Source organism: Acomys minous (assembly GCF_964271855.1).
Source record: "Acomys minous genome assembly, chromosome: 5".
In the NCBI taxonomy this organism is placed as follows: Eukaryota; Metazoa; Chordata; class Mammalia; order Rodentia; family Muridae; genus Acomys; species Acomys minous.
Window position 1 is genome coordinate 13,656,071 of NC_140494.1, and position 60,948 is coordinate 13,717,018.

General features: G+C 46.6%; 3 protein-coding genes across 6 annotated transcripts in view; 2 read left to right on the forward strand and 1 right to left on the reverse strand.

Annotated features, from left to right (window-relative positions):
* OPTN (optineurin) overlaps positions 1-13,521 on the forward strand; it is a 47,195-nt gene extending 33,674 nt beyond the window's left edge. For 2 of the 4 annotated variants that reach the window (XM_084782544.1, XM_084782545.1), the window contains exons 9-14: positions 544-693; positions 1,565-1,658; positions 3,010-3,168; positions 6,341-6,471; positions 8,521-8,603; positions 11,464-13,521. In XM_084782544.1, coding sequence (XP_084638670.1) covers positions 544-693; positions 1,565-1,658; positions 3,010-3,168; positions 6,341-6,471; positions 8,521-8,603; positions 11,464-11,591 — 745 coding nt within the window. In that variant the 3' untranslated portion in view covers positions 11,592-13,521. Of the gene's footprint in view, positions 1-543; positions 694-1,564; positions 1,659-3,009; positions 3,169-6,340; positions 6,491-8,520; positions 8,604-11,463 lie in introns of those variants that run through there. The other 2 variants (XM_084782546.1, XM_084782547.1) reach the window with 2 other exon arrangements.
* Positions 13,522-20,441: 6,920 nt separating this feature from the next.
* Positions 20,442-44,600, forward strand: MCM10 (minichromosome maintenance 10 replication initiation factor). Its single transcript, XM_084783668.1, has 19 exons — positions 20,442-20,527; positions 21,987-22,322; positions 23,333-23,410; positions 23,551-23,685; positions 24,130-24,364; positions 25,416-25,581; positions 26,297-26,464; positions 29,849-29,965; positions 30,173-30,369; positions 32,118-32,218; positions 32,858-32,965; positions 33,050-33,167; positions 34,999-35,227; positions 36,914-37,058; positions 38,239-38,351; positions 40,570-40,683; positions 41,602-41,747; positions 42,341-42,383; positions 42,806-44,600. The coding sequence occupies exons 1-19, from the start codon at positions 20,521-20,523 to the stop codon at positions 42,887-42,889; spliced, it is 2,640 nt and encodes an 879-aa protein (XP_084639794.1). The 5' UTR covers positions 20,442-20,520; the 3' UTR covers positions 42,890-44,600.
* Positions 44,601-50,461: 5,861 nt separating this feature from the next.
* On the reverse strand, positions 50,462-60,078 carry UCMA (upper zone of growth plate and cartilage matrix associated). Its single transcript, XM_084781628.1, has 5 exons — positions 59,712-60,078; positions 59,295-59,360; positions 59,105-59,200; positions 55,042-55,140; positions 50,462-50,920 (listed from the first exon to the last, which is right to left on the reverse strand). The coding sequence occupies exons 1-5, from the start codon at positions 59,767-59,769 to the stop codon at positions 50,823-50,825; spliced, it is 417 nt and encodes a 138-aa protein (XP_084637754.1). The 5' UTR covers positions 59,770-60,078; the 3' UTR covers positions 50,462-50,822.
* Positions 60,079-60,948: the final 870 nt, after the last annotated feature.

Genomic DNA, 60,948 nt, shown 5'->3' on the forward strand with positions numbered 1-60,948 from the left:
CTATCGTTTCGTTTGTTTTTACTATTATTCCACTCAGCTTCTCTTCCTGACCTCTAAGAGACACTCTGGGGCTTTCCTTTTCTCTTACTGAATCCTTTGAAAAATCAGTCCTTGTGATGGACAGATTTTACATCCTGAAAGGTGCCCAGGCTGGGTTAAAATATCACCGAGTCTCCTTAAGAAGCAAGGCAGAAAGAGACAAAAAAAAAAAAAGCAGGAAGCAAAGAAAACAAAGTCTTTATTTGCCTCCATAAGTCCTGCAGACCAGCCGGGCGTGGTTGCACATGCCTTTAATCTCAGCACTCCGGAGGCAGAGGCAGGTGAATCTCTGAGTTCGAGGCCAGCCTGGTCTATAAAGCGAGTCCAGGACAGCCAAGGCTACACAGAGAAACCTGTCTTGAAAAAAAACAAAAACAAAACAAAAAACCATAAATCCTGCAGACCTACCACGCTTTTTATTTGACAGCCTTTTGAGGATTTGTGCAGAAGCCGCCACTAGTGACACAGTGTCATTCCTCCTTATGAAATATTCATCTTTTTCAGGTGTCAGGCTCTGGAAAGGAAGAACTCTGCAACCCCATCAGAGCTGAATGAGAAGCAAGAGCTGGTTTACAGTAACAAGAAGTTAGAGCTGCAGGTGGAGAGCATGCGCTCCGAGATCAAGATGGAGCAGGCTAAGACCGAGGACGAAAAGTAAGCGCGCTGCGCATGCGCAGGCTAGCAGCCTGCTCAGAAGGGGTGGACAGCGGTCCAAATACGACAAGTGGGACGTGAGAGTCATGACAAACTCTGTTTTGTTATTTGGAAAAGTTCTAGGAGATTCTTTGGAAGAATTAAATTTTTGAGTTGTAACAAAAATGAAATTTTATTTTCATTCTATTTTTTGGGCGAAAGACAGTCTTTTGGAAGTTAGCATATTTTTTTGGAGAGTAAGAAAAATGCTGGTATGTGGAGGTTCTAGTTTCATTTCTATTGCAGTGATTAAAAAAAAAAATCCTAACAAAGCAGTTTAGTGGACAAAGGGTTTATCTGAGCTTACAGTTCCATGGTGCCACTGGGCAGAAACCAAGGAAGCCTGGCCATTCATATCATAGCCACGATCAAGAGCGGGGAGAGGTGAATGCCTGGTTCTCGGCTTGTCTTCTCTACTTTTCCATTTTGTTTTGTTTTGCTTGTTGTTTTTCGAAACAAGGTTTCTCTGGGTATCTCTGACTGCCCTGGAACTCACTCTGTAGACATGGCTGGCCTCGTACTCAGAGACCCGCCTGCCTCTGCCTCCAAGTGCTGGGACAGTCTACACCAGGGAGTGGCAGGTCATCCCGTTTGGAGTAAGGCAATCAAGCGGGTCCGCACAGACGTGGCCACGAGCCAACCAGATTACAACAAGCTCTCACTGAGACTCCTCGAGCGACTCGGGCTACATCAAGCTGACAGTGAAAAGCTGTTGGGTCAATACAAACAGAGATTTTTTTCTTTGAGTTTTCAGAGTTTGTTAGGGGGACAGGAGGACAAGTTTCTGTGATATTCCCCTCATTATTCCATGTCTAATATCGTGTTTTAATAGATCCAGGCTAGCCTCTCTGCAGTCAACACACAACAAGCTTCTTCAAGAGCATAATAATGCACTGAAGACAATTAAAGAACTAACCAAAAAACAGGTATTTATAGGGGGAAAAAGTACTTCCATAGCCTGGGTGGATAGAAACCACTGAACATTCATAGCTATAAAGAAAAAAAAATTGCATGACCTCTCAACTAAGTCTGGTTTCAAAAATCATCTTATAGTTTTTCAAATGTGTCAGAATTATTGTAGCTTCTCATCCTCTGCGTATATATAAAATGTCTGTGTGTGGAGGTGATACTGATGTCTCCCAGGCAGGGAAACGGCTTTTCCCACTTCTCAAGGGTGTGTCTGTAGGAGAGCTGAAAGCCTGGGTCCTATGTGACCAGTATCCAGGGAGGCAACTGGCTGTGGCCATCTGCTGAATGAATCTGGGCAACGGCATCTTGCCTGCTGGCACGGAACCTGGAGCCCTGGGTTCATAGTATTTAATTTAAATCAGTAACAATTCCCAGCATGGCATAAACTTGGACCATGGAGTCTTTGAATTAAGTCTTTCCATTCATAAGGATTTAAGTATTCTTATCAATATGCTTTCTGAGAATCACCCGTCTCTCCCTCCTGCTCTCCCTCCCGCTCTTTCTCCCTCCTTCCCACCTTTGTTCCTATAGTGGGGATTACACCTAGGACCTCCTGCGCTGCAGACAAACATTCTACTGTTGAGATGCATCCTCATCCTCTGCACTAGGATCCCCAGCACTAGGGTTGCAGACAAGAGTCACCATCACATCTGTCTCGTACACAGGCACGGAGGATCTGGACTCAGGTCCTCCTGCACATAGCAGGCACTTTACTAACTGGATAAGCCCCTAGCCCTTTATACTTTATTTGAAAAAAAAAGATGATAACTCTCTTGAACCCAATAACTTAAAAAAATTATTTATTTAGAGAAAGAGTCTCTCTATGTGGCCTTGGCTAGCCTGGAACTCACTATGTAGACAAGGCTGGCCTTGAACTCAAGGAGTTCCACCTGCCCCTGCCTCCTGAGTGCTGGGATTAAAGGTGTGAGCCACCATGTCCAGCAAGAAGCTAATCCCTTTCAAATGTAAACATGTTCACAAAGTTAAAGTAACAAGATAAAGCCAACAGTACCCAGGACTCACAGGCTCCTCATAGTGGGGCTTGTTGTCAGTGTGTCTGGCAGTTACCTGGCGTTTGATGTGTGCAGATGTGAACTCATCTGCTGTGTGCAGTGCCGTTTAAGAAAGTGTTTTCAATGAGGAAGTGATTATTTGCAAGTCACGAGTGACTACAACTTCCTGAATGAGCTGTCACTGCTCAGCAACAGACTAGAGCTGACAGTTTTTAGGTGTAAAACTTTCCATTTTCCTAAAACAGGCTGCATCATCATCTCAAAGCCATTGCTAGAATGAGGTTGTCTTTTTCAGGCTGAAAAGGTGGACAAGATGGTGCTGCAAGAGCTCAGCGAGAAGCTGGAGCTGGCAGAGCAAGCACTGGCATCCAAGCAGCTTCAGATGGATGAGATGAAGCAGACCATCGCTAAGCAGGAGGAGGACCTGGAAACCATGGCTGTCCTCAGGGCTCAGGTGAGGCACGGTCCAGACGTGAGCTGGGTGAGGTCAGCCCTCATCAGGTTTTCAAGTGTAAAAGTGGTGGTGTTTTGTTGTTGTTGTTGTTGTTGTTGTTGTTGTTGTTGTTGTTGTTGGGTTTTGTTTTTTTAATGGTCTTTCTGCCATTTTTTTTTGTTGCTGGTGGTCTGTTCTGTTTGGTTTTGTCAACACACGGTCTCACTGTTTAGCTGTGGCTGACTTGGAATTTACTTGGTAGACCAGGCTCGCCTTGAACACACAGCCAGCTGTCTGCCTCTGCTTGCCAAGGGCTGGAATTAAAGTTGTGTGCCATCATACCTACCCAGTGGATTTTTTTTTTAACTTTTAAATCAAAGCAAGGCATGGTTGTGCATGCCTCAGGTTTCAGCACTTGAGAGATAAAGGGAAGGGATCAATAGTTGAAGACCAACCTTAGACTCCCAGATACAAGTATTAAAGACTAAAGAAGTAGGCCATCACACCTGCCTGGGTGAGTGTTTTGGGGACAAAGTATTATATAGCCCAGGCTGGCCTCTTTGTTCATAGTTTCTTCTCATCTTTTATAAGACTTAATTCTAAACATTTTGTGGCTTATATTGTTTATTATAAATGATGTTTTGGGGAGAGTGCGGTTTTGGGGTTTGTTTGTCTCATGTCTGTGCGTGGGTGTTTGTTTTGGTAGATGTTCAATCAGCAACTCTCCTTTATGCACACCAGAAGGCAGAGACCACACTCAGGGCTGATACAGGATAGCAGAGACTCCACTGTTACTGGCTCAAAGCTAGGTCACAGAAATGAGTCTCCCTGTGATCAGCTACTGATCCCTGAGATGTCGCATCACCCGGAAGTGATGGAGGACTCCTAGAATAACCGGCTTGTTACATATATTACATATCTTTTGCTAATTATACTTTTAACATGATAGACTTTTTTTTTTCTTGAGACAAGAAGTCTCTACATAGTTCAGGCTGGCCTCAAACTCATGATCCTCCTGTGTTAGCTCTCCAAACGCTGGAAAACAGGTGTGCACAGCTATATGAGGCTTATTTCCACTTTAAACAGTAATGGATGATATAGCCCAAAGCCATGAAATCCAAAGGCCAGTTTTAAACATAGTAGGTTAAAAACTTGGCACCAGGGGACTAGAGAAGTCGCTTAGCATGTACAGCTCTTGCAGGAAACCCAACTTTAGCTCCTAGCACCCATGTCAGGCAGCTCCCAACCCCCTGTAGCTCCAGCTGCAGGGAACACAGCACCCTCTTCTGTCCTCTGCAGGTACTGCACACATGTACATGCACACACATGAACACATGAGTGCACACACACACACAATCATTTTTTTAAAAAAGAAAAGAAACTGTGACACAGGTATGATTAATCATGTGTGCAAACTTTAGCACCCAGAAGGCAGAAGATCATGTGACACAAACACATGACAAGTTTGAAGTGCTCTGCATATTGAGTTCCAAGCCACTGAGGGCTACATAGTAAGACATTGTCTCAAAAAATAAAACAAACTGGGGAGAGCTGGCCCAGTGGCTGAGAACACTGGCTATTCTTCCAGCACACCCACAGGCAGCTCATGCCGTCTGTGGCTCCAATTCCAGGGCATCTGGCACCCTCACACAGACATACATGCAAACAAAACACTAATGTACCTTAAAATAAGTAAATCTTTTTTAAAAATTAAAAATAAAACAAAAGCATGCAAAAGAAGATGAAAACAATGTTCAGATGACCTCCATTCACTGTGAAATTGCTCTCTGTTGTAAGAACAATGAACACCTGCCATAAAGCATTAGTTTTCTGTCTCCTATGTGGCAAATTGTGCCCAAAGCACAGCAGCTAAAAACAGAAACAAACATTTGTCATCTCATGCATAGGTTCTGTGGATGAAGAACCCAGGAGCAGCTCAGCAAGGGTCTGGTCAGAGTCTCTCACGAGGCTGCACTAACAGTGGACTTGGCAGGTCATGTCCAAGACGACAGTCACATGGCTGTCACGAGGCCTCCCTAAGTGGGCCTCTCCGGAGGCCTGCTCATGGTATGGCAGCTGGCCTCCCCCCAAAGCAAGTGATCCAGAAGAGAACAAGGCATGAGCCAGGGGCTTTTATGATGTAGTTTCAGAAGCAAGCCACCAGCCACCTCTTCTGTAGCATCTTAGTAGTTAACACCAGCAGCCCTATTGTGGGAACAGAGCGCAGAAGAATTTCAGTACCAGGAGATAAAGATCCTCTGAGCCACAGCGGAGGCTGGTGACCCCACATGCAGAGAAAGTGGCTCGACATGTCAGAGTCCAGGGAAAGGGAGACCTCTATCTAGGTTCAAACACTGAGACAGTCTTGCCTCTTGCCGCAGCCTCTGGAGTACCGGGATGACAGGCATGTGCTGCCATGCTCAGCCAGGTTTCCTAAGGCCAAGACTATTAAGCTCATGTGAAAAATGACGAGTTTATATTTGTGGGACTTTTCATGTGTGTAGCCCAGGACTTGCAACAGACATAGGATTCTCCTGCCTCCGTCTCCCAAATGCTATTCTGACTACTGATGAAGTAAAACAAGCAGCTGACATAAGCGCTCACAAGTGTCTGGGATTCAACAAGTAATGTGTGTTTATTAATCTTAACTGTAGCTTAAGATCAACATTCTGGTGAACCATTCACTATCTGTTATTCCTGAATACCATTTTAAAAAAGAATATTTTACTGAATTAATGATTCATGCATCCATTAAGCCATTTGTATGAGTCCAGTTTGGGGGTTCTCGTTATTTAAAGCACCCGCATACATACAACTTGTATCTACTATCTAATGGCATTGGAAAGCCATGTCTTATCACGCAGCAGAAGTCTCTGTCATTCCCAAAGCCTGTCTATAGGTGCAGCGCTGACCCTGACCGCAGACAGGCAGGGTCAGAGCATCCCTGAATCCCTGACCACAGACAGGCCAGGGTCAGAGCATCCTTGAATCCCTGACAGCAGCCAGGCAGGGTCAGAGCATCCCTGAACCCCTGACAGCTGTCAAGCAGGGTCAGAGCATCCCTGAATCCCTGACCACAGACAGGCCAGGGTCAGGGCATTCCTGAATCCCTGACAGCAGACAGGCCAGGGTTAGAGCATCCCTGAATCCATGCTCATTGCCATGGTAACACGCTTGCCTTTTCCTCTAACAGATGGAGGTTTACTGTTCAGATTTTCATGCTGAAAGAGCAGCAAGAGAGAAGATTCATGAAGAAAAGGAGCAGCTGGCCTTGCAGCTGGCAATTTTGCTGAAAGAGAACAATGACTATGAAGATGGAGGCAGGTAAGAGAAGGAGCAAAGGGAGATTTGGCGCACAGGCCAGCACAGGAGAGGTGTGCTGTAGGAGCCACATCCTCTTTGGTGCACAGGCCAGCGCAGGAGAGGTGTGCTGTAGGAGCCACATCCTCATTCACATCTGGGAAGCTCTCTCTCTATACCTCGTCTGTTCACGTTTCACATGTTTAGTTCGGGTGACACCAAAGCTTGACAGAAGCCTGTAGGAATCTGGCCACCTTCCTCACTTTGAAATAAGCTGTAAAAATAACATTCCGTATCCCAGTATCTTACCTGTCTTTAAATTCTGTTTTTAAAAAAGACTTACCAAGTCCTAACTTTCAAAAGTTATTTTTTGACTTAGTTTATTCATTTATTTACTTATTTTGAGACAGCCCATACCCTGTAACCCAGACTGGTCTAGAACTTGCTGTGTACCGCATGCTGACCTCAACGTGTGCTCCTGCCCCAGTCTGCAGGGTTCTAGTGGGAGTACAGGCACACACCATATGTCTGGCTAAATATTTATTGGGAGAGGTCATAAAATATTATTAAATAGAAAATAAAATAACACAAGCAATATGTATACCATGCTAAGTAACCTGTTTATTTCATTTGCTTCAAGTATTTTTAAAAGTTTTTCTTTGAACAACTTCTATCACATTTATTTATGTGAGGGGTGTGGATGCTTGCTGTGGTTTGTGTCTGGAGCTCAGAGGACAACTTGAAGGAGTCAGTTCTCCTATTCCACCACGTGGGTCCCAAGGGACGAACTCAGGCTTGTCTGCGAGTGCTGTTCCCGGCAGCTGAGCCATCTCACCGGCCTCTAGGACTTTATCAAAGGACCACAACAAGTTGAGGCCCAAGCTGGTTTCTCTTGTTTCCTGTCCTTCAATATCCCCCTTTCCCCTGACTTTGTGAAACAGGAGTGGTGTTATAATTTTACACACAGATATGCACACACATCCCCGCATTGTATTCTTAACCAACAGTTTTAGATTTATTGAATTTATGTGCGAGTGTTTTACCTGCATGTCTGTGTGTGCACCACATGTGTGTCTGGTGCCCGCAGAAGCCAGAAGAGGGTATCCAAGGCCCTGAATTAGAGTCTGAGGCACTTGTGAGCCACTGCGTGGGCGCTAGGAACCAAATCTAAGCCCTCTGTTAACTGCTGAACCATCTCTCCAGCTCCCAACATGGTGTTTTTGTAAGAAAGATAATACTGATTTTTTTTCTGTGTGTAAGTTACAAAATGATCAGTATAAATATTGTTCTGCAAACTTGACTTATACCATGTGATTGTGAACACTGATGCAGATGTGACTCATTATCTTTTAGAAAACAAAAATTTTGTGGTTTTTTTCTCTTAGCAATGAAATAATTTGTCCTATTTAATTGCTATGTACCATCTTGATCCAGAAATAGTGAGTTTTGGATCCTTTGTGCTATCAATAAGAGTTTGGTAGCTGGGCAGTGGTGGCACATGCCTTTAATCCTAGTACTGTGGAGGCAGAGACGGGTGGGTCTCTGAGTTCAAGGCCAGCCTGGTCTACAAAGCAAGTTCCAGGGCAGCCAGGGCTACAGAGAGAAACCCTGTCATGGAAAAAAAGCAGAAGGGGGAAAAAAGGAGTTTAGTTATTTCCTGATTTTATAAAGCCCCAGCCTTGTGTCTTTATCACGTTCCATCCTGGTACTAGTAGTGGTAGCTAAGAACCAAGCCTTTTGTTCCGGGTGGCTTCTTGTTGCTTCCTGGCCCTGGCCCTGAGAGTGCATGCTAGGAAGGCACTCTGCCACCCAGCTATGTCCTTCGAGTCAGTTCTGGTTCAGCCTTGGTTTGTTTTTGTTTGTTCGGTTGGTTGGTTGCTTGGGTTTTGGGTTTTAGGTTTTGGTTTTGGTTGGTTGCTTGGGTTTTGGGTTTTAGGTTTTGGTTTTGGTTGGTTGGTTGGTTTTGTGTTTGTTTGTTGACCTCTTTCCCACCCTCACACTTCTACTGGCTGCTTAATGGTGTCCTGTTTTGGGGTTATGGAACATCACAAGTAGTGTTGCTTTTGATCCCAGTAGGCAGTCCTTGATGGAAATGCAGAGCCGGCATGGGGCAAGGACCAGTGACTCTGACCAGCAGGCTTACCTGCTTCAAAGAGGTGAGTCACCTATAAGCTGAGTTTCCAAGTTACATCGTAAAAAATGGATCCCAAATCAAACTAGTCAAAATACAGCGCCTCTTACCTCTCCAGAATTCCAGGCTCTAATGCCGTCTCTTTTCATTCGGTCATTCAATGCCAGACTCTTCACCAGCCACTCCAGTGTACTGTCAGCTGATTGCAGCACCCTCTTCACCTCATCCTGAGCCTCTATTTGCATTTACTTAGAGGGTAAATGCATTTGCTTTGCTGTATTTTGTTTGTGGTGCTAGAAATTAAATCCAGATGCTGATGAAATGCTAGACAAGTCCAGGTCTAAAATGCATGGTGCTAGACTTAAGTTCTGTTAGTACCTGGGTAGCAGTGTCCTGCGATTTATAGTGAGTTATCAAAAGTGGAGTATTATCCTTGATTTTACATACAAAAAAAAAAAAAGAATTCAAAGGCCTAACATAGCTAGGAAAAAAAGTTAATGGCAATGCTCTACCAACCAGATTTTACATTTTACAGGCATAAACGCAGTTTATGTGCTAGACCAGCCCAAGTGCCTTTCACATTCTGTCCTGCTCTTGTTTCCATTGCTATGGTAACATACCCTAACAGGACACAACTTAGGGAGGGTTTAACTCACAGCTAGAAAGGTTATCACCCATCATTCCAGGAAAGTAGGGGCAGCAGGCACTGGGAAGAGTCACATCCCATCCACAGTGAAGAACACGGAAGTTGATGCATACACACTAGAGCTCAGCCAGCTCTCTTCTTGTTTACATAACTCAGGACTCAGTCCAGGAATGGTGCTCCACCGTGGGCTGCCCACATAACCAGCATCATCGAGACAGTCCTCCCAGGCACGCCCACAGGCCAACTGGTCCCTCACTGAGGCTGTGTCCCCAGGTGATACTTGATTGTGGCCAGATGACAATGAAAACCATCACACGTACAACTAGTAACCCAGGACAGCAGTCTCCTCACCAGCATATATAGTAAAGGGTTAAATCTGGGGAAAATGTCTCTGAATGTCATTTTGAATTTCCTGTCTGCCCCTCCCTCTCCATGCCCCCCCCACCCCCCAGCAAAGTCTTTTATAGGAAAATAAGTGAAAAATAAGCTTAGCAGTCAAGTGTTGCAACTCATGACAGTAATCCTAGTATCTGAGAGGTAGAGACAGGACGATTGAAAACTCCAGGCCAGCCTGGACCAGTCTGTCTCAAAATAATAAAATAAAATAAAATAAAATAAAATAAAAACCAAGATTAATATACATATGTGAAGGTACCACACCAAAACCCACTGTGTTGAATAATTAATATGCATTGATTGATTGACTGATAAAGGAGCTAGACAGATGACTCAGCAGCTAGGAATACTTGTTGGTCTTCCAGAGGACCAAGTTCAGTTCCCAACACCTGCACCTGGCAGCTCACAACTGCCTGTAACTACAGCTCTTGGGTCTCTGTAGACACCTAAACACCTGGCACACATTCACATACAAAATAACTTGGGGCATTTTCAGCATCAGTGGGTAAAGGCTAGCCTGCCTCAAAAAACTGAGTTGGAGTATAACATGGAAATATACTAAACGCCAACCTGTGGCCTCCACACACGTACACATAGGTGAGCATACCCACATGTATATGTGCATACAAACATCCATATACCTCTACACACACACACACACACACACACACACACACTTCTTGCTTCAGTAATAACATGCTTGCTTAGCATGCCTGAGGCCCTAGTTTGACCCTCAGTGTTGCAAATGAATCAATAAAAATGTCTTAAAACTTGTTTACCACAAGCCATCTATAAATTCATGAATTCAAGCAATGTGCTTTGACACAAACAAATGTTAAAGGTCATTTTCTTTGTCATGCTCCAAACACTAACACTTTAGGAGCAGAGCCAATTACTAGCCTAAGACCCTAAAAAGCCAAAAATGTTGTCCATAAAGGTCAGGCCAAAGAGATGCCCTGGAGCAGAAGCACTTTTCAGCATTAGTGGGAAATGGTGCTGATGAAGCTCTCCTTAGAGTTGGGATGCACTTCATGGCTGTGGGAACATGCAAGAGGAGGAGGAGGATGTTCACATATGGTGGGCAGGAAGCAGAAACAAGAGGCCAGGGTCAGGGTACCCCTGAGCCCCAACACACACAGTGACCACTTCCACCTTCTAAAGGGACCACAGCCTTCCTACCCGCAATCGTGCTGTCACCTGAGGACCATCAGTACCTGAGCCCCTGAGGAGGTGCTTCCTGCCAGACATAGCAAGGCCTTGCTGCGGAGCAAGGGGCCCCGCCCTCCTCTGAACCCCAGGTGCCTGGGGCTGCACCTGCTGGCTTCCCACCTGCCTTCTCCTGCCCCCCACCCCCACCCCCACACCCCATCCTACCCCCTCACTGATATCCTGGCACAGAGCAGTACTTACAACCTAGAGGATTCCCCATCTACTGGGTAAAGGAGATTGTTGTCAGCTTCTGAGAAAGGGCATGTCCTTCCAAGAACCCTTCCCCAGCTTGTTTCATCGCTCCCTCTTCTGTTTACATCCACATCTATGTCTCGCTCTTAATTCCTAATTCTTAATTCCTAATACACCACGTCTTGTCCTGGATTTAGAACTGAAACTATGTTTTCACAGACCGTGAACTTGAGATGGGATTTAAGTAACAAATACTATCTCTAGATTTCCCTGTGCTCATGTCACAGTTTCCACTGGTGACTCAAGCGTCTGTGTGTGTATCCCACTGGATACTGACTACTAAGTTTGGCAGATGCTCACACTGACCATCTGTTACTACGTTCAGGCCAAAGTGCTCTTGAGATGGAGCTGATGGCGCGCATCCCTTCTTGTCTGTTCCCAGGAGCCGAGGACATGAGCTGGCAGCAGCAGCCGCCGCGGAGTATCCCCATTCACTCTTGCCCCAAATGCGGAGAGGTCCTGCCAGACATCGACACACTTCAGATCCACGTCATGGATTGCATCATTTGAGTGTTGTTTCAACTCCCCAAAACTGTTGGTAAATGCCAGGCTTTCTCCTCCGAGACTTGTACTTCTGTCTTATTTGTTGTCACACAAATCCGTTTGCCACGTTATCCTTATTTCTGAAGAAGAAAATGTACATGACCCCAGGAGAGCATCTTCCAGACTAGCAGGAACTCACAAAGTAGAATCTAATTACCACCCTTCCTGTAAGCGAGCCAGTGTTTTTACGTTCTGCTCAGCCAGAACGGAGCACCCTGTGACCGAGCTCATGAACTTACATGGGAGAGACTCACTGACATCAGCTAAGAAGCTTTAAGAGGCAGGAAAGCAGAGTGGTCAGGAAGCATGCCCAGAGTCTTTTTCACCTGGCAGACATCTTGGTGTTCTGGGTGTAGCTATGTGGAAGCTGCCACACGGCCCTTTCTGACTGAACACTGTGGGCTTTCACACTGTGAGCTTTCTATTGATGCCAGGACAGGAGTGGAGTGTTGTCCTACAGCTGTGCAGTGTGACAACACCTTCGGTCTTTCTTCATACTGGAGGTGTATGGGCTAGTATGACGCATAGTTTACATTTTAAATGAACAGCTATTTTCTTCCTGGATGAAGTAGCAGCTTACAAACACCAGTTATTACAAAGTAAAATTTTACTACATGTCTATTCCATTGCTCAGACACAGCCAGCAACATCATAGTATATATATTCTGTATTAAGCTCACTAGACTTAATATAAGCTTAATACTGAGATGTTTTATTCATGGTAGTAGAAGCAGATCCAGGGCATATTTGAGTGAGAGTCCTGCTAAAACGGTGAGCAGAGCCAGGCATGGGGATGCACACAACACCTGAAATTGCAGCACATGGGTGGCTGAGGCAGGAGCCAGGTCTATGTCAAATAAATAGGGATTTGCCATATTTTGTGTTAAAAGGCTAGCAAGAACTAACCAGACACAAAAACAAACAGCACCAGGCACTAAAACATTTAAGAAAATTGTTTGTTTACTGTATGATCTCTGGCTAAACACACACACGTGTGTGTTTAAATACAGTCAGAATAGTTCATTCATCTCCAAGGAACATATGACTCAAATTGTAGTTTTCTTCCTGTCTGAACAGCTACATCATTCCAAGACAGTAGAACACTGGACTGGTCCAGCAGTGCTTAGATTGGATTTCCCGACTCAGACCCTAGGGACATTTCTAAAATTACAATGAAATTGTTTCTTTTCTTATAGTTTCTAGTATAAATTTCTTTACTATTTTATACTGGATAACGTAGCTTTCTGTAGTACCCCAGATAGGGAAGGAAACCAGGCAGTTTCACAGTGAGATTACTGGGAAAATCCTTTTACTTTGTTAAAGTATAATTATCTGATAAATCTAAACTTCGAAGTGAGAACTCAATTGGTTTATTAAGACTATGACCAAAACATTTGTTTGATCATGAAGAGTGAAGGCAAGTTCAAATTAAGACTGTTGGAGAGATATCTGTGTACCGTTTTCATAGCAGCATTTTCCACAGTAGCTAGACTACAGTGCAACCTAGGTCCACTAGGTGAGTGGATAAAGAAAATTCAGTGCATGTATATAAAGAGGCAGTTTCAGCCTTTAAAAAGAAGGAATTTGTGTCATTTGATAACAGATGAACCTGGAGGACATCATGTCAAGTGAAATAAGCCAGTCATAAATACCACATGATCTCACTGATATGCCAACTCTGGAAAAATTGAGCTCGTAGATGCTGAGAGCTGAATGGTGGTTAGCAGCACAGGAGGGAAGGTGTGGGATGGGTGAGAAGATGTTGACCAGAGGGTACAAAGCCTCAGGAGGGATAAGCTGTCGTGATCGGTACAGAACAGTGACTGTAATAATTTGTATATTAAGGCTATGTGGTGGTTCTAAGGGAATCACCAGTTTAGTAAACAACTTGTAAATACTCTGTGTGTTATCTGATTTATTCAAACAACTGTCTGTTCCAAGGCCTTGTTCCGTGTTACCAGTTAGCTACAAGTCATAGGAGTTGTATGCGTATTATTGTCTGTCTGTCTTTTCTTGGTTTGGATTTTAAAGACAGGGTTTCCCTGTACAGCCCTGGCTGTCCTGGAACTCACTATGTAGACCAGGCCGACGTCAGACGCACAGAGATCCCCCTGCCTCCCGCCTCAGTGCTGGAATTAAAGTCACCACGCCAGCTTATGCATGTTATTTTCATGCCTGAGTAGTCACCGCCCACATTTTAACAGGATGATTGTCTGCATGTGCCAATCAGACTTTTTCTGCTGTGACAAAATTTCTAACAGAAAACTGAAAAGGAAGAAAGGTCTTTATGAGTCAGTATTTCAGAGGTTTTGGCCCTGCCTGGTGGAGGGTGTGGTATAACTAGGCTGCTTACACATGGGAGGCCAGGGAGCAGAGAGAGAAATGCCTGAAGCCACTGGGCTCCCCACCTGCCAAGTCAAGTAGTGCTGACCACGTTTACTGTCGACTTTTCCCTCTCCAGAAGCTAAAGGGAGAGCTACTAATCTCCAAGGTGCTTTACCATCTAGTCAAGCTAACAATCAAACTACCAGCTATCACACTGAACTTTAGCAAATCCCTAGGGTTGCCAGGGTTACAGGGCAAGTACATTACCAACTCAGCCATCTCACCAGCCCCCTCATCCCCTCATTATTTTTCTGATAATAATGGCCATCTTAACACATGAGATAATACCTTACTGTCCTTTGGCTTTGTGTTTTCCCGATGGTCAGCATCACTGTGTTTTGTTCCATTTCTAGTGATTGATATTTTGGACCTTAACCACTTTGTGTATACACACACACACACACACACACACACACACACACACACACACAGTCAGCTAATATTTGAGGATGAGAGCAAGGCCACGTGAAGGGCAGGGCATCAGGATGAGTAGTTCACTGTCCTACCCACTCTGGCTGCTTTGGTCATTGGTTCCTTCTCTTTCCAATTTCTGGCCTTCTGCACCAGAGGCTCCCAAAACTCACTCTATATACCAGGCTGGCCTTGAACCCACAGAGATCCACTTGCCTTGCCTCCCAAGTTCTGGGATTAAAGTGTGGGCCACCAGTACCAGGCATTAGAGGCTTCTAATCTGAGAGCAATCTGGACTAGCTTCCAACAAGTGTGTGACCCACTAAAAAGCATACAAACTCTTGACAGTATACATTTTTCTAGAAGGGGGGAAAAGCTACTAATTTTATTATTGTTTCAAAGTGGTCTGTGAGTATCCCCCTCACTACTCCCCTCCCCAGAAAATTCATAACATGGTGAATCCCTGTCTGTAATGCCACCATTGGGAGGCTGAGGCAGGAGGAATTCAAAGCCAACCTGAGCAACGCAGCCAGACCCTATCTTAAAAACAAAACAAAAACAACCCTGCAATAGTTTGCAGCCTCAGTTTTTCTTCTAAGGAAAGTGCAGCTTCTCCTCAGAGCCCCAGATTGAAGAGAAGCGAGTTGCCCCAGGCCTTTCCTCATTTATCTCTCTCTCTCTCTCTCTCTCTCTCTCTCTCTCTCTCTCTCTCTCTCTCTCTCTCTCTCTCTCTGTGCTCTGCTTTAGACATGAAGTGTCCTCCTCAAAGGAGTCCTGTATTAGCTGGGTGGTGGTACTGCATGCCTTTAATTCCAGCACTCAGGAGGCAGAGGCAGGTGGATTGCTGTGAGTTCGAGGCCAGCCTGGTCTACAAAGCAAGTCCAGGACAGCCAAGACTACACAGAGAAACGAGAAACCCTGTCACAAAAGAATAAAACAAAACAAAACAAAGAGTCCTGTACTGAAGGCCTGGTCTCTGGCAGAAGCAGTGTTCAGAAGAGGATCTTTTAGATCATGAGGACAGCTGGATTCCAGGCTTAATAGACTTACTGGGAGCAAGGTGTGGTGGTGCACACCTTTAATCCCAGCACTGGGAGGCAGAGGCAGGCAGATCTCGATGAGTTCGAGACCAGCCTGGTCTACAGAGCAAGTTCCAGGACAGCCAGGGCTCCGCAGAGAAGCTCTGTGTCAAACAAACAAACAAACAAACAAACAAACACAGCCCACTGGGAGGTGGAGGAACTGTGGAAAGCGGGGCCCAGTTGGAAGAAGTGGGTCGCTGAGGGCAGGAATGATAACCTTTGCTCTTGGCCTTTCTGCCATCCCGCTTCCTGGCTGCCATGAGATAAGCAGCTCTGCTCAACTGTACCACACCTTTCCACCATGCCCCGCCTCATCCGCCATACCCTTGTGCCTCACCAAGGTCTAGAAACAACAGAACCAAGATCTCTCCGGCCCTACATTGTCAGCTACTTTGTTACAGAAGTGAGAAGTCTATCATTAACCCACAATGGACTCTGTCCTGCCCCTTAAACGTGGACCTTCCATGTTTCCCACTAAAGTGTATTACCCCAAGAAACAAGTAGCTGCATAAGTCAAGAAGCTGATCAGCCAGCCTCCAACTGATTTTCCACTGCCTCCTTTCTCTCACCCTGATACCCCACATTCAACTGATTCTGAATTTAGTTCATTTTTTTTTTCCAAAATCATTACCTCCTCTGGCCTCAGAATTGCCGCTGAACCAGTAACAATATGGACTGCTTGGTTCTCCGCATCCATTTTTGCTTGGGAAGCAAAGGTTACCTGGAAAGTCATGGGGAAGACAGGACCTGCCGAGTACCAGCAAGAACCAGTGGCCTACTTACTGCAGTCTCCCCAGTACTGTGAAGTCTTCACACTAGCATTATTCCTAAACTTGGGCCATAGGCTCTAATAATGATGAGACGGAGGTCATAAATGGAGCATCAACAGCCATGGTACTGCGGGTGGGGGTGGGAGGAATCCGTGTACATGACATTAGGAGTTTTCAGTCATCTCGAAACTGATCTTAATTATTTTAAAATGGATGTAAGCACAGTGGCTAGAGCTGCCAATGCTGTCTCATCTAAAGTCAGTAGAGGAATCCAGTCCCTAAAGAGTGTCATGTGGAGCCAGGTGTGGTGGCTGAAAGCTGTAATCCCAGCACTCCAGAAGCTGAGGCAGAAGGGTTCAGAAATCCTAGGCCAGGGCTTTGAATATAACTCAATAGTAGAGCCCCCCGCCCTTAGCATCCATAAACCCCTTATTTCAGTCATCAACACAAAGAGCAAAGGAATAAGAGGGAGAGGGGAGAGAGGAGAAGCCCCAGGACACACGGGGCCCTGCTACATCCTGTCTTAAAGTAAATCCATGGTTTCTAATCCCAGCATGTGGGAGGCAGAGGCATGTGCATCTCTGTGAGTTCCAGGCTCACATGATCTACATAGAAGGTTCTAGGCCAGAGCTATGTGGAGAGACCCTGTCTCAAACATCAACAACAAAATCATGCATGAGAGTCTTTCGAATTATAGAGGCAAAGTATTCTATATCTGGAAAATGCTTTTAGTACTATAAACACTTTTTAGGCTGTAAATATGTAAAGTTTGACTTTTACTAAAGGATGACGTGATAGATTATTTACAACTCGTTCCCCAAATCTGCGCTAGTCTAGGAATATTGGTTTCTGAGTCCAAACATATCATGCAGCCTTCCCCGCATTTTACAGGCGGCGAAACAAAATCTGAACAGATGTTTGTTCCTGCAAATCAGAGTGAAAAGAAACTTTCGTCTCTCTATGATTAAATCCTAGTATCTCAGCTGGACACAGGTTCAGACTTCGATAGGTTCACTTCCTTACATCAGGGAAACCTGTGAGGGCAGCAGTGAGTGTTCCCTAGCAGAAGTCCCGAAGTTCTTCAGCCCTTACCTTAAGGAGATTGGCAAAAAACTGGAACTCCGGGATAAGTAACAGCGCCTAAACTTCTCCCCGCCAGGGGGCACCAGAGCCTCTATTTTTAGTTACGGGAAGCTGAGGAGTCACCAACCGGAAATTCTTTGCCCATTACAAAGATGGAGTCTGAGGACGTACGCCAATCGGGTTGCTCTCCTGACAGGCGGCTCCAAGAATCTGTGTAGTCCGAGAGTTCCGGCGTAGCCAATCAGGGCGTCCTCTGCAGATGAACGCCTTGACGTCAGAGGTGGGCGGAGTCTAGTTGTAATTTTTGGCGGGTTCCGGTGTGGACTGGGAAGAAGATCGGGTCCTGGGTGAGCTTTGCGGACTTTGGGTGTATCGGGGGAGGGGGGGTCTCTGAATCCGCGAAGGGTTTGTGGTCTGAGGGAGAGAGGCGCGAAACTTCTGTGTGTGCGAGGTGCCGAGATCTGGATCGGGCGGAGCAGGCGATCTCCGGCCGGGGCTGGAAGATTGAGGGCTCGCGTGCTGTTACGGTTTGTTTCATTTTGTAGGAGCGCCCTTTTGATTCTTTTTTTTTTTTTAAGTTTTTCTTTGACAGTGTCATGTATACACATGTGACTATGACAATTTTCGTCATACTCACTCCCGTTCCTCTCTTATCTGCCTCCGCTTTCTCTGAACCCCTTCTTCGTTGTACGCGCCCTGCTACTTTCGTGCCTTTTTAAATTTCTAAACAACCCACTGACTGCAGTTAGGGTTGCTTGCATAAAGAGCACCCTTTAAAAAAGCTACCGTCTCACCGACTCCTCGCTTCCTGACCCCTGTTGAATGCGTACTTTGTTCGAGGGCTCCTACAGGGAGTGACGCGGGGTCTAGAAGGGACCTACGGTTTGACACACTAGGAAGTCTCAGAAATTAGACAGCTAAGTGCAGATGAGAAAGAACTCCAGAAGAGCTCTCTAGACAAAGTATTTGAAGCCTGAAAGCAGTGGATAGTTCTAGAAGCTGAAAGCAAGCTGATCTAGCAGGAAGATGCTTTAGAAGGTAGAGTTAGAATTAGGATGGAGTAAATACAGAAAAGATGAGGAGATAGAAACGAGGAAGAAGGCAGCCGTTGCTTCATGGCTTTGTGGATTTTGTTCTAAGGGTAATTGGAAATTATCAGGATGTTTCAACTGAAGGAATTCCATGGCCTGATTTATGGTCCTAAAATATCACTGACAAAAAGAATGATTAGTTGGCCGGGGGGGGGGGGGGGGGGGGGGTGGGGGGTGGGGGGGGGGTGGGGAGGGTGGCAGAACTTAGGAGGCCGAAGTAAGTTGAGCTCTGTGAATATGAGGCCAGTCAGAACTACACAGTGAGACCCTGTCTCAGACAGACAGACAGACAGACAGACACGGAGCAAGAGTGAATTGACTCTGGGGTGTGAGGAATGAATATGAAAGAGCAAATTAACCAGTACAGAAAGGCTTAAAATTAATGGTGACTTGAATTAGGGAGTTAGTGGTACAACTGGAGAAAAGTGGAAAATGTTTGTTTGTTTTTCGAGACAGTGTTTCTCTGTGTAGCCTTGACTGTCCTGGACTCACTTTGTAGTCCAGACTAGCCTCGAACTCACAGCGATCCACCTGCCTCTGCCTCCCGAGTGCTGGGATTAAAGGAGTGCGCCACTACGCCCAGCTGAAAAGTGGAAAATGTAAGCAATGTTTTGTAGGTAGGAGCCATTGTATTTTTAGGGTGCCCCTGGATGTCAGGACCTAGGGTATACTGTTTGGTTTGGGGAAGCAGGGCAGGGGACTGGTGGGAACCAGCCAAGACAGTTTGCTCCTAACCCTCAAGCTTACAATTGGGAGTACCCCAGCAGATAACATGTGACACATCTTGGGGCTCATACAAACGTGTGTTGAGTGAGTGAAGAAAAAAATACCACAATTACCTGGGTGTTGATGGCACATACCTTTCAGTTCCAGTGTAGTTGATCCAAAAAAAAAAAAACATGTAAATAAACTCCAGTAAGCACATGTTAGATATTAACAGAGCAGCCGTTTTCAGAACAGACCGTTTTAAATATAACTATACTATACTACGGATTATATCTGGGAAAGCGTGAAAGCAGTGCAGAAGGCCATGTCTAGACTCAGTGCACACTGACGGCAGCACTCAGCATGTGCTTTCACCAGACTGGGTTCTATAGCTGTGATCCGACATCCAACAAGAATAAACCTGTCTTATAAGTCGGATGTAAATGTTTGTTTGTCACAGGAGGCATGAGAGCATGTCCAAGAACTATCTAGAGACCGAGCTACACTTGAGGTAAAAGGCCTTCTGCCTTTTTTTCTTGGAGTCTCTCTCACAGTCCCCCCAAGGCGTTGTTCACCATTTGGCACAATGGCCGTGTCCTGACCACCTGCTTCCACCTCCCCAGTGCTGGGATTAAAGGCATTCGATGCCACGCCTGGCTTCCATGTTATCCATGGATCTTTTTGGTTTTTCGAGACAGGGTGTCTCTGGGTAGCCTTGGCTGTCCTGGACTCACTTTGTAGACCAGGCTGGCCTCAAACTCAGAGAGATCCACCTGCCTCTGCCTCCTGAGTGCTGAGATAAAAAGGCGTGCGCCACCACCACCCAGCTTATCCGTGAATCTTAATTGTTCGGTCCTGTGTGCTTTGCTAACTAGTGTGAAAGTAAAATCCTAACTCAAGGTAGCACGATGTAGAATCTCAAACGAGGCTGCATTGGATAAAGTAGACCTCAGGTACATTATAATAATAAAATAGACTAATAGACCTGAAACATACCCCAGCTGGAATAGTTCCTGCTCACACCGAGTCGGCAGTCGGCCTCACACTCCACTTCACTTTAGCCACTAAAGCCAAGTTGAAGAGCACCGCCTATGTGCGAGGATTGAAGGTGATGCTATTGATCTGCAGGTAGTGGGAGAGGAGAGATGAGAAGCGCCAGGCGCTGGATGAATTCCAAGGTTAAAGTCACAGAATCTTGGTGATTTGGGTTTGTTGGATGTGCATTGTGAGATGAGCCAGGGGCGACTTTTCTAATGTTGATTTTATTTTTTTTATTTTTTCCACAGCCAAGATTCTTCACTGCTTATCTCCTGGGCCACTTACCTGACCCATCTTCACACTTGCTTAGTTCAGCTACTGTCTTGACAGCATGGATGGTAAGGCCTTCTCTTGATTCCTCTTGGTTTATGGGGAAACTACCATTTGGTCCTTCGTTCCACTATAAAATAGTAGGGAGCCGGGGGTGCTTAGTAACTTGTGTCACGCTGTCAGACCAATGAAATGGTTTAGTTTCTGTTTCAAATTTTTGTAGTCCTTTCTTCCCAATCTTGCTTGTTTTTCAGGGATTTGTGCAAAGAAAAATCCCAGTGGGAAAATATTGCTCTGACTAGCAAAGCCCAGTTGGAGCAACACAGAATGTTTGTGCTGACTCTAAAGGGACCTGACAGGCAGAATGCATTGCCTGTGGTGTTTTGTGGTGGTTGTTGTTTGTTTGTCAATTTTGTAACTGAGCTAATTGTCAGAAACTGCATTATACTTTGCCTGCTTCGAGAAAAGTAAAAGCAAACGTTGAAATGAATTACACTGTGTTGAGTGTGGTGGCATGTGCCTTTAATCTCAACGCTCAGGAGGCAGAGGCAAGTGAATCTCTTTGAGTTCAACTACTTGGTATGAACAGCATATTTGAGGCCATCCTGGCTATGTGAGATCTTGTCTCAGAGAGAAAGAACAAAACCGTTCTAATTTGGGTTAATTTTATCTTTAACATGAAAGAAATTACCAGTAGAATAAAGCATTTTTTTAGGATTAAAGGTCAAAGAAAAGCAAATATGACAGAAATATTAATGATAGCTAGTTCTGGGTGATAAGTAGAATATAATGTATCTTTCTCCATTTAAAAGTATGCAGCTGATGAGCTGGGTTTGAAGGGCTCCCCTTTTTCTGAGGAATAGGGCAGAGAGGATGGGACTGGGAGGAGGAGAGGGAGGGGGCTATAATGAGAATGTAAAATGAATAAATTAATGTTTAATATTAAAAATAATTAATTAAAATTATTTGGGAGGGAAAAGTAACAATTACCCAGGCAGTGGTGAAGCACACCTTAATTCCAGCACCTGGGAGGCAGAGGCAGAAAGATCTCTGAGTTCGAGGCCAGCCTGGTCTACAGAGCAAGTTCCAAGACAGCCAGAATTAAGGCAAAGAAACCCTGTCTCAAAATACATACATACATACATACATACATACATACATACATACATACAATAAAAGTAGAGTAGCAATTAAAAAGTAAGATAGTAGGTAAGGTCTATGGCTATGTTTTAAGTGTTTTTCAATTTTTTTATTGGTCAAATTTTATGAAACTTGGTATTGCAGGAAGATGGCTCAATAAAGTAGCGCTGGTAAAAAGATCTAGCCCAGTGTCTGGCCCACTCGCTCTGCCTGAGCTCAGTGTCTTCTATGAAGCACTCAGGGGCAGGGAGATAGATCCGAGAGCGGCAGGCCGAGTGACAGATCCGGAGGCCTGTTTCGTTTCCTGTGTCCCATGCCAACTATGGGCGGGGCGTGCTTGTCACTGACCCTTGGCCAGGTGTGGGCTCACCTTCCCATTTCTCCTAGTGGTGGAAGATGACTTGTCTCTGCTGACGTCTCTGCTGGAGGAGAACGAGGCAGCCTTGCCTCCTAGTTCAGAAGAGAGTGGCTCCTTGCCTCTGGAAGACGCGCAACCTGATGAGTTCGATGAGCTCTTTGATGCCGATGGCGATGGCGAATCTTACACAGAAGAGGCTGACAGTGCAGAGGAGGGAAAGACAGAAAGCCAGGGAGAAAATCTGGCCACCCTATTCGGTGATGTAGGGGATTTAACAGACGACGAATTCCCTTCATTGCAAGGTGAAAGCAGCACCCTCCCAGCTTCTGCTCCCAGCCAAGAAAAAACCAACCAGGAGTTGCAAGGTACCTCACCGCTTGCTTTCTCCAATTTATTCATGAGGCAATAGATAACGCACCCCCCCCTCCCCAGTTTGACAGTTTTCATTAAAATAACTACAGGTACAAGCGTGGTGACCAATGGCTTTATTTAAAAAAAAAAAAGCCAGAAAGATGATGTAGTCAGTAAAATGCATGCCTGAGAACTCAAGCTATGTCCCCAGGATGAGGAGGAGTTGGGGACACATGGGTCCTGGGCCTCATTGCTGAGCCAACCTAACTGGATCTGTGAGCTCAGCAAAGAGAGGCCCTGCCTCAAAAATAGGTAGGAGCAGTCAAGGACAGGCCGACAGCAAAACCCTTCGTGTGCACGCACGCACGTGACTGAACTTGGATGAGGCGCTTAAAGTCAGCAGTCAGGGTCCTCCTTGTATCCAGCTGTGACTGGTCTTCCACAGGATGGCTCCAGCTGTGCCCACGCTTCCTGCAGACTGTGCTACTGTAGGATCTGTGTGCACGAGGGGCCAGGCTACAAAGCTACCACACAGTTTGTTTGACCAAGAGACCATTCCTAAACAGCTACTCTGAGGCGTGCCCCTTTAAGCTAGAACAAGATTCAGTAGAAGAAGCCAGAAGCCAGCATTTATTGTAGTAATTATGGGGTTTCAACTTGTGAGGTTTTGGGTTTTTTTGTTTTTCTGAGACAGGCTCTTGCTGTGTGCAGCCCAGGCTGACCTCACTCACTCTGTCCCCTCAGCCTGCTGAGTGCTGCTGCAATTACAGGTTTGCACTTCCATGCCCTGCTAGTATACGCTCACGGCTAGCCCTGGTGTCAGGAGGATTCAGGATGGCTGGGGTTAAAACGTTTGTTTCTCTAAGGGAGCTCTTTGAAGTATAACAGTGATTCACAAGTCTGAAGTATGGGACTGTACTATGAGTCTCAAAGTTTGGGGTGGGGACAACAGCAACACTGCCAGTGTGCGCGTCAGGTGCAGCACTCTGCCCTGTCTGATTCTTAAGCTATATTTCTTTCGTAGATGAATTAAAGAAGTTGCAAGAGCAAATGAAAGCCTTACAGGAGCAGCTAAAAGCAGCATCAATTAAACAGCCTCCAGGTACAGCACAGATCACCTGGTAACGTGACCATAACTATAATATCATGCATTTTGTTACCAACAAACAGGAGCATTACCGTTTCATCCAGCTCCTGCCCAAACGGCAGCATTTCTAATTACTGTTACTTTCAATCGAAAAGGTGCATCTCTGCAGCCCCCTCTTAAGGAGAAGAAGGTTCGGCGAATTCAGGAGTCAGCGTGTTTCTCCGCAGAGCTTGATGTCCCTGCTTTACCCAGAGCCAAGCGGGTGGCCCGGACGCCAAAGACTCCTGCAGGTATGGCTCCCTGGTTCCCACCGCTCAGCCCTGTTGAAACTGCATCATGCTGCTGAAGTGTGTGTGGAGGTGTGTGAGAGACGGTTGTGGGGAGAACGAGCTCGTGCATGTGCAGATGCCTGCAGAGGGAAGGGAGCCCTTGGAGCCAGAGTTACAAGCGTTTGTGAGCTGCCCAACCATTGCCACTCAAAGGTCTACTGACCAGCACTGCACTGCCGAGATTTGTATAATAGAAAGTGGTCTTGTTTTCTGGCAAAATTTGATTACCCAAGACATGTTGGTGCACACTTACACATCGTGCATTTAGGGCCAGCCTGGGCTACAGGGTGAGAACCAGTCTCAACAACAACAACAAATTAGCCTATGTGTTGATTACAAGAAGAATTCCGCAAGCAGGTTTCACGTTTCTCAGTCATTCTCTTTCCACTTACGCCAATTTTCTAGAGTCATCCTCAAGGACAAGTGCACCCTCCCAGCCACTACAGCTTATTTCCAACTTTCTAGAGCCTAAAAGCCCCTCTTCAAGGTCGACGAGTGCACCCTCACCACAAGCTGTGCCTGGAAACCAACCCAGTAGGATGGCTAGAAATCAGAGCACAGGGACTCCTAGGAATGCCGGCGAACAGGCTCCCCAGGCTCCCCAGGTCTCCGTGGAAGCCTTCTCAGGCCTGCGCCTCAGGTCAGTAGCTGTAACATCCCTTTGCAGCCCTTTATCTGTCCCGCTAGATGGCTCTTCCTCCTGTCATAAGATGGTCCTTGCAGAGGCCATTGTGTGCTGCAGATCCACAGAGCAGCCTTGACTGAGGGAGGGAACTTAGCAGTGCTGTCTTACCTCAGCGCAGCGTGGTGTGGGCTGTTTATGGAAGACTCGTCTACACAATGAGGAGTGGTGGTGCACACCTTTAATCCCAGCAGTCGGGAGGCAGAGGCAGGAGGGCCTCTTGAGAATTCAAGGCCAGCCTGGTCTACATAATGAGTTCCATGGCTGCCGGGGCTATGTCAACAAAACAAAAAGAATGTTTACCTCTTAAAAGGAAATGGATAAAACATAGATATGTAATCAGAAATTGGCAGATCAAAACAGTAGTAATACAGATTTTATTGTAAAGCTCCCCATCTTTATGTAGGTACGGTTTAGACTGTTCATTGTGTGCAGTGTTACGATCCTAGGCTATTTTAAAATATGTAAATATATACAATCCAGGTGTAATAGTTCATACCACAATTCCCACATTCAGGAAGCTGAGGAAAGAAGATTGAGAGTTTAAGGCTAGCCTACATAACTGCATGGCCAGCCTGGGCTAAAAAGTGACACACAGTCTTAAAAGCAAAAAAAGATAGTTTATCCAGAATAGCAGTACCTTATTATAATTACAGTAAGATTACAAAAGATTATGAAGTAAACTTTATAGGCAAATGTATGTCCAGGGAAAAGTAATCCTCACTTTTAAAATTCTTTTTTAATCTATTTTAAGGGGGAAAAAATGTTTTCCTTAATCAGACCAAGGCAGGAATATTATGAGTCCCAGGCCATCCTGGGCTACATAGTGAGTTCCTGTCTCAAGAAACCAAAACTATATAAATAAAAATAAGTGTATGCTGTTTATATTATATAAAGTCCCTCAGGACACTGGGCAGGTTGCTGCCCCCAGTGTCCCCTGACCACCTGTTAAGGTGTCAGATAGTGTTACCAGAATAATGACCTGTCAATTACTGGCTTCTTGACCTAGGCGACCTCGAGTATCCTCCACAGAAATGAACAGGAAAATGACAGGCCGGAAACTGATCCGACTATCTCAGATCAAGGAGAAGATGGCAACTGAGAATCTGGAGGAAACGGACTGGGTGACATTTGGGGTTATCCTGAGGAAGGCCACTCCGCAGAGCACAAACAGCGTAAGCTGCTTTACTGACCCCTGAGCTGCACCTGCCCGGGCTAGAGCCGGGTCTGCAGGCCTTCATCTGGTGTCTGTCTGTCCTTCTTTTGAAAGCTTCTAGGTGGCACGCATCGCTGGGTTGGTGTTCAAATGTGCTGTCTGCAAGAACTCACAGCTTAGAGCTAACTGGGCTCTGTTTATTGTCCTGTCATCCTTACTACGTTTCAGTTGTCACCGTTTTAGGGGACACCTGTGTTGGTCCCTGAGATTCTCCTGTGGAGAGGCTGAGTCCACAAAGCCCAGAGGTGCTGCAATTGCTGGCCCATGTGAGCCAGGCGTGAGCTGAGCTAGCTGTGAACAGCATAGCCACTGAAGCTTAGTTACCTGGCACCTCGTCTGTGCTGGGGTTATAAATGACCACGCTGTAGCTGCCTCATGTCCCACACAAGGGTTGGCATGGGAAGCTGTTTCCCAGTCCTGTACCCGTGACACTGGACAGCAGGGCTAACATACCTGCCCAGCAGTTAGACCCTTTTCACCTGTGGCCTGCCTTGCTTCTCCTTCGTCTCAAATGAAGCGTGTATTAAATACTAAAGCCCAAAGAAAGAATTATGAACTTATAATAAGAGTGAATTATATCCAGATCTTGTTCCACACTAAGACACTCGAACCGTAAGTGGAGGCACAGTGAGCCAGGGTTCCGAACGGATTAAAAACAGCTCTTCTCACTCCAGGGGAAAACATTTAGCATCTGGAAACTGAACGACCTTCGTGACCTGACGCGGTGTGTGTCCTTGTTCTTGTTTGGAGGAGTTCACAAAGATCTCTGGAAGACAGAGCAAGGGACTGTCATCGGGCTGCTCAACGCAAACCCCATGAAGCCCAAAGACGGCTCTGAGGAGGTAGGAGTCCCCACTTGTACCGCTGGGCCCACGGGTTACACAGTGACTGTTCTGTCCCTGGCATCTGTGCTCATCCTCCCCCGGGCATCACTTGATCCTCTCTTCCTTTGTTGCCTAGCGCCCTACAGTGTTCCGTGAATCCACTTATTCTCAGTGGTTCCCACAGTTTACTGAACTCCTATTATTATTGCGGCTTTATTTATTATCAAAGGGAAAGCGAGAGCATGCACATGTGTGACACAGCCCACGTGTGGGCATGAAGAACAGCTGTATAGAGTTGCCGCTCCTGCCTTTACGGGTCTGGGGATTGAACTTGGGGCCTCAGCCTTGCACAGCAAGCACTTTTACCTGCTGAGCTGTCTCACCTGCCCAAGTTAGTGACCCCCCTCACTCGGGCTTCCGTGGGTTCTTCGCATAATAATACCCATGGTTGTATCGAGAGATCTGTGCGTTGCAGTTGAGTGGATTTTTGGTTCGTTAATTTTATAGTCCCGGTGCACTTGGAGTCAAAGCGAATCTCCCTCCTCCCAGTCTGTCTGTCACTTTGCTTCCCATGAGAATTGCTAACCCCTGGGAATTGCAATGGGTACTTTTTCTACTCTGACCCAGCAAGGACTTTATTCCCAGTAGAGATCTGTTGTTTGGGAATTTATTTGGCCATGCGTAATAAAAATAAATAAATAAAACTTTGAGTTTTTTTTTTAAACAACAAACAGTGGGATTTAGATTCGTGTGGTGTTAACACCTGAAATCCCAGTAGTCCAGTGCAAAGGCCAGAGGATTGCCCTTACCTCTAGGCCAGTGTGGGCCACAAGTTTAAGATCCTGTCTTGTTGGCTCTGTTTCTTAACAATTAAACTTTATTATATAACCCAACTGGCTTACACAAGAGAGGAAAAAGGTTAAAGGGAAACAAGAGTAAACCTTCTGGAATCTGTTCCACGGGATGGATCCCTATGTGTCTCTGGCCTGCGCGCTGATCCTCTTTTCGATCCACGGGCACTGGTGCGCTGGAGCTCGGTCTGAACCTGCTGCCCCTCTCGACCTCTCTGCCTGTCTGTCTCTCACGTGCAAGGGCTGGTCTCCGCCTCCCATTGAGGGTCGATTAGAAACACAATAATAGTCCAGGTGGAGTCCCCCCCTTCCACTTCCTGAACTCCAGGCCCAGGATGGCTCCACCCAGTCTATCTCAAGGTTGATCTCAGGGAGTATCCGTGGTGTGTCCAAGGGCAAAGCCCGCCAAGACTGCTCTCACCTGTGATAAAGCGTACAATTCTTCCCACACTGTCTCATAAAACCAAACAGCTGCCTGTGTGTGTTTGTGTCTCTATGCTGGCCTTGCACTAGCAGCAGGCCTCTTGTCTCTCTGCCTCCTAAAATCTAGGATTATAGATGAAAGTTATCATGCCCAATTACTATTTTTCCTCCTCCTTTCTGAATTTTCTACCTTGATATTCTTGCTGCGGGCTAGAGGTGCGGTGCGTGAGTGTCAGCATACATTGGAGATCAGAGGGCAGCTTGCAGAATTGACTACCTTCTCCATGTGGTCTCTAAGCATTGAACTCACTTCATCAGGGTTGTTAGCAAGCACCTTTACCCATTGCCAGCCCTGTTGTTTTTTTTGGTTTTTTTGTTTTTTGTTTTTTTGTTTTTTGTTTTTGTAAGTCCAGTCTAGTATTGTGACATATGCCTATAAGCCCAGAACTCAGGAGATAGGTATGGGAAAAGTCACACAAGTTTTGGGCCAGTCTGGGCTAATGGTGAATTTGGGCCATCCTCTGATACAAAGCAAGACCCTGCCCTCTCCTTCCTTTAAAAAAAAAACTAGAATAGGTAACTTAGTGATGTCATCTGCCTTTGAGTGTCCTAGTTACTTTTTTAAAAAGATTTATTATTGTTGTTGTTGTTGTTGTTGTTATGATGATGATGATAATGATGATGATGATGATGTGTACGGTGCTTTTTATCTGCACATACACCTGCAGGCCAGAAGAGGGCATCAGATCACATTATAGATAGCTGTGAGCCACCATGTGGTTGCTGGGAATTGAACTCAGGACCTCTGGAGGAGCAGTCAGTCCTTAACCTCTGAGCCATCTCTCCAGCCCCTCTTTACTTTTTTATCACTGGGAAGAGATGCCATAACCAAGCCAACTTATAAATGAAAGTCTTTAACTGGGGCTTGCTTACAGTTCCAAAGGGTGAGTCCATGTTGATCCTGGTGCAGAGCATGGCAGCAGACACGCTGGCGTGGCACCATAGCAGTAGCTAAGAGCTTACGCCCTGACCTGTAAAGTGGAGGCAGAGAGAGGGGTTGGGCCTGGTGTGGGGTTCTAAAACCTGAGAGCACATCCCCAGTGATAGACCTCTTCCAACGTGGCCACACCTCCTAATCCTTCTCAAAACTGTTCCAACCAACTGGGGACCAAACATTCGAACAGATGAATCTCTGGGCAGTTTTTATTCAAACCCCCACAGTGTGTTTCTGCACAGTGTCTGGGTCCCAAGACAACACTGAACCACTGTGAAGCAGCATACTGTGTCTCCCTGCCCTGGGAGAGGAGAACTGTTCCTAAGTCACTGATCTTGGCTTGGGGGGCTCGGGACAGCTTGATATTTTCTGCCAAAACTCCTAGATCTGGCGGGAAGTTTTGCACAAACTCTGCTACCACAGTGTGAATCCAGTTAGGTAAAGCGGCTATGTTACAGCTGGGCTGTGAGAGGCAGCACAAGCCTGTTCTCTGGGGCTCGCCCGTCCAGGCTCATGAGAGCTGTCCAGTGCAGGTGGAGTCTTGCCTGTGGCATAGTTTGCACCATGGCTGGCTGGGGGTTTCGAAAGCCTTCTGATCCGAATCTGGTTACCTAGTAACCACTGGACTGTGTGATCTCAGGTGACAGGATGTTCTGTTCTGGAAACAAGGACTGACAGAGCCGGGGCACTTGAGGACGTTCCTTATCTCAGCCTGTGTTCTTAATAGGTCTGCCTGCGAATCAGGGGTGGGAAACTGAGTCAGCCAAGGTCATTCAGACCTTCTCGCCTCTTCCCACCCCTGGCAGGCAGATGAAGAAGGGTGAGCCAGCCTGTCTCTTCTTAAGTAGGAAATCAAGAGCTTCCCTATCACTTCCTGTCTCGGCCTGACTTGCCAAGCCTTAGTCACATGACCATTGTTGGCCATAAGGAACTCCAGGAAAACAGGGCTGCATCCTTTGTCTGAGGCTGAGCACTTGGACAGTCAGGAGTCTGACAACCACGTGGAAGGAAGAGTTGGTTACAGAGAAGGGAGCCGAAACAGTCTTGAGCACTGGCTTTTAAGATGCCTTCCAAAAACCAGCTGCAGACGTGCTTTCGCCCGGTCTCGAGCACTTACACGGCTCTCTCTCATAGGTGTGCTTGTCTATCGATCATCCTCAGAAAGTCTTGATTATGGGAGAAGCTATGGACCTGGGGACCTGTAAAGCCAAGAAGAGGAATGGAGAGCCGTGTACACAGATTGTTAATTTGGTGGGTCTCACATCCATTAGTCTAGTATTTGCCTCTGAGAAGAGTCAGTCTCGAGGGAGACTTTAGGTGCTGTAGTGCTGAGGAGCAAACGGGGAGCCCTGGAGGTCACGGCGGCTCATCCTGCTCTCAGTGTCCTGGGGCTGGGAGAGATGGGCGCACTGCTCCGCAGGCTGCTGACCAAGCCCTCCCGGGTGCTCTTCCCCGCAGCACGACTGTGAATACTGCCAGTATCACATCCAGGCCCAGTACAAGAAGCTTAGCGCAAAGCGGTCCGACCTGCAGTCCACTTTCTCCGGGGGACGGATTCCAAAGAAGTTCCGCAAAGGCAGCAGCCTGAAAGAGCGCCTGTGCCAAGACGGCTTCTACTACGGCGGGGTTTCTTCTCAGTCCTTCGCGGCATCCATGTAAGGCATTGCTGCGGCTGCTTTTGGGAAGGGATTTTGTTTGTCTCTTAAGAGGAAGCTGGTGGTTGGACTATTCTGTAACTGCCCTGGGTGCTCGTCAGAGCCGTTTTCATGGCTGGAGCCAAAGTGGTTAAGGGCGCCTTTCATTCCTAGAGAGAGAGGAGCGAGTTCGCAATGAATGGAAAATGAGTCGTGTGCTGACCTTGACACTGGGCCTGTGCTTCCTGTTGTGCCAGATGTGGTGACAATTACCTGCAATCCCAGCCCTTGGAGCCTGAGGCAGAAAGACCATGAGAGTCCATGGCCAGCCTAAGCTATATAGGGAGACCCTGTCCGAAATGGAGAACACAGGCTGGGGGGATGGTTGAGCACTTCAGAGTACACACGATGCACCAGAGGACCCAAGCTTGTTTCCTAGTACCCATGTCAGGCGGCTCACAACTGCTGGAACTCCAGCTCTCCTGCTGTCTTTTGACCTCTGTGGGTCAGTGTGCACAAACCTACACTCATGCGCATGCTACATACACATTAAATAAATTAAGTAATTAAAAAAACCATTTTTCAAAGTGAGAAAATAACCAAGAGGTGGAGGCAGCGAGATCAGAAGTCCATGGCCAGCTGGGGCAGAGTTTAGGCCAGCTTGGGATGTACGAGTCCCTGTGTCAACACAAAATGTTTTGACATTTCTTGAGCCATTCCCTTTATTAATATTTGTTTTGCTATGTTGTTATTATTATTATTATTATATAATGAGTTGCAGACCTCATAGAAACCATTTTTACCTTCATGAACACACATGTCGATGTAGCTCGCACAAGGGTGAGGTGATGATGGAGGGCAGGTGATGGTCGCCCTCTCCTGGGATACTAGACTCCCTGAGGAAGCCCAGGTGATGTGTGGCCTTGTCATCTTACCGTGAGGATGGCTTCAGAGCAGGTGACAGATCAGAACCTGTGATTGACCTAAAAACAAACAAGAATTTGTTTCTGATCTTACAGAATTAGGCAAAAAGATTTGTACTTTCTGTATTTAGTGTTAACTCTTTTTTGTTTTGTTTTGGTTTTTGTTTTTGTTTTTTCGAGACAGGGTTTCTCTGTGTAGCCTTGGCTGTTCTAGACTCACTTTGTAGACCAGCAATCCGCCTGCTTCTGCCTCCCAAGTACTGGGATTAAAGGCCTGTGCCACCACGTCCTGCCCCATAGTGTTAACTCTTTAAGTAGCTATAGCGTATCTTTCATATGGTTATTTTAAATATTCCCTGTAAGTGAATGCTGTTGATCTTTCTAACAACATTGTAGTATTTTTTAATTTTTTGAGACAGGATTTCATGTAGCACAGGCTGGTTTGAACTAATATACACTTGAGCCTGGCCTTGGTCCTCCTGGTCCTCCCGCCTCCATCTTTCTAGTATTGGGATAACTGCCTAGCTTCTAAGAACACTTTAAACTGACCTTTAATTGTAATATACTGAACTTTAGCAGACATTAATTACTTTAAGACAAACTCTTAGGCCTCTAGATCACAGTCCTGGCATATTTTTTGACATTTCTAGCCCTTTGGCGAGGTCTCAAGCAAATCTCTAACTATGATTCGGTGAACTCCTGGCCTCCTGAGCTCTGGCTGTCCCAGCCTGCTTGTGCAGGGATGGAGGAACCTGGACGGCTGGTAGCAACTGCACTGAGAACCCTCATGTTTCGTTTCTGAAGACAGTGAGTTCCATAACCTTATTTTCTGCTTTGTCATTTCAGGGCAGCAGCTATTGCTCCGAAGAAGAAGGTTCAAACCACTTTGACTAATCTGGTTGTGAAGGGCACAAACTCCATCATCCAGGAAGCAAAACAAAAACTTGGTAAGTCTTCCTTTCTGTCCTCTGTCTCAGTGAGTCTTCCTTCCCTCACCCTCGGTGTCCAGGGGATGCCGTGTTTGCGACTGAGAAGGGCATGGCTTGCCTATACTCTTCAGTGGTGGGCTTAGTGGACAGTGTGGCATAGGCTTAAGGAAAGAAGCTTGGCGAGGGAGCAGAACGATCTGCAGCTTGGCCTTGGCTGTGGCTTGGCTTCTCATACTTTCTGAAATTTCTTAGTGTAGCTAGCTGGTCAGTCTCTCAGTGATCCAGCATTAGTAGCCGGTTCCTGACTGACCTTATCGGCTACCATTTGTTAAAATAGGCCTAGGTGAGACAGCGCCAGGCCCCCTGTGTCTGCCATCCTAAGATCAGCCAGGAACCTGCATGGCCTTTTATTCATGCATATTCCAGAAATGGCAGGTCCGCGAGTCCCCAGACTTTAGGGGCTAGGTGACTGATACTCGGGATCCCCTTGCTGTCCTGATCTGACCTTTAAGATAAAAGTTCTGCGTTTTCTTTTAGTATTCTCTTTTATTCATTAACAGGTTACTAAGGTATGACTATCGAGTTTTAAAATTGATGGCACATGTATCAAACCAATTAGAATTTGAATCCTCTAAAATTAATATTTATGTATTTCAGGAATCCCCCAGAAGAGCTTGTCCTGTTCCGAGGAGTTTAGGGATTTGATGGCTCTGCCCACATTTGGAGCCAGAAACTTGAAGCATTTAGCCAAAGCCAAGGCTTCAGGTACAATCAGCGTATGTGATTATGTGTGTGCCCATGTTTCCCAGACCTTTCCCACAACCCCTCAGCGTGTGGCTTGTGTTTTAGGCATAATGGGGAGCCCCGCATGTGCCATCCAGTCTATCTCGGCGTCTGCCCTATTAAAGCAGCAGAAACAGCAGATGCTGGAAATGCGGAAGCGGAAGTCAGAGGAAATACAGAAACGGTAAGAGAAGCAGGTTCACTTCCCTGATTGGATGGTCCCCCCCTGGGAAAACCTAAAGGACACCGAACTGCCTGCCTCTAATGTAGGCTACTGCCCCAGAGCCTGTGGGCGTGGAGGAGAGCAGTCAGCACAGCCCAGAAAGGAGGGAGGAAGGCAGGAAGAGGCTTTCTGAGCACTGGTCTTGAGCTCAGTACTTTATGTGCAAAACGAAAAGTTAGGTGGGGCGGTTCTGAAGTGAAGCCTAGGACTTTGGGTTTTTTGTTTGTTTGTTTGTTTTGTTTTTTGGGGGGGTTGTTTTGTTTTGTTTTTTATTTGTTTGTTTGTTTGTGTTTTGGTTTTTTGAGACAGGGTTTCTCTGTGTAGTCTTGGCTGTCCTGGACTCACTTTGTAGACCAGGCTGGCCTCGAACTCACAGAGATCCACCTGCCTCTGCCTCCCAAGTGTTGGGATTACAGGCGTGCACCACCGCGCCCGGCTGGACTTTGTTATTTTAAAGGCACCAGGCATAATGCTGGTAAGATGCAAGAACATGATTGCCACCAAGCCATGCAAGCTGGGTTCCATCCCCAGGCCAACATAGTAAAAATATAAAACCAACTGCTGCAAGTTGTCCTCTGACCTCCCATATATGCACTGTGGCAGGCACACATGCATGCACACATACATAGGTAAATAAATGTAATTTTTTGAAACTGTCAGTCTTGGTAGTGTGTGCCTGTAGTCCCAGCTCTTGAAGGCAGAAGCAGGAGAGTTACAAGCTTGAGCAGTAGAGTGACCCTGTAGGAAGTTTATGCATCCTTCTTGAGAAGCTAAGGGACTGTCTTGTGGATGCCACAGACAGATATAAAATACGAACTCCTTTTACGCCACCAAAAGGATTTTGTCTTGTGCGTTTTTGCATCTTTTGAAGCTTAAGATCTACTTTTGTGTCCACGCCGTAATTGATCAGGACTGATCTCACATAGACATAAAGTCTAGCTAGGTCATTGATGGATGGAAGGGAGGGAGGGAAGGAAGGAGGGAGGGTGGAAGGGAGGGAGGGTGGATGTTGGTTGGTTCTAAGTCAGACAGAGTGGTGCAAGCCTGCACTCCTAACACTGATGAGGCGGAGTCAGGAGACTTGTCCCTATGGTCAGACCCTGTCCCGTGTAGCCCAGGTCAGCTCTGAACTCATAATCCCCCTGGCCCTACCTCCTAAATGTTAAAATTTTAGGCATATACTCCCACAGCTGACTCAAAGCTTTCCAGTAACGTCAAACCTATGTAAAACAGTCACTGTGTAGATTGTAAAGCCGTTTTAATTCTTTGATAGTTTCATAGGTGTATATAAGGAAATTTAGTCATTTTACCCCCATGCCGTTTCACCACCTCATCCCTCCTCCCTTGTGAAGGATTTCCAAGCATTCATTAGGTAGTCCCTGTCTGGAGGATAAACTGAAAAGCGGGGAGACGCAACAAGGCCCTGGGGTCTTACCTAACCACACAGGGAGCTACTTCCGCATTACGGTTTTAGATGTGTGCCAAAAACAGCACCTCCTTCAGAGCCGTCAGTTAGTTAGGCAGGGGTGAGCAGGGCCGGTGTGTTCTTAGTTGCTGACTTGGATTATTAACCCCAGAGAGGGATTGTCATAATAGTTACCCTCTAGCTTAGCTAAGCTCTCCTGGTCTACTTGGAGTGCTAAGGTCTTTGAGCCTTGGGTGTATATTTATTATGTTTACTTACTTTGGTTATAGGATGGCGCCCCAGGGCCGAGGGCATGCTAGACAAATAAGGGTTGTAGCACTGAGTCACACCCCAGCCCCGTGTCTAGTTACTTCTATTCCTTTCAAGCTTTCTCCAGAGCTCAAGTGAAGTCCAGAGTCCAGCGGTGCCAAGCTCCTCTCGAACGGCTGCTGCCCAGTCTCCTCAAACCGGCGCCGAGTTCCCCAGGTTGGAACGAGCCAATACCCCCCGGGTGCCTAAGCTCGGTAGAGGCATCTCAGAAGGGGACGACGTTCTCTTTTTTGATGAATCACCACCACCAAGACCAAAACTGAGTGCGGCAGCAGAAGCTAAAAAGGTGACTGGGGCACGGGGAGATAGCTCAGTCAGTGAAGAGCTTGCTGTGCTGGAGGACCCGAGACGGGATCCCTAGCGCTCATGTAACAAGCCAGGCATGGTGGCTGCGGGTAACCTGAGTGGAGGGCTGGAGCGCACGATGAGTCCATGCTGGCCAGCCATTCTGGCCGAGTGGTGGGTGCCAGGCTCAGGGACAGGGCTGGAGCAAAGAGTTCTTTGTTAGAGCACTTGATGCTCTTGTAGAGGACCCAGGTTGGGTTCCTAGCACCTACGTCAGGCAGCTCACATAGCCTGGCACTACCCCATTCCAGGAGACCTAACATCCTCCTCAGCCTCCAGGGCACCTGTACACACACAGTGCACATACAGACCAGCAAGCACCAGACAGACAAATAGTTACAATTTAAATAAATAAAATGAGAGTGGTCCAGGACTTAAGACCCTGTTGTCAGTTTATTCACGTGCACACACAGCACTCACATATTCTATACACGCCCAAATCTTCTGTTAAGATGTTTAAGGTGTTTGTTTGCTTGCTTTTGCTGGCTTCTGCTTTCATTGCTTGGCTTTGCATTCTGTGACAAGCGATGGCATTTGAAACTCTATCCTGGTGGCCAGTAAAAGATGATGCCTTAGCTACTGTTTGCCAGCCATCCTAAGTAGTCCAAGTAGTTTGCAGTGATAGTGGTGTCAACGTAATGCCGTGAATCTAACCCAGGAGCGCAAGAGCAGTCAGCCCCATACAATTTCTTGTCAGTCTAGAGAAGGCAGCCTTCAGGAAGATGCTGTTCTACAGCTTGAGACAGCAGTTGTTAGACTACAAAATGACGGCGAAAAGTCCAGCCCCTTGCCTGGCTGCAGCTGGATGGGGGCTCCCGTAACCGCAGTTAGGACACATGGGAATGTTTTTGCTGATAAAAGGTTGTGATTGCACAGTGTCTGAAAGTTACCTCAGAATCAAACGTGTAATGTGAATCCAGGCTATTCCTGGTAATCCTTGACCAAACTGATGAAGAGACTTCACCACAGGCATGCTTCTGAACCCACTGCATGCACACAGCGCCAGTGCGTACCATCTAAAACACCTGGGCTCAAGCTCCACACTGTTTTATATTATAATTTGCAATGTTTTGGGTTATGCACAATTTTCTACTCTTGATGGTTTAATTATAGAAATTAAACATAAAGGCTTGATGACAGCAAACAAACCCATTTAGCATTTTCCTCCTGTCATCCCTCGGCCTGTATCAATTTAGTATATCTCTGAGATGCATTGTGTTAGAACTTGATTTTAAAAGTTGCTAAATAAATTTTTTTGGCTTGAGATTGGGATAGACTTTGCAACAATTCCTGAAAGGACCCTAAGCATAGCTATTCCGTGCTGTGTATTTCTGTGAAATATCCATCACGTATAGACCTACTCATTTGCTATCTGTTTATAGACCTATTTCTGTCCTGTAATTGTGTGTGGTCTTTCTTATGTGTATGTACATGAGCATGCCATGTGGTCATGTGGTCAAAGGACGCTTGCAGGAACAGATTCTCACCAGCCACCATGTGTGTTCCCAGGGTAGAGCTCAGGTCCTCAGGTTTCCCACTGGGCCATCTCCCCAGCCCAGTTCTGTTAGGGTACGAAGGGTTGTGGACTATAGGCGCCTGTCTTAACTCTCTTTTTTTCCCCCCCTAGTTAGCTGCTATTGCAAAATTAAGGGCAAAAGGCCAGATTCTTACAAAAACAGATCCAAACAATATTGTAAGGAAGCAGACGGACCCCCGAGACGTGCTGGAAGTAAAGGAGCGTGCCGAGAAGAGCAACACAGCTTCTCCTGAAGGTATTGCCGCCTCAGGGCTGGTAGTGGGCAGGTAGATGCTGTTTGTAAAGGAAGTCTTCTAAGCACAGCTAGTGCCCTGACATCAGTGGGTGGTTTTGAGTCAATCTCTAATCCAAACTGCACTAGTGCCAACTCTTACCTTTTTGTTGCGGAGTCCTAAAGCTGGGCTTACAGTCTTGTGTCACCTGCCTGGCTCAACCTTTTTTTTCTTCCCCCAAGACAGGGTTTCTCTGTGTAGCCTTACCTGTCCTGGACTCACTCTGTAGACCAGGCTTGCCTGAACTCACAGAGCTCCCCCTGCCTCTGCCTCCCCGGGTGCTGGGATTACAGGCGTGGGCCAGTGCACCTGGCATGTCATTCTTCTGTAATCACATTAACTTGAAGTAGAATTGTGTACAGTTTGAACAGGCGGGAAAAGGATTGCTCACTGCATCTTTTTGGTTTTTTGAGACAGGGTTGCTCTGTGTAGTCTTGACTAATCCTGGACTCGCTTTGTAGACCAGGCTGGCCTCGAACTCACAGCGATCCGCCTGCCTCTGCCTCCCAAGTGCTGGGCTTAAAGGCGTGTGCCACCACTGCCCAGCCACTACCTTTATTTTGTAAAGCATGGAAGCTGCTAAATGTCATTTTAAATTGGCTTATAGGTCAAATTTTTGTTCAATCAGAAGTTACAATCAGAAGTGAAGAGCCATCTTTTCTTGTTGTCAAGCTTGCTGCACCTCATGTTCCAGGCTCTGCCTCTCTGGTTAATTTTTGTTTCTTTGTGTTCCTTTGGTTTGGTTTTTAAACAAAGACTTACCATATAGCCCAGGTTGTCTTCATCATGCCCAGCCGTCTATTCACTTTTTTTTTTTTTTTTTTTTTTTTTTTTTTTTTTGGTGTTTTGCAACAGTTCTCTGTGTAGCCTTGGCTGTCCTGGACTCACTCTGTAGACCAGGCTGGTCTCAAACTCACAGAGATCCACCTGCCTCTGCCTCTGCCTCCCAAGTGCTGGGATTACAGGTGTGAGCCACTGCTCCTGGCTTTCTGTTCACTCTTGAGGTCTCCCTGCGGGTTACAGCTGGGGTCCTGATGTGGAGGGTGAAGAGCACGGTAGGCAGGGAAGCAGTAGGCGGGGCTGAGTGCAGGAGCCCACTGGCTCTCTCTGCTCCCAGTAACAGTTACTATTGTTCTTCTGCAGACAACCTGGAGCCTGCCAGGAAAAAAAGGAGAGAGCAACTGGCATACTTGGAATCAGAGGAATTTCAAAAAATTCTACAAGCAAAGTCCAAGCACACAGACATCCTGAAAGAGGTAAGAGCCCAAAGGGTCGTTTCAGTGTCCTTCAAAACAAGGGTCCAGGAGGAATGAGGTCTGCCTCTTACACAGATGAAGAAATACCTGTGTCATGTGTAGTTTGCCTGGAGAAGCAGGAGTGTTTCAAATGGGGTGTGTGTGTGTGTCTGTGTCTGTGTGTGCATGTGCATGTGTGTGTGTCTACACCAGAGGACAACTTTTGGAAGTCAGTTCTCACCTTGTACCTTGAACTGCAAAGCCTCTTTGGTTTTAGCTGCTGTGCTGTGTACTGTGGCCTGGCTGGCCCCCAAACTTCTGGGCATTTCTTTTGTTTTTGCCTTAGGAGTGCTGGGATTACAAACACGTGCCACCACAGCCAGCTCTTTATATGGGTTCCAAGGAGACAAACTCAGGTGGTCAGGCTTGCAGGTCAGGTGTTCTTACCCACTGAGCCATCTGCTTGGGACCCCCAAGTGACATTTTAACTTTGTATTTGTCCTTGTCCTGAAGAATAATAACTGATGTGTTATTAAATAGACTGCTATGGGCTAGAGAGTTGGCTCAGTGGTTAAGAGCACTGTCCATTCTTCCAGAGGTCCTGAGTTCAATTCCTAGCAACCACATGGTGGCTCACAACCATCTGTAATGAGATCTGGTGCCTTCTTCTGGCCTGGAGGTGTACATGCAGGCAGAGTACTGTATACATAATAATAAATAAATAAATCTTTAAATAGACTGCCACACCATAAAAATGTTTATATATAGTGCATGTTATGTTAAAATAGTGTTTACTACTTGTGCTTTTTTTGGGGGGTGGGGGGTATGGTTTTGTTTTTTTTTTTTTTGAGACAGGGTTTCTCTGTGTAGCCCTGACTGTTCTGGACTCACTTTGTAGACCAGGCTGGCCTTGAACTCACAGAGATCTACCTGCCTCTGCCTCCCTGAGTGCTAGGATTTTCTTCTCTGCAATATGAGAGGAATTTTTTCCATTCACATATTTTTATACTAACATTTCAGGTACTGCCAGTTGACAATTTGCCCCATCATTTCCAATCCTTTTAATAACAAGTGTCTTTATCAAATCCATGGATTATATAAATTATCTATACTTATAGTATCAGAGATATTATTGTACTAACTAATATGAAAGAGAGTGGGAAGTATTTCTGGCAATATGTATTTCGTCCTTTAAACGCTTGGCTATAGCTTACCCTTGAAGAGATAAGAGGCTTAAACTTATTAAGTATGATACAGCCTAGAAATGAGGCTTCAGCAGAATAAAGTGTGTTGCCCTGGTGAGCTGAGGTCTAGTCCTCCATCAGTACACACAGGAGCTGCTGAGCTGTGTTCTGGGAACTGCCAAGTTTATAGCAGCCACACACAAGTACATCAAGCTGGGTAGAAAACAGTTCTGTTCTATATGTGAAATCAGGCTTCTTGTACACGTGTCCCTCAGGTCATGCCATATCTGTGTAGGACAAAGGATGTGTCTGTGTCATATGGAGAGTGTAGAAAAAACAGCACCCTGACCCCTGCTAGGGTCGAGGTAGCAGTCATTTAGATAGCAAGTGCTCAGAATGTCCCCTGGGGGGTGCCACCATTCCCAATGATCTGTTCTTCTGTTGATGAATACCTAACAAGGGGTAACACAAGTCTTTCTACTGGACTGGAACTCATAAAGGATGTCAGAGACAACCCCAAAGACTCCAGGCCTTGTGTTCCCCAAAGGTGCCGCCGTGCACGCTCCTGCATTGTGCAGCTGCTCCAGCTGCAGGCTGTGCCATTGCTCCTCAGAGACAGCTCCCTGCCCTCATCCTTCCCAGCCTAATTGCCTGGGGTGTCCTTGTGCCCTGAGCATTTGTAGAGACCAGTACCTACCAGGCGGAGCAGTCACATGGGGCTGTGGAGTCTGTGGGAGCAGTATGCTGAACTGGCTGCCTGCTGATTCATTCTCCACTTGCAGGCACTGTTAATAATGCCACTGGTTCTTACTTGTATTTGTTTTTAAAACTGTCTTTAGGTCTTTTTATCTTTTTTATTCCTTATTTTAAGGGCTCTTTTCTGTCTGTTGTGGTCTCTGGCTTGCAGTTGGTTTACTCTACTTAGGGTCTGGCATTTACCTGTCTCTTCAGATATGTTCTGATGGTTATTGAACTAAATCACTAAAGTTGTTATTGGACTATTCTGGGCATATATTGGATTTGGTGTACTTATTCCTGTGGCTTTTGTCATTCAGGCTGAGGCTGAGCTACAGAAATCCTATTTTGAGCCACTGGTGAAAAAGGAACAAATGGAAGAAAAAATGAGAAGCATCCGAGAAGTGAAATGCCGGGTAGTGACATGCAGGACGGTGCGTGCAAGGCGAGGGCTCACACTGTGGGCCGTGGGATATTGGGAATTGTGGGATTTGGGGCCATATCTTGTAATATGTCATTAGGGTGAAAAAGAAATAGCACAAGATAGACAAGGTTCAGGCTCCCTGCCTGACCTGGGAGCTGTGCAGCAGAGCGTTTATAGGGAGAGTCTGCTGTGTGGCCTCTAGGCCCAAGTTACTCCTTTTGCTCTATGTTAAGTCCTGACAAATCCTTGTGTATCGATGGGTCAAAGTTTGCTATCTCTGGGACCTTTGCCAAACTTTAAAAGGAAAATTATTATTATTATTATTATTATTATTATTATTATTATTATTATTATTATTGGCTTGGTTTTGGTTTTTTGAGTCTCCCTATATATCTCTGGCTGACCTGAAACTCACTGTGTGTCCCAGGCTGGCCTTGAGCTTGCAACCCTTCCGCATCAGCCTTCCCAGTAGTGGAAGTAGAGGCTACACCACCCAGCTCAGTCTTCCCAACATCTCAGTGTCAATGAATGCTGTTATATGCTTCTACTTAACTGGGGCAGACTTTAGGAAAAGCAGTATATAAGACAGACAGGAAATCCACTTGAGCCTGGTGTGGTGACCTGTGCCTCTAATCCCAGCATTTGGGAGGTAGAGTTAGGTTGTACATGAGTACAAGTTTAAGACCCAGAAGCCTGTCTCAAAAGAGAGACAGACAGACAGACAGACATCATTGAAGATTAGTTGGTCAAGTCCCAGTAATGACAGAGTATGAAAGAGAGAGAGAGACAGACAGACAGACAGACAGACACGATTGAAGATTAGTCGGTCAAGTCCCAGCAGTGACAGAGTGTGGGGTCCCTGTCAGCAGCTTCTCCTCCCTCCTTCAAAGCCCCTCACTGGCCATGTGGTCTGTGTTGCTCTGTGCAGTGCACCTACACGCACTTCAAGCCTCTAGAGACCTGCGTCAGCGAACAGCACAGCCTCCATTGGCATGACGGCGTGAAGAGGTTTTTCAAGTGTCCTTGTGGAAACAGAACTATCTCCCTTCACAGGCTCCCAAATAAGCACTGCAGGTACGCGCAGGGCTTCCTGTGTGGCCCCTGGACCTGACATCACCCCATGCCTTCCTGTAGCTCCACAGCCCGCAAGTTGGAGCTGCTACCTGGGACCCTCAAGTGGTCCCCAGGGTGAAGGGCGTGCGTGGCCGTGGGCTGGTGGGTGTACAATAGGGTGAGCGGTGCGTTCAGCCCGTGGACGGAGGAGCAGATGCTTTCCAGCCAGCAGGTAGCACTCACAAGAACGGTGCTCCCCCTGGCTTCTCTGATGTCAGTTCTTGACCTAGAACATTCTCCTCCAGGAAACATAAATCAATGCCTAGACTGTGAACCTCGCTGGGGTATGCATTGCCCTGTTTACCATCACCTCCGAAGTCTCCAGATGACAGAGGAGTGGGAGGCCATTCTCAGGTCCCTGAAGTGCTTGTCCTTTGTAGCTTCATGCATAACCATAGATGAGGTGTATAATATGAGTGCCTCTTCGAACAGCTCTTCCTTGAAGGGACAACTTTTCCCCTAAGTGGCACCCCCACCCCTATTATCTTTCTGTGTATGGGTTTGGGGAGCCATTAATACCTTACTACTGAGTAAAGTAATTTTATCTGTTTCAGTAACTGTGGCCTCTACAAGTGGGAGCGGGATGGCATGCTAAAGGTATGTATGGTAATCTGTTTGTCATTGCTGTGACAGAGGTGACCTGAGACCGTGGACTTTAAAAAGCGGGAGGGTTTACTTTGGCTCAGAGTTCCGTTTCTGAGTCGTTAGTCTGTGTTTGGACCTTTGGTGATACAGCAAATCATGGTGGGAGAAAGTGACAAAGGAGGTTGGTTTAGCTCATAGTTCAGAACAAAAAGGGCCCGGGTCGTAACTTTCTTCAGGGTCTCATCCCCATTGATCCCACAAGTTCCACTAACCCCCAGGAGCACCAAGCTGGTGCCAAAGCCGTAACAAAGGACTTTGGAATATTCTAGACGTTATCTAGCTGTGTACTGCCTGCATTCTAATTTGTAATCAAGTTGGTGATCCAAGAAAATGAAGATCAACGGTTTCTTATTCGTGAGCTCTCTTTTTTCCAGGAGAAGACTGGTCCAAAGATAGGAGGAGAAACCCTATTGCCAAGAGGGGAGGAGCACGCCAAGTTTCTGAACAGCCTTAAATGACCCTCTCTTCAGACATCTTCTCACAACCGCTTTGCTTCTGTGGCTCTGAGAAGCAAGAGACTGGCTCTGCGTCGTCCTTTGCCCTGGTTGGCACCACGAGAAGACATGCTTGATAAACACATTGCCCACTCACTTCGCTCTGTGTGCTGGTTTGCCGCCATATTTAACTTTGACATGCACCTGTTAAATGAGGGCACTGTGGCCTTCCCTCATGTTACACATGTCTGCCTTACAGCGGACACAGATTGTTGACCCGAAACTGAAAGGTGACCCCAGAGCTTTGCTTCTATGTCTCCTTGTTATGGGCAGAGGATGCATTTGTTAACATCGTCAAGTTCAAATGTTACTATGGACACTGAGAGACAACGGACTAATGTAGCACGGTTATCTCTCCTCCTCTGTGCTTGCTTCCTTATGGTAAAGTAAAGCCTGGGCTACGTGTCTACCATCCCAACACTCAAGTTCTGGGTGATAAATTTCCTTGCTGTTCTGTGGTCTGGGTGTGCCGACATTGGGAGCCACTTTCTTTCCCTTTGTCCTACTGTTATTTCAGGTTTGTCTTTGAAATCAAGTCACTGAGCCAATTTGTGGCTCAGTTCATTGATACAGAGAAGGAAGTTGCTCTGCCTACAGTGCTATGGGACTCTGAGGCAGAAATGCCTACACTCAGCACCTCTAGTGTGGGTTGATTTAAAATAAAGTCTGGTGCTCCTAATAAAAGCAGATATACACCTTGAGAAGCTGTAACGCTTGACTCAAAAACCAGCTGTGCAAACAGAACCCCAAGAATTTTGGGGGTCTCATGTCTACTTCACTGTGTGTCAGGAATTTTAAAGGTCAAAACATATATAGTTTATCCCAGTAAACACTGAATTCTTGAGACTAGGTAGCTGAACATCCTATTTTTTCAAGGAGTCTTCCAGCTGGATGAATGCTGCTACCGTCTAATGGTATAATGTTGACAGGATCTGAACTTTAGCTAGACATGTTTAAGTTTTATCCATGACAACATCATGTCAAGAGGGCAACCCAATGGGGAGTGGTTATGGGAGACGGATGGTTGAGGCTTTCAAGAGCCAAAGATGCAATCCTATGCCCCAGGTGGCATACAGCCTTGTTTCTGCTCTATATGGGCAGACAGTGCTAAGCATTGCAGCCATGTTTCCCTTAAGGTCTAACCATTTTTTTTTTAGGGGTGTTATACTTACAGGAAGATCTTGGTTTCTAATTTAAAGTGTTTATTAGAACCAAAGGGTTCTTGAAGCTGATACCTGAAGCAGTGACGAGTCTGAAGTCAGCGTCACAGCTACATGGAAGTTGAGCAGCAGATTGCTCTATGAGCACCTGCACAGGGTCGGAAATGTGTTCTCATCTGACCGGGGCATGCCTGGGGTCCTCACCTGTATGCTGTCCATAAGATGTCCGTGTGCTTACAAAGCTTCCTGGTGACCTGGGTCTGCATGCCTTTGTTTTTAAACTTTAATTTTAAATTCATAACTAATTAAAAACACAAAGGATCCATGCCCCGCCTGCACTGAGTAAGGAAGGGTTGATTGTGTGCCATGTGTGTGTGCTTTCCCATAATATTCAGGGTGAGGAGGAATAGAGAGAACTACGCATGAGCCTTGACAATACTCATTAAAGGAATTAGTTTTTCAATCCTGCCTTTTAGTGTTTTTATCAACTATTAAAATAATTTCCTATAAATCCACTGTGTGTTTATCTTTTTTCTTGATTTAATATTGGTGCCATGTTATGTCATCAGGCAGTTAGAACACAGTAAGCACTCAGCAATTAGCAGACACTAGCTGCATTCTTTATAGAGAACCTGGCTGATCTGAATGTATCTTAAGATGATTTGATTGGTTGGTTTGGGTTTTTCCCCCCTTTGGGGTTTTTGTTTGTTTATAAAGAATAACTTTTAAAAAAACCAAAGTCCTATTTCCAAACAAGAAAAGGAAAGATAACAATCTTGCAGAGAAGCAGTTAGGGACCTTCCGAATGACTAACACCAGAAGCTCCAGGGTAGCTGGTGTTTAGCCAAGGAAACGGGTCAGTTAAGTAATGTCTGAAGGCATTTTATTAGGTGGAGCAATGTGCCTCAGAGGTTAAGGACAGTGATGTACACCTTTAATCTCAGGACTCTGGAAGCAGAGGCAGGTGAATCTCTTGAGTTCAAGGCCAGCCTGGTCTACAAAGTGACTCCAGGACAACCAAGGCTACACAGAGAATCATGTCTCGAAAAAAAAGACCAGTCAGTGCTCTTCCACCAGAGCTGGGTTCACGTCCCAGCGCCCACCAGGTTGACTCCACCTCCGTAGACTCTAACTCGCCCCCCCCCACACACACTTCCTAGCCTGTAGAGTGCACTTGCATCCAGGCAAACACTCCTATACATAAAATCTTTTTTTTTTTAAAAGCAGGAGCACAAATCTGTTTGCCTAAGCATGTCACTAATACTATTAAAATGTGTACCGTGCCATGAAAGTCAGCATCGCTACATTGACTCTGTCCAGAGCTATGGAGAGTCTAAACAGTGAAATTCTGCATTTGCCAATACTTGAAAGAGAAATGAAAGGTCAGTTGGCTAAAGTGGGAAGCAATTTGTAGAAAAATGTAAAAACATTTAGAAACTAAGTACAATCACTAGGAAGTTGGCCATAAGGCACTTTCCGGTCAAAGCCCAACCAAGACCCCGCCCATTAGGGCAAGTGTAGAAAATAATCCATTTTCTACCACTTTGCATTTGTCTTTCCTGGAGCTTGAGATAAATGGTATAAAGCACACACTTCACTCTCTGACATCTGACACTTGGCATTGTATGTGAGCTTCACCCACGTGGCTGCATGTGTCCATCACTGCTAAGCTTTCTACTGTACAGATGTGCCTGTCATTGGGTTATTTAGTCACCTATTAAGGAACATTTTGGTTGGATTGTTTCTGCTCTTGGGCTGTGATGAAAGCTGTCACAAGTAGCCACTCAGAAATACTTTTGTGTATATATCTTTGCATCTTTTATATAAAATCTAGAAATGGGGTTTGTAGGTTGTATCATAAGTATGTGTGCTAGCTTTATAGGAAACTGCCAGCCTTACTCTAAAGTGGTTGTGCCCTCTTACACATCATCTAGTAAATGTATGGGAATTCTGTTTGCTCCATAGCCTCACAAGCACCTGATATCATCAGTCTTTGTGTGTGTGTGTGTGTGTGTGTGTGTGTGTGTGTGTGTGTGTGTGTGTGTGTGTGTACCCATAGAGGCCAGAAGGCATCAGCTGCCCTGGAGCTGGAGTCACAGGCTGTTGTGAGCTGAACTCACCTAGAAGAATAGCAAGCGCTCTTTCCTGTTGAGTCACATCTCCCTAGGCCCCTGTCAGTCCTTTTCTGATCAGTGTCTGGTGGCATGTCATTGTGGTTTTAATCCTTATCACCAACACTGATGTCCTGTGCTGTCAACCAACCCACCGTTTATGTCATTAGGATGAGTTATAGAAAGTCTTCCTCTAAGAGTCTGAGCACAAGGGCTTCCATCATGGAAGACTGAGGATTGATACGCAGAGCAATGGTTCTCGGCCTTCCTAATGCTGCCGTTCTTAGTACCTTCATATTACAGGGAGCGTATTACCCCAAACATAAAACTTTTGTTGCTACTTTCTAACGTTAATTTCACTACTGTTATAAGTTATGATGTAAACATCTAATATGCAGGGTGCCCGATATACAACCTCTGTGAAGGGTTGCTCAGCCTCCTCCCAAAAGAAAGGGTCACAACCCACAGTTTGAGAACCACTGGTCTAGAGACTAATCTGCACTAGCCCTAATTTTACTTCTGAATGAGTGAGTTCACTATATTAAAAAAAAAAAAAAAACAGAGATAAAGAATAAATAGCAGTTGGGTGGTGCTGGCACATGCCATTAGTCCCAGCATTCTGGAGGCAGAAGCAGGTGGATCTCTGTGAGTTCAAGGACAGCCATGGTGACACAGAGAAACCTTGTCTCAAAATTTAAAAAAAAAAGCAAGTGATAGAGTTTAGCAAATGTGCATGAGGTCAGAGGACAGCTTGGCAGTAGTTGGCTCTCTGCTTCTACCACGTGAGTGTTGGGGATTGAACTCACGGCATCAGGCTTGGCACCAGGCAGTTTTACTCTTTGACCATCTCTCCAACCCAAATTATAAAGATCTTACTAAAGCATTAGAACGCTATTGTTTGAAAATTCTTTAGCAGTTGAATAACCCAACCAAAGGGGGGAAAGCACATGACAAGTATACAGAAAATGCAAGACTCGTTAGGGGCCTTAGGAAAATCCCCAGCCTCTTTTCAGAAAGTCAGTAAATAAATAAATGGCCCTGGGAGCACACACAGTTCCTTTAGTCACTGCCTTAATTTGTTTTGGGTGGTGCTAGGAATTGAGTCAAGGACCTTGGACTCCGTAAGCATGCACTTTACTAGTCCTCCTCCCAGCTGAGCCCCCACCTCCCAGTGTTTGTAAATAAAACATGTGTGACCAATGAATAGAAATTAGTAAGAAATTTTTGACACATTTGCTCTCAATCCCCTCAGAATGAGGGGCTAGTGATGAAAGAACAGAAAAGAGTAAAAGCACGTCCCAGAAGCCACACTTGACAAGGCCAGTCTCCAAGTACAAATTGCTGCATTACTAGTTGCCTATGAAATGTGGTCACTTGGATTCCGGGTCTTGTTAATTTTGGCATCGTTCTCACCAGAGCATGGCAGTGCTTGGCTCTTAGTGAAGGAATTCTAGGCTGAGTTTGAAGACCTAAGTATAATGAACCCCTTGTTAAGGACGAGGTTGAATGAGGTAAAAGGGTTCTGACCCAGCCCCTCGGGGCCAGAATTCTTTATCTAGAGCCAGCAAGCCAAGTGCGGCCATTGAAGAGGCAAGGGCAGCCTGTTTAGGGGTTTGTTTTATTTACTTTTTTGTTTTAACTGGCTGTTCTCCCAAACCTTATTTGCTTTGGGGCATCTACTTGGTGTCAGTGTTCCTTCCTTCAGACACACAGCAGGCAGGTGGCTGTGTGCGATGGCCCTGGGTCAGAATGCAACAATGCTGCTGCCATCTATCCCGTTCACTAGCCTGGAGGAGGAGGTGCCCACCAGACGGTGTGGATGAAAGCAGAGAGAGCGGTGCTTCACCTGTCTTCTGTTGCCCTGCAGGGTGTGTAACGCAGCTATGTGGGGGGTTTGCACTCTCCAGCTTAACAACCGCGGATTGAAAACACGGGAGACAAAGACTGCATCTGCTCGGACTATGAAATTTTGGTCACCGTTCTGAAAATACTAATTTGAAAATAGTACATTCCATTTACATTGTGTTATGTTTACATGATCTAGAGATGAACTGGGGCACACAAGAGAGTGTGGGAGATTATATGCAAATGCTGCTACATACACTGTTTATATTAGAGACAAGCATCTTTAGATATTGGTAGGCCTGGGACCCAGTCTTCCTCAGATACCAAGAGACAACTGTAATCAGTTTGGAAAGTACTTTGTCTTCCTAATTACCTATCACAGAGTAAAGTTTTTTGTTTTATATTTTTGTTTTGATGTGTGTGTGTGTGTGTGTGTGTGTGTGTGTGTGTGTGTGTGTGTGTGTGTGTTTGGTTTGGGTTGTTTAGTTGGTCTTTTGAGACACCATTTCTCTGTGCAGCCTTGGCTGTCCTGGGCAACTTTGTAGACCAGGCTGGCCTCGAACTCACAGAGATCCTCCTGCCTCTGCCTCCCAAGTGCTGGGATCACAGGCATGCGCTACCACACCCGGCACATTCTCAAGGCCTGTGTGGTTGTTTATCTCGTGGCCAGTCAAAAGAACAGTTTAAGTGACCACAGTCCCACCTCCCTTGGATCCTTCGCCCAACAACATGTAGTCCAGCCTCCCCACCGCAGGCTGAGCTCACATCACTGCCCACTTGTTAGCCAGCCCTATAGAAAGGCTCACCATCTCTCAAGTGTGGTGGGCCAGAAGGTATGGACGAAGGTGTTTACTCTGGGATTTCTAATCCAGATGTGGATCTGATTTGTAAATCCGCCCCTTTGGGGTGGGACAGGAAGCAGGTGAGATCTGTGTAAGTGACTCTCTTACCTAGTAAAGCAGAGAAGACCATCTCTGCCCTTTGCCCTGCTCAAACCTGACTGCTTTCTCTAGTTCGCCTCAGAGACTGGGCTGAGATTGCTATCTTCAGAACATTGAGCCGCAGTATCTGCCATGTAACCCCAGCACACTCAGGTAATGACGTAATAAAAATAGCCTGAGTTACTTCCCACGCCTTTAGTTTATGGTTCTACCGCTGTTAGCATATGCCAACTCCCAGCTGCATGGCATGTCTCGAGGGCAGTGTGGAGCAACAGCTGTTAGCGATTCCCATAACAAACGCGTGTGGACAAGCAGTTTATAAAGAGAAAAGTTCTGTTCCTTCTTGGGTTGAAGGCTTCGATCCGTGATTGACTGACCCTATGGCTTTGCATGAGGCCTATCATCATGTCAGGACATATGACACTCGATTCCATGGTCAACAACAAGAGAGAGAGACAGTGACGGGGGGGGGGGGGGGGGGAGAAAGAGACAGAGAGACAGAGAGAGACAGAGAAGGGGGTCGGGGGAAGGCATGGCAGTACATAATGAACACCCTTGCAGGTTTGTCCCAGAATGCCTCCTCTGGGACTCACCTGTGGAAGTTCCTACCTCCTTCCAGTAGCTCAAAATCAAAATTGAACGCCAAGCTTTTTAACACTGGCCTTTGGCGGGCAGTCCAGATCCACACTATGGTGATGGGCTCCTGAACAGCCTTTCTGTGGAGCCTTACCCAAAAGCATTGGGGCAGGAATATGCACGGCGTGCAGGTGGGTGCACACTGGTAACCTCCCGAGGTCTGACGGCTAAAGGTGAGATGGCACCGGTAATGGTCCCGTGTCCTTGAGACTCACCTGTGAATGTTTTCAAACTGCTATGTCTCCGGCTTGAATGTGTAGAAGCTGGAGCCCACGTTCCGGCACCTTGCTGTAGGAAGAGTAGGGACTCGGACACTAGTGTAGCCCACGGCATGTGTGAGGGCAGCACAGCCCACACCCCAACAGCGCCAGTGCTTTCAGTATAAAACAGTTATGGAGGGAAAACTCAAAAGCACAGAAATTTCTCTGGGTACCTGTTGCTCCGCAGAGAAACTTCCTGGTGTGGAAATTGGGCCAACGTGCACCATGAGCACCGTAAAGAAGTTTCCAGGAAAGAGGCCCCACACAAATACTCCATAGGAAAAGAGAAATGGGGAAAGAGATGACCGTGCACCCGTGGAGCTACAAAAGTACGCTATGCTCCTGGGAACTGGACTTGGGTTTGGCTTTTGCTCTGATGGGACTTGGATTCCAAGCTTGATTCTTCCGAGTTTTGAGAGCAGAGCACTAGGCACTCAGAAAAGGTGGTTCCTCCATTCTGCCTGCCCACAGTGTTTCAGTATTTAGAGTTAGGCCTGGGGCGTAGTTCAGTGGTAGAGCATGTGCTTAGCATGACACAGACACACGGCAGCTCCCTTGGAGTTTTGTGGCAATGACACACAAGGTTAGTTGAGTACTTTTATTAATAGCCCATAAGCAAACTTAAACTCTTTTTGCTGCGATCCTTTTAACTGTCCTATCCCGTGGGCATTCTGATTACGTTTCCGGTGGCTAAGTGAGGGGACAGCACTTAAATTTGATGCTGGGAAGAACCACAGGTGGTTGCTCACCTCAAAAAAAGAAAAGAAAGTTATCCATAAAGAAGCAAAAGCCAGGCATCCTAAGGCATCAGAACAGAGGGTGAGTGCTCCCTGGGGATGTCGACTAGGGCAGCGCGGGAGCTTCCTGCTGAGGATCTGTCTGGGGGAGAAATGTTTCATGTAGTATGTTTCATGTTCTTCCTCCCCAGTTGCTTGAGGGTGAGGTCAGATGTGGTGACGGTTGTAGAGGTAGGGAGGGTACAGGCCATCATAGTGCCACTGTCGCCACTGCTCCACGGCCTCCCTGGTCCTCTCTTCCTGCTCTGAGGAGGAAAGACAAAGGCCATTGTGAAGACTAGAAGACACCTGACCCAGGAGCAGTTGTTGGTTAGCCTTCAGCCCACAGCACCTGCTGAAGGGACACTGAGCTAAGTGTCCCCTGCAGGTCCTGGAGACTTCCAAGGTCAGAGCTGGAAGAGGCTGATGAACATGTGTACAAAGGTTTCTATTTTGGATCAATCTAGAGGATAAAGGCCATAGCTCGCTGTCAGCAGAACTGAAACCAAGGGCAGCATCCGGCTGCCTTATCTGTACTGCCAACAGTGAGGAGAGTCTTATGCAGTCACTGGCTTAAACGGACAATTAGACATGGAAGTAACAAGTAACATCATAACGGCCACACGGGGACACAAGCCACACCTTGAAAAACGCACACGTGGGGCCAGTGAGACCGTTGTCTCGGGGTAGTGCTTGTTGTTAGGCCTGACGACCTGAGCTCCATCCCTAAAACTCAGATGAGAGAAGAGAAACAGCCCCAACAACCTGTTCTCTCATCTACACACACACACACACACACACACACACACACACACACACACACACACACACACACACAAATAACATAAAATAACTTAAAGGAAAACATGAAAATTATTGTCAGCATGGAACAGTGCATCATGGGTACTTTCTCTCTATAAATTGTTTCCTTCTGTTTTGCCTTTTTGAAATAAAGTCTTAGTGGGCAGATCAGGCTGACCTCAAACTCACGATCCTCCTGCCTCAACTTCCTGAGTGCTGGGATTACAGATGTGTGCCACCATACCTTGCGTGGGCTATATTTTGTAAGTTTTAAAAACAGAGTTGTGTTGGCAAACCTAGATAGAAAGGGGACAGACGAAGCAAGTTTCAGACACTGTGGCGCCTGAGGCCGTCTCAGTTCTGTGTGAGCCTACAGTGGACACCCCGCCTGGGGCTGAAAATCCCCTTCTGTATTTTGTACCTGAAACAACCAGCTAAACACAGAGACCAGCCCTAGTGGGGTTTTACCCTTTCAGACATATTTTTTTCCAAGCTCTATGTAACAACGCCTCTTCAAGGTGTGGACTTTGACCTAGAAGTTGATGGAGCATCACTTCGTTGTTGATTAGGCAACAACAATTAGCTGCTTTTATGAAGCAGCTCACTGGGAGAGCTCAAAAATAAGACTGCTAACTGAAATCAGGTTGCCATGGGACCTGCCAGGAAAAAGTCGCAGGTGTATTCAATGGTCCAAACAGCTGGACCCTTGTGACAGTCATGCCGAGACAGAGAGAATGAGGGCAGGTGTAGTGAGTTCAACTTTTTTCAAAAATTAATTCTAGGGGCTAGAAAGATGGCTCAGCAATTAGGAGCATTGGCTGCTCTTCCAGAGGTCCTGAGTTCAAATCCCAGCAGCCATATGGTGGCTCACAACCGTCTATAATCAGATCTGGTGCCCTACTCTGGTATACAGGCATAACACTGTATATGTAATAAATAAATACATCTTTTAAAAAAAATTTATTCTATGGCCAGGTGGTGGTGGCACACGCCTTTAATCCCAGTACTTGAGAGGCAGAGGCAGGCAGATCTCTGTGGGTTTGATGCTAGCCTGGTCTACAAAGCAAATCCAGGACAGTCAGGGCTGTTACACAGAGAAACTCTGTTTCAAAAAAAATTTTTTTTTAATTCTATGGAGAACTAGGCTTACTCTCTTTTTTCCTTCCCTTATTGAGCTCTAGAGAGACCTTTATATGGCAACTTTGTTTACCCTGCTGATTCCATCATCCTTGTGGACCAGTGGGAAGATGCCTCTAGGCCTCCAGCAATGTGATGACCAGTGGTGGAGAAGAGTAGCAGCTTTGCTGGCTAACACTGAGCACCCATCCTAGGCCATCTCCTAGCACATCCTCATGTGGGACTGTGTACCCTTTCCAAGGTGCACTCTCTCAGTCTGTAAAGTGGAAATAGTAAGGCCTATCTCCAGAGGAACGTGGCAGAGATCAGACAGTTCCGTACAAGTGCTCAATGCCCACGGCTACTCTAATGACAGTCCCCAGCAGCGTCTGCCCTGCTGTGCTTCTCTGTGTGGGTGGGGCGCAAGGACCACTGTCTTAATATTCTCTAGGCAATAACCTCCACATCCCAATTCATCATGAAAGAGAAAAGAGTGAGTTTCTCCACCCATGTGGTAGATATTTGAAAAGAGTATGTTTTGCTTGGTTTTTGTTTTGTTTTGGTCTTGGGTTTTTGGTTTCACTGTGTAGCCCAGGCTGGCTTCGAAGCTGAGATTTCCTCTTCTTCAATCCACCCAAGTAAGTGCTGGGATTATATACCAGCACCACTAGGCCTGGCAAAGGTCCGAGACACTTAAGATGGCACCCGTGTCAAGTGTCATTAGGAACAGTGAGAGTAAAACTCACACTGAAGGAAATTTGGGTTCCAAAGCCTCAGGTTTTAAAAACAAGACAGCTGTCCTCAGCCGCCTGCCAAGGCCGAATCTCTAACAACACCAACATTTACATAAGCGTTTGCCCCTGAGGTGACAGTCTGAGTTTTTACACTATGTTCCCAAGAAAGTTTGGTTTGCTAGGAAGCGAGCCCAACACCTGCTTGCATGGCTTAGCCTAGGTGCTCCCTGCAGGGCGATAGGCACAGCTTTTAGCCCCCAGCCCCCAGCAGCAGCAATCTTCATAGAGCCCTTGGAGGAACAACCTCCTTACCCATCAGAGCCCATGAGCCTGACTTGAAAGCCGATTTTGGTAACAAAAACCTGAATGCGAGCATTGTACCCAAGCCGTGCACCAGAAGGTTCCAAGAGACTGTGTGGGAGCGTGCCAGACTTGCAATTGGAAAAGACCAAAAGAGAAATATTTATACCTCATCCTCCCCCACTAAACCGTTCTCCGTCTCTCCTTTTTCACTCCCTCTCTTTCCATTAAGTGTCCCTTTGGGTGTTTGCTGTGGGTGACACGAGACCATTAGCCAGCTGGGGTTCAGGCAGAACCTTCCTGAACTCCTATCTCTACCCACACCTCCTCCACAGAGGCCTGGCTCAAAAGTGCCCTGAGAGCAGCTAGGAACCCCACGTGAAGAAAGGAAATGAGCCTCTTGCCTCGTCTGAGACACTAGGCTCTCTGCATCTTTTGTATCCTATTGACAAGAGCAAAGGCTTAGTGACAAGGGCACCTCCAATCGATGAGTAAAGGAACAGAAAACCATGTGGAAAAAGCTTTTCAGGATCCATGTTGCTACTGGGTGATTGAGAGGCCAAGATGGAATATAGCTATTAGAAGTCAGATACAAGGCAGGGTAAAAAGAACCAGTGCTTTCATGATGTCAGTTCTCTTGATCAAAGGGATGCTGTGGGCTGGAGAGACGGCATAGCAGATAATGAACTTGCCAGACACAAGTGTGAAGACCGTAATTCAGATCTCCAAAATCCATATAAAATGCTAGGTGGGCATGGCGCCCTGAGCCTCAGAAGGTAAGACGGGAGTGCCAAAGCAAGCTGGACACTGAGTCTAGCCATATGGACAAGCTCTAGATTGGCTTGGGAGGCTGTGCGTCAGCGAAGAACATTGAGGATGGTTCCTGATACCAACCACGTACCTCCCATATGTGCACACACAAGCACACACGCACACCCATAAAAATGCAAAAAAGGAAAACAGGACACTGATTGTAATGAATAGGTAACTGGCCTTTGTTTTCTTGAGTAAAGTGGCACCTGGAACTGGTGCATTGCCACCTGAGGAACTTAAGGTCGTGACTTTGATGTTCACTAGTGGCCCCGCGGGAGCCAAGGCACAGTTTTGGGTGCTTAGAGCCACCCAACCAGATTCCAAAACAGAGATGGAGGAGTTTTATTTCTATACAGTTAGCCAATAACTCCCTGGTCTCCACCGTCCCCCAAGCCGCTGTGTCCCCAACCCCTATGTCCTTTATCCCTTTCCACAATGTTTTAAGTCTGCATAGCAATTTTGGGGACTTGTTTTCTTCACGTCTACCACGGATAGGAATTGAAGATGGTTCCTCCACCCTTGCCCCCCCCCTCCTTCCGTCAGCATCAGGGGGACATGAAGGCCAGCCTAGGCTTTCCTCACAGCGCTCTCATCCCCCAAGGATGCTGCCAGAGAGCGCTTACCATCTCTTTGTTCCTCCACGAAGTTCTCAAACTCGTTTCTCTGTTCCTCATAATACTCTCTCCGCAGCTCACCGTCCCGCAGCCTCTGCCTGGTTTCCGCTGTGAAGACAGAGTTGCTCTTGAGAAAGGAGCAAGGTGGGCACGTGTGTGAGGGGCAGCACACTGTACCTGAGAAACGGGATCTGATGCGGAGAGGGGTGGCCAAGGGCTTCGCCGAAATGGTTTATGCCTCACCTGGACTTTAAAACACAGGGCCTGGGAGGCCATTTTCTCTGGTGGCCCCATTTTGCCAATGAGAAGACGGAGGTCCAAAAGGGGAAAGTGCTTTGCTTCTCTCACAAGTTTAGATCCAAGTACCAGACCACTTAGAAACTTGAACTTCCATGATGGGATATGAACTCTAAAGATTAGTTGGCTTGAATGTTAACCTCAGGGCTGGAGAGAGAGCTTAGCAGTTAAGAGCACTGGCTGTTCTTCCAGGGGACCTGCGTTTGATTCCCAGCACCCACATGACAGCTCACAACCATTGGTAACTCCAGTTTCAGGGAATCCAGTGCCCTATTCCGGCCTCCATGGGCCCCAGACATGCACTTCATGCACAGACATACATGCAAAACATCCATGCAATAAAGTAAAAATGCAATTAAAGAAATTAACCTCACATTGATAAATACCTTGGAGTCCATTCTGAGCACCTGTCTCAGCCAGGGGGTGTGGGATTAGCACAGATTAAAAGTGTAAAGCTGGGCTGGCAGGATGCCTCAGTGGGTAAAAGTGCATGTCACCAAGTCTGATGATGTGACTCAATCCCTAGGACCCATATGGTAGAAGAGAACCGACTCCATTGACATCTTATGTGCTATAGCAGGCATGCACCTGCTACATACAAAATACATGTACACATACAAACTGGTGCATAAGTGTCAGCACTTGCTACATACAAAAAAGATGCATAAATGTAATTTAAAAATATAAAGTCAGAGAAAGATGCCATCCACTTCTTTGGGGGTGGGGAGGGGTTGAGACAGGGTTTCTCTGTATAGCCTTGGCTGTCCTGAATTCGCTTTGTAGACCAGGCTGGCCTCAAACTCACAGCAATCTGCCTGTCTCTGCCTTCCGAGTACTGGGATTAAAGGTATGCTCCACCATGCCTGGCACCATCCACTTCTTAAGAGGGACAACTGTGCCATGCAGTTAAGAAGGATGTGTCAACAAGCTAGAGAGTAAGACTTTGTGGTAGAGCACTTGCCTAGAATGTTCAAGACCTTGGGTTCAATTCCCAGCACTACAAAAATAGCAATAATATTCCAATAAACTTTACTTGCATGATGGTGTCTAGAATTAAATATCGAGAGCTATGCTTTCTGGAAGATGATCCTTAAAGCTCTTTAAAGGTTCTTCAACTGGAAAATGCAGTGAAGACCTGTGGGTCACAAGCCTTTAGGAAGAATGGGCCCCTCAGCTGGCCTTGCATTGTCAAGGCAGAGGTCCCCTTACATCACAGACTGGACTACAGTGCTTGTTGCCTGGCAACTCCTCTGTGCAAGAGGGGAACAAGAAGCAGAACCGCTGAGGTAGCTACGGTACCCATCAGCGCTCCACAGTACAGAGTCCGGAACTTGCCCAGCATGCACGAGGCCTTGAAGTCAGCACCTAACACTGGAGAAAGGGCAAAGCAGAAGGAGAGGAGAGAGAGGCAGCGAGGAGGGCGAGAAGATGGCTCAGCAACAGGGTGCTTACCAAAAAGCTGCTTTGAACCACAGAAGCCACATGACAGGAGAGACTCAATTTCCACAAACAGACCTGACCCCTGCACACACATGCTGTGGCCTAGACACGCACACACAACAAACACAACCCAGGGTAAATCAACAAAGGGGTGTTTTGTTTGTTTTGTTGATGGAGCAAAGGAGGAAAAAAAGAAATAAGGTAATACGGAAGAAAAGAGGAAGAAGATCGCAAACCTCTCCTGAAAGAAAGAAGCTTATATTAATAAGTAAATCTGTGAATACTAATTAACTCATCAAAACCAGGCTTTCTGTGAATTTGCCTCAGTGCAGATTTGTAAGGGACATCCTTTGTTTCTTCACAAAGTTCTGCCTTTCTTTACAGTGGTAGAAAACTTTTTCCTCACAGAAATGAGACATCATCCAGTCCATCCCTAAGAGGTGATTCAAGCTCAGAGAAGTGTGGTGACCTAGCAGAGACCACACAGCTGCCTGGCCCAGCACACAGTGCATGACAGCATCTCCCTTCTAACTCACTGGAGGCTCTGATGTGGCTGTAGACAGCACAAAGCTGCTGCAGAGGGGGGTAGGGGGCGCTCAGCTCTTAGGAGGGACATCATGAGTGACTACCCGTTCCTGTAGAGGCATCTTGGTAAAAGAAAGCATCCAAATATTGGACACCTGATGTAACAATTACAGAAAATGAGTCCATCCTCCACCAAAATGGTGTTTTATAATATCTGCCAACATATACATTGTATACATTGTATAAAGTAACTGTAATCCCAGAGCTGGGATGGTGGAGGCACGTGTCCTACAGTCTTGCTGGCAGGTTTCCAGGTTACTGAGAGACCCTGCCTCATTTAAAAAAAAAAAAAAAGGACAGCAACTTAGAAACAACACTTGAAGTTGTCTTCTGGCCTCCATGTGCATGAACGTGCACATGCACATGTGCAAACACACACACACATACACACTTCTCACTCTAAAGCAGTTCTAAGTTCAAGTTAACTTGAACTCTAAGGTCATGCTCTCCGACCTGTCTACAGAACTCGGCTGATGGACCTATGTGAAGACCTGCTTATCTGCTTTATATTTTTTTCTGGGTCTCCTCCCGCTGCCTGCCTAACTGAGCTTCCATCCATCGTGAGAGACCTCAGGGTTAATCATGCACCTCATTATTCTGAGTCACTTTGACAGGACAGAAGGTATTTGCCTCCCCCAGGGTCTGCCAGAAGTTGCTTCTCTGGTTACAATCAAGGACTGCGGCTCTAGCACAGACAGACGTCCACTTCGAATGGCAGCCTGCGTGCGGTCTGGCCATTTTCCTCCTGGGGTTGGCTAGCCTTCTCCAATTTTCACAAAAGAATGATCTGTAAGCGTTTCCATCTCTGTTCTTCCCCATCGTTTGAAAATAATCCGGCTGTTTTTTCCTGAACAAGAAGTCACCTTGCTGAGGGTGGTAAGGGACAAAGAGTTCATTCATCCGCATGCACAAGGAAAGAATCAAGCCACAGACAGACTCAGACAGGGTGTTGTTCTGAGCTCAGAGGCTTGTGAGAATCAATTTCAGGGGTAGGGAAACTCCAGCGCCTCCTTGGTCGGAAGGTCAAGGACCAGGCAGAATACTGGAGACTCCAAAACCCAAAGAAAATTAAACTGAAGAAAACAAAACAAACAAACAAAACCCACATCAGCTCCCTCTCTGGCCACATTGCCCCCAGCCTCTTCCCTGGGCTTACAGATAGCAAGACAGGAATCACAGAGAGGATTGGGCTAAGGCCACTCATCAGTGGAGCTGTCACTACTACTACTCATCTTAGCACTTGCATCCCTGGTGCTTGTCCCCTGAGAGCCACACTGTTGCCCTGGATGCACCATGCCACTACCCCTTAAAACACACTGAAGTGGCCTCTTCCCTGTAGACCTAGCTGACATTCTGTCTAAGCTTCCCCCCACCCCTACTTTCTGAATCTGGATGCGTCTTGTTGCTCTTGATAGTGGCATAGTTTTTATTGTTCGTTAGTTACTCTGGTGCCACCCAGCCTGTGACCCACAACCAGTGATATATAGCGCCATTTCTATGCTTTTATTTATTTCATTTGTTAGGGACATGTGCATGCCACAGTGTGCATATGGAGGTCAGAGACCACCTTGTAGGAGTTAGTGGTCTTCTATCATGTGCGGTCCAAGGATTGAATTCAGGTCACCTACACCCATTGAGTGACCTCATTCACCCCAAATATGGTACTGTTGCTCATTTAGAGCTCTAGTCACCCTAATATCCAAGGGCTTTGGTCTTCCGTTGTGACAGGGACACCACCCAGCATCCTTACCATTGGCTTCATCTCGGGACTTAGGAGACCGCTTGCCACGCCTCTTGAGGAAATTCGAGGCATCAGATTCTTGCACGAAAATCTTCTGTTTCATATCTTAAAACCAGAAAAGAGGTCTTCATAACCACCGTGGAGTAGGGGAGCAAGATCCACCTGTCCTCCCACATATAGGGTTAGCCCCTGGACTCACCTTCCTGCGCCTCCTCACCGGCTGCCTGTCTGCTGCCCACAGAAGCACTGGTCCCCTCTTGGAGCACTGCAGGACAGGGGACAGGGAAAGGCTGCAACCTCAGAAGCCCCAATGCGGCTCCAATAGTTCTGGGCACAATGGCTAACCAGACTACATGTGGGGTCCTCTGCCTCTTAGCAGACCAGCCACATGGCCAGGCAACCTTTATGGGAACCAACCAAATGAGTTGCTTGTCTCCTATTTTTCTCCTGTGTTACATTATTTTGCACATGCACGTGCACCCCCCAACCCCACCCCAAGAATATCTACCTTAAGAAAAACACCCCTTCTTACCCAAGCCACCGGAACAAATCTACCTACATATAGTAAGTTAACGTGTAGCTAATGCAGCCCACCCTTTGACCCTCCCATACTCACTACACAGGAGCACCACGGCCGAGAGAGAAGACAGAAGCATGACCCATCTCCAGGTCATCTTTATGGTGTGCCTCCAGAAACCACAGGGCAGATAATAAGGTGAACTGTCCTGGGCACCCCCAGTGCTGCCAAAGCTGCTTCCCAGTGAGTCCTCACTTCTGAGTCAGGCAGACAGGCAAGAGAGAGAGAGAGGAGAGAAACAGGAGGCAGGAAGTAGGGATGCCACTGGGGCAAAGTGGGAGGGGTCCTGGCTGTGGTTTCCATTGGCTGCTCCAGGCCAGCATACTGGAGATGTTTTTGGCGCCTGGCAAAACCTCCATAGAAGCGGAGCTTGTAGTTGATGGGGGCCCTGGCTGGAACAGTTTCGAAGTATCTTTCCAACATCCATGCCCAAGGAGGTGCTCTGATGAATTCTCAGCCTGAGTCAGGGTGGGAGAGGCCAATGGCATGTTTGAATGGATTCTTTGCATTTGCTCAAGGTGAAGTAGGACCCTGGGAACCATGGCTGAAACATATGGGGCCCCTAGGTAGAGGGAATTACTCAGAGATCATTGGCATTTGGATGTCGGACAAGGATGGCCCCCAATATCTGGAGCACACCCTAATGATGGCTAGAGATGCTCCTGAGACAAGGTGGCCATTCTGATGATACCCACAAGATACCCACTTGATACATTGTTCCCTGGGCTGGGTACTGTCCAGTAAACCTTGGAGCTCTCGGCCCACAGATATAGCTCAGTGGTAGGGAGTTTACCTGCCATGTGTGAGGCCCAAGGTTCAACCCCATGGCTGCAAAGGTAATGGATTAGTTATAAACAGTTTTAAAACATGGAACTCTAGGTTTGTGGAGACTGAGGAAGACAACAATAGCAAAATGGCTGTACTTCTTATATTTATGGTTGTGAGCCTGTAACGGCTGAGCCATCTCTCCAGCCCGGCTATACCTTCTTTATAACCAAGCTGGGGAGATGCTCAGCATTTAAGCGTGCTTGCTGCTCTTCTGATCTCTGCTAGCTCATAGACACACACACACACACACACACACACACACACACACACACACACACAGTACTTCCTAATAACCACTTCTTTGAACCCTCCCAGTGCCCACCACAGCCCAAGCAGTGGGGAGCACCAAGACACGGTTCCTTTCACATTTCCCAGTGTGTTTCTGGGGTAGCCATGGTTATGAACCATCATTGGTTCTTTGCTACCAGCTGAAGAATTGCCCTTTGGG

Coding starts and splice junctions, on each gene's coding strand:
- UCMA (XM_084781628.1), bottom strand. CDS start 59,769: ATGACCTGGAGATGGGTCATGCTTCTGTCTTCTCTCTCGGCCGTGGTG. Junction 55,141..59,104: donor GTCCCGAGATGAAGCCAATG/GTAAGGATGCTG, acceptor CTGTCTTCACAG/CGGAAACCAGGCAGAGGCTG. Junction 50,921..55,041: donor CGTGGAGGAACAAAGAGATG/GTAAGCGCTCTC, acceptor TTTCCTCCTCAG/AGCAGGAAGAGAGGACCAGG.
- MCM10 (XM_084783668.1), top strand. Junction 29,966..30,172: donor GTACACAGATTGTTAATTTG/GTGGGTCTCACA, acceptor TCTTCCCCGCAG/CACGACTGTGAATACTGCCA. Junction 35,228..36,913: donor CGGCAGCAGAAGCTAAAAAG/GTGACTGGGGCA, acceptor TTCCCCCCCTAG/TTAGCTGCTATTGCAAAATT.